Source organism: Tinamus guttatus, unplaced genomic scaffold, assembly GCF_059628265.1.
Source record: "Tinamus guttatus ecotype Peru unplaced genomic scaffold, ASM5962826v1 Tinamus_guttatus_pri_ptg000377l, whole genome shotgun sequence".
NCBI classification, from domain to species: Eukaryota; Metazoa; Chordata; class Aves; order Tinamiformes; family Tinamidae; genus Tinamus; species Tinamus guttatus.
Genome location: NW_028288911.1, coordinates 837720 through 907915, shown reverse-complemented (window position 1 = coordinate 907915; position 70196 = coordinate 837720). Strand labels below are relative to the sequence as shown.

General features: G+C 42.3%; 4 protein-coding genes across 7 annotated transcripts in view; 1 reads left to right on the top strand and 3 right to left on the bottom strand.

Moving 5' to 3' along the window:
- Positions 1-3136, bottom strand: part of LOC104578442 (stem-loop histone mRNA binding protein) — a 6189-nt gene extending 3053 nt beyond the window's left edge. The window contains exons 1-5 of the mRNA XM_088530527.1: positions 3105-3136; positions 2771-2896; positions 1295-1399; positions 736-795; positions 390-521 (exon numbers count right to left, since the gene is read on the bottom strand). Coding sequence (XP_088386653.1) covers positions 390-521; positions 736-795; positions 1295-1399; positions 2771-2896; positions 3105-3136 — 455 coding nt within the window. The remainder of the gene's footprint in view (positions 1-389; positions 522-735; positions 796-1294; positions 1400-2770; positions 2897-3104) is intronic.
- A 6534-nt stretch (positions 3137-9670) lies between these two features.
- LOC104578443 (uncharacterized) lies at positions 9671-14423 on the bottom strand. Of its 3 annotated transcripts, none has more exons than XR_015913695.1 (8): positions 14278-14420; positions 13366-13497; positions 12634-12783; positions 11967-12104; positions 11258-11374; positions 10666-10770; positions 10134-10297; positions 9671-9785 (listed from the first exon to the last, which is right to left on the bottom strand). XR_015913695.1 is itself a non-coding variant. In XM_088530525.1 (8 exons), the coding sequence occupies exons 1-8, from the start codon at positions 14304-14306 to the stop codon at positions 9680-9682; spliced, it is 888 nt and encodes a 295-aa protein (XP_088386651.1). In that variant the 5' UTR covers positions 14307-14421; the 3' UTR covers positions 9671-9679. The 3 variants fall into 3 exon arrangements, 2 of the variants coding, with proteins under 2 accessions (XP_088386651.1, XP_088386652.1); XM_088530525.1 differs by having other exon boundaries at positions 10134-10244; positions 14278-14421; XM_088530526.1 differs by having other exon boundaries at positions 9678-9785; positions 10134-10244; positions 11967-12101; positions 14278-14423.
- A 5784-nt stretch (positions 14424-20207) lies between these two features.
- Positions 20208-26130, bottom strand: TMEM129 (transmembrane protein 129, E3 ubiquitin ligase). The gene is made up of 4 exons (XM_088530515.1): positions 25906-26130; positions 25331-25805; positions 22293-22452; positions 20208-20519 (listed from the first exon to the last, which is right to left on the bottom strand). The coding sequence occupies exons 1-4, from the start codon at positions 26108-26110 to the stop codon at positions 20271-20273; spliced, it is 1089 nt and encodes a 362-aa protein (XP_088386641.1). The 5' UTR covers positions 26111-26130; the 3' UTR covers positions 20208-20270.
- A 7915-nt stretch (positions 26131-34045) lies between these two features.
- TACC3 (transforming acidic coiled-coil containing protein 3) lies at positions 34046-49877 on the top strand. Of its 2 annotated transcripts, XM_010226004.2 has the most exons (15): positions 34046-34263; positions 34407-34552; positions 36718-37800; positions 38984-39083; positions 39559-39751; positions 40751-40797; positions 41582-41715; positions 41806-41917; positions 42604-42756; positions 45655-45731; positions 45815-45858; positions 46833-46993; positions 48266-48372; positions 48589-48709; positions 49706-49877. In XM_010226004.2, the coding sequence occupies exons 1-15, from the start codon at positions 34084-34086 to the stop codon at positions 49769-49771; spliced, it is 2724 nt and encodes a 907-aa protein (XP_010224306.2). In that variant the 5' UTR covers positions 34046-34083; the 3' UTR covers positions 49772-49877. The 2 variants fall into 2 exon arrangements, with proteins under 2 accessions (XP_010224306.2, XP_088386640.1); XM_088530514.1 differs by lacking the exons at positions 34046-34263; positions 34407-34552 and adding an exon at positions 35595-35759.
- The last annotated feature ends 20319 nt before the right edge of the window (positions 49878-70196 follow it).

The following is a 70196-nucleotide window of genomic DNA, read 5'->3' as shown; positions in this document are numbered from 1 at the left end:
ATATAAATTGATTATCCTAAGTCTGAAGGCTTGAAAACTTCAGCATCTGGCTTCTGCATTTAATATGCCTTTCAAACCTAAGAGCACCAAGGCTCTGTTTTGCCTTTTAGCTTAGTAAGGTGGAAAAGCTGACTGTAAAGTTTCATTTCTTCTAGTTGTCGATTGCAACCACAATCAAAACACCTTTCACTTTCATTTCTGCAGCATTTGTTTTTCCGCATAAGTTTCAGTCATTCTGGGGAGAGGTCAAAAGTCTTAGAAAACCAATTTTGCAGATGCCTTCATTTGAATAGGCCTCAGATACCAAGAGCAGCCTGTTAATATACTTATATGAATATGCCATACCTGTTTGTTACATGTAATAGAGCTTTCCGGAATTCAAAACTTACCTAGGAACTTCTTTAATATATCTATCATATGCAATGGTGTTTTTTCCATAGTTTATCTGTTTTTGCCTTCTCATCAAAACCACTTCATCTGTCTCAAGTTCCACTGTTATACTGGACTCCTTTGAGTCAGAACTAGAAAAAATAAGTGAGAATTTAGAAATACTAGAAAGCAAAAGATAATCAAACAGATGTAAAAGTTAAAAAATTAATGCGTTCTTGTTGAATTAACATGTTGCAGCAGATGAGGATGAACTATTTCAAGTTGTGGGTTTTCAGAATAACATGGCACATGTTAAATTGAGACCCACTGTCAGGATTTTCCTCAGCTAAGCTAGAAATTGCTTACCTTCCAGAGGAGGACTTTCTTTCTCTTGAAAATTCATTTATCAGAAGTTTTCTTCTATATCTGTAAGAGTTCAAATCAAGATTCTTAAGAGTATACACAAAGAGAAAATAAGATACCCACACACACAGAGCTCACAGTTTATTACACTTCTATTAAGCAATAATATTGAAGTCAACCCACACACCTTCTCATTTAGGGAAAATTGAAAGATCTATTCCATAAACCCCCAAACTTACTGTTTCCAAGTCTTCTCCCTAAAATTCTTTCCAGAGTTACTATACCCACAACAGCAACTGAGGCAATGACATCCAAAGAAAAGGAGATTTAGGACAGGACAAAAGAGGGACATTCAGCCCTGTACATTAACTCTCCAAAGAGCCACTCTTATAGGACTTCTAGCAGGCCAGTTGAAGCTGGCCTAAAGGCAGCACTTACTCTCTGTGGGCATTGGGCCTTCATTAGTCTCTAGCTTTGCTAGAATCATGAGGTTAAATTCAGTAGAGATTCCACAAGACAAGCACCATTTCCCCTCTTTTTCTCATTTCATTTTGCACAGTACCTTGCAATTTCTTTGTTAACATTGGTCCTCATTTCATCTTCTTCCACTGCAGTTCCCCAGTCTGAACACCGTGAAAGAGGTCCAGGACCTTCTGGTGTTGTAAAACTGAGAAGAGAGCCTCTATATTAATTTTTGATTTTGTAGTATTTTTCCTCCACACTCTCCTGAGATTTTAGCTTAACAGTTTTCATGTATTCATTAATAATACTCTTTTTGGGTGTGAGAATCATGTACAATTCTATTAAAAAAAAACAAACCTCATTGTAAGGCCTCATCTTGGGTGTGGAAGGAGTGCGGTTTTTTTCCTCTTTTGCTGCTTCTTTTTTTTTTCTGCAAGTTTCTATGCATGTAGAAAGGTACCAGTGTTTCAGGTCAAATATCCTACAGCATTTTCCCCATTGTAGCTGTTATCCTTCAGAAAACTCAATATGAAATACCCTCGTAACTAATTTACTCCCTTAGGTATTTTGAATCCACTCAAGCAGTTAAATATTTACCCTTTCGTGGTTGCAGAGCCAGTAAAAGTGGGAAAGAAAAAAAAAAAAAAAAACACATACAGAAGTTGTACAGCTAATGAAATAAAACAATGTGATAGCACCTGAACTATCTCATGGAAAAACATAATTTGAAGAATAAGCAAACACACAAAATAAAGTTCAATTTGTAGGTCATAAACTGATCTTTGCTCTGACCTTGCAAACTGATGTGTCTTTACTGGAGCCCATTAGGGTCATGAGCAGATTCAGACTGTTTTGGGGGCAAAGCTCATATCCCCTCCTAGCAAACAGTAGCTGCCCAATTTCAAACTCTTAAACATGTTTTGCAGCTTAGCTCCTCATCCTCCCAGAGGAGGGGATAATTTGGGGGGAAACCAAGTTTTCCTCAAAGCACTAACTCAAAACTACAGAGCAGTACTTAAACCCCATCAGCGGGGCAGGAAAGCAGGGCTTAAGGCCCATACATCAAAATTTGGTTGGACAATCCTGCCACTATGATGGCGGCTCATGATAAATGCCTGGGATCAAGCATGAAATATAAGAGAAAGGAATGAAGAATGTGGTGTAAGACATCTAAGAACCCCAGAATGGCTGAGGTGGGAAGGGACCTCTAGAGCTCATCTAGTCCAACCCCCCTGCTCCAGCAGGGACACCCAGAGCACGTGGCACAGGGTGGCATCCAGGTGGGTTTGGAAGATCTCCAGAGAAGGAAACTCCACAGCCTCTCAGGGCAGCCTGTTCCACGCTCTGTCACCCTCGCGGTAAATGAAACACGCTTTTATGTATTCTTTATAAGAAGCGGCTCTAGACAAAATACTGCATTCCTTCCTTTCTTAAGACCCAACATTTAACCCCAGGGATGTTAAGACTGACTAACAACAGCATTAACATGAGCAGGAAGGACTTGGAAAAACCCAGTGCAGTAACGCGGCCCCCGGGCACGGCCGAGAGGCGCGGGCCGGCGCGCGGCGTCACCCACCTGTCCAGCCTGCGCTCCGCGGGCTCGCGCCCCTCCTCGCCAGGCGCTGCCGGCTCGTCCTGCCTCCTCCGCCTGCCGTCCGCTCCGCGCTTCCTGCCCAGCGCGCCGCGGGGCGCGGCCTGGGGGCTGCCGGCACGAGGGGAGACCGTGAGCACGCGCCGGGGAGCGGGGCCCGCCGCCTCCCGCCGCCCCCGAGAGCTTCGCGACACCCCCTCCCGCCGGGCCGCGCCGAACATGGCGGCGGCGCAACGGCGCGCGACGACCGTTAGCGACCGTTGACGCCGGCGGGGGCCCTCCCCACCCCCGGGCTTCGGAGCGGGCAGAGCGGCGCTACCTGCCGTGCGGGCTCCGCTGGCGGAAGGACATGGCTGGGGGCTGGTGCGGAGCAGCGCGGAGCGGCCGGGAGCGGCCGGAGCGCGGAGCGGCGGGCGCCTTCCCGCCTCAGCCCCTTCGCATCTCCCGCCGCCGCCGCCGGCTCCGCCCCCGCCCCGCCCCGCGGCGCCTGCGCGGGCCCAACCACACGGGGGGGGTGGCGCCACCTCCTCCTCCTCCCGCCGCGCCCGCTCCGCGGAGCTCCCTCCCCCGCCCGCTGCCATGGTTCAGCCCGCCCCCCCGGCCCCGCCCCGAGGGGCGTGTTGGCGGGAGACGGCGGCGGTTTTGGCGCCAAGCCGGGGCGCGTGAGGGGCCTTGGCGCGAAATAGCGTCCTGCCGGTGGAAACAGGGCTGGATGCGGCCGCGGCGCTGCTGGGCTCCCTGGGGCGGGCTCTGACCGCAGAGTCTTGGGGCTTCCCGCGGGCACGGCCCGATCCTGCTAACTTGCAAAATGCTGGAATCCAGCACAAAATGCGCCAAAACGTCCTAGTGGTCATTCTGGAGTGGCCAGGGTTCGAGCAGGACCAGATTAAGGCCAAAACAATCCATGAAGAGATATACTGTTTTTATTGTTAAAACTCACACTAGCCACTCCAGTACAAGGCACAGGAAATAAGACAATTTTTAAAGAAAACAACCACCCTTTTTTAATCCTATTCCTAGACAAGTGGTTCCCCCATGAGGGATAATTTCATGTTTGCTTGGGCAGAGGCAGCCTTTGCACAGCCTCGTGTAGCTTTGCAGGATGTAGCAACAGTGGAGCCATTTTTGGTGGCAGTACATTACAAAAAAAAAAAAAAACTTAAGTGGGTGTTGTCATGACACTTCAGCTGAAACCTTAAAAATAACAGGTAAGCACCTCATTCTGCTCCTCTCCCGTGACAGCATTTTATTATTTTGCCACTGTACAGCACCTACAGTAATTTCAAAAAACACAGAACTAAGGTTCAGTTGTTGGCAAGCAGCACCTACTGCGTTGCCTCAGGCCTGTCTTTCTTCAGTGTGCGCATTCACACAAAAGTCCCAAGAATACTAACAGCTTCAGAACTGGAAAAATAATTTTAAAAATTGTTCTGCACCAGGCTGCCTTGGAAGCTGCTCCAAGCCAGGCCAAGCCAGTAATTTGCAAAGGTTTTTAAATAATCTGAAACCTCAGCAGGAGGCTGGACTGCCTTCCCCCCCCACACACAACTGTTTTGCTTCGCTGGTCAAAGCAATGTAATATAAAGTAAGATCTAAGGTATCCATGTTTTTCATTTGTGAATGCAGCCAATATCTACACTACTTCACTTTTACAAAATGTATCTGTATTCTCCTTTTATTAAATGTATATACCCCAAAGACTTCTGCTAAGCATGTACTTGGCAATCATTTCTAGCTCTTCAATGCTTTCTGTGTGAAGCATCCACCTACCTACTGCTCCTGATTTAAATAAGCAGCATTTTCGGAAGCAGGGAGAGGAGTGCAAGTCCCCTTCCATGCACTAGTGTTTTTTTTTTTTTTTTTAATCTCTCTCACAGCTTGTATGCAAGCCTACTGCTTTTCTCCTCTGAGACCTACTTTAAGATGTTTCTAATAAATAATAATGGAGCTGGCTCTGTACCCAACAAACCCTGAGAACTGGAACACAGAGCACTGTTTGCCTTTCACCTCCTTTATCTGGCCTTAGCCTTACTGTAACTGTACTAGCTCATACATCTCCTGCACAGCAGCCGCATAAATATGTCTGCTTGTACAGGAATGCTGCTATTTGAGCACTGACACTTGTTCAGATGCTGTTAGGAAAAACAGGACTGTTCCTGAACCAAGGACTTGCTGGAAGCTCAGCAGAGGTTCAGCACCTCTACACATGCAATTCCCTGCAGCCTTGTGCAGGATTAAGACAATTTAGAGCATGTTCATCTGAACTCATCCAAGGCCATCAGAGAGGACAGACCCAGCCTGGAGGCCACACAGCAGAGCTACCTTAGTCCTGCTATGTGCAAGTTAGGTTCAGTTTCTCAGCAGAGCTGTCTTAACACAGCACGGTGGGGGACATGGTTGGAAGTACTGGACACAAGCCTGGCTCTACTGTCCACTCTCTTCAAGACTAAGGCTCTTAGACTAACAGTACTACTAGAAATAAAAACTTTTGTATGCCAGCATGGTCTCAGTAAGTTTTTTAAATGTTAGTTCTTTTGCATAAAGACAACATGCCAAAGATTTAAAACATTTATTTACAAACATCATACAACACATGGAATCATGCACACTTGAACAAGGCTCTATATATTACTACTGTAAAACGTGCTGTACAGATGTGTTTCCTGTGTACACACATTCCACGGTCTGAAGCAGTGACACACGAGGGAGCCACTGCCGTGCTAGGACACTAGTGCACCCCGCATCCAGGCAGGACTGGATGAGCGCTGAGAGCGCCTGGGATCGAAGCCACCCGCGGCGGGCACCTGTCCTCCCCCTCAGGAGGGACTGCCCTCCTCCTGTGTTTCTGTAAGCAGAATACACATCAAAAAGGACATTCTACTGAGTGGCAGCTGTAATTACGCCTAGCATAATTCTATTAAAGCAGCAGACACTGGGAAACACCAGATGGGTAGTGGTTAATGGAAGTCATGCATTTCTGCACCTAGGGCAGCCCGTGGTGGACACAAGCTCCTGCGTGCTGCACAGGGTTTTATACAGCATTTCCTGCATGTTTTGAAATACTTGCAACGTGTCTAGAAATCTAGACCAGCACAGTAGTTATTCAGAACTCACTTGGCAGAGGTCTAAGCAATGCAAGGTTAGATTATAGTTTGGAAGACACTGGGAGTAGTGCGGCAAAGCTGAACTACTGCAATAAGAACCCCCAGTGCTAACAGATACCAGAATGTTTTAAAGTGTTAAGTATTAAAAAGACTGTAAAACTTTCTCTTAATTCATGGAGATCTGGTCTAAACTCCACTGTAACCACAGAACTCACTCTGAGCACAATGCCAGAAAGGTAAAATGAGGGTGGCCATAGCAGCCCTTAGCCAGGACACTCCAAACCCAAGAGCAGCTACCTGCAAGCCTGCAAATAATGCCACTTTCCTGTACTTCATAGAATCACAGAATGCTTAAGGTTGGAAGGGACCTCTAGACGTCATCTAGTCCAACCCCCCTGCACACGCAGGGTCACCTAGAGCACGTGGCACAGGACTGCGTCCAAGGGGGTTTTGAAGATCTCCAGAGAAGGAGACTCCACAACCTCTCTGGGCAGCCTGTTCCAGTGCTCTGTCACCCTCACTGTTAAAAAAAATTTTCCTCAAGTTCCTATGGAACTTTTGAGGCTTCAGTTTGCAGCCATTACCTCTGGTTCTGTCAGGGGCCACCACTGAAGAGAGGCCAGCACCATCCTCCTCACTGCCTCCCTTGAGGTACTTATAGACACTGATCAGGTCCCCCCTCGGCCTTCTCTTCTCCAGGCTGAACAGGCCCAGCTCCCTCAGCCTCTCCTCATAGGGCAGATGTTCCAGGCCCCTGATCATCCTTGTGGCCCTGTGCTGGACTCTCTCCAGCAGCTCCACATCCCTCTTGTACTGTGGGGCCCAGAACTGGACACAATACTCCAGATGTGGCCTCACCAGGGCTGAGTAGAGGGGCAGGATCACCTCCCTCGACCTGCTGGAGACGCTCTTCTTAATGCAGCCCAGGATCCCATTGGCCTTCTTGGCCACAAGAGCACACTGCTGCCTCATGACACCCAGGTCCCTCTCTGCAGAGCTGCTCTCCAGAAGGTCGGTCCCCAGCCTGTACTGGTGCCTGGGGTTATTCCTCCCCAGGTGCAGGACCTTGCACTTGGCCTTGTTCAATTTCATGAGGTTTTTCACCGCCCAGTTGTCCAGTCTGTCCAGGTCCCTCTGGATGGCAGCGCAGCCCTCTGGGGTATCGGCTACTCCTCCCAGTTTGGTATCATCAGCAAACTTGCTGAGGGAGCACTCTGTGCCTCCATCCAGGTCATTGATGAATAAATTGAACAGGACTGGACTAAGGACTGATCCCTGGGGGACCCCGCTAGCTACAGGCCTCCAACTAGACTTGGCACCACTGATCACCAACCAATTTCTGTAGCAACAGCTGCCACTGAGTGCATCCTCTGCTATTTTCAGCAGCAGCTTGGCTCTCCAGGTCAGCCTGCAACAGGCATAAAAGAAAAATCCAGGTATTCAAGCTATGTTCCTGTTTAAGTCACTCATGCCCTCAAAGACAGGAGGGCAGTTTCAATACATCTTTCCTTGTCTCATGAGGATTAGGCACATGCTAGCTTAAGATACATTATCCTAGAATGCAAAATAAAGCAACTGGATGAACACCCCATCCAAACCCCACTAGTAGCTTGTCTTCAACAACTGCAGGGAAGGGTGCATTCATCTACATTCTTCTGAAGCAGTTCTTCATGTCAGATATAGAAGTTTGGTCCGGGACAAGAAAAAGAGGTTCATCTAATGGTTTAAGAGCTGGCATCCTTCACTCTGACTCAGTATTGCACCCATTTACCAGCATAACATTAGTGCACTGTAGATAGCATGATCTCCAAACAGCAACAGCAGGATCCAAAGTGGCCTTTACAATGACACACACAGCATCTGCCAACTCCTACAAAGCAGGAACGCTCTCACAAAAGCTTTAGGAAATGTCCATCACCTTAGCTCAGGCTTAATGAATCTCAAGTTTTATATTCGAGGCAAAGCTTGCAGAAGCCTATCTATCCTTAAAGCTCCGGAGAAACCTAAAAACAGACATAACAAGCTTTTATAAATATGACAGATTTAGACATTAACAGCAACCCTCACCACCACATTACCGTCAAACTACTGTGTTACGGTAGTGTATGGAAGAGAGCACTGCATGTGGAAAACATACAGAATAGTATAAAAGAAAAACCATATTATCCATACTTAAGGAAGGGATATTAGGCTCACTTTGAGAACATAACTTAGCACAGAAACAATGAGAGCATTACATACTGGATAAGTATGTGTCAAAGTGAACTACTTGAGCCTTTCCTAATTTCTCACATCCTCTTCATCTAAACAACTTTACCAATGCACAAAATACATTTTCTCTCAATTGCAATTAAGAAATTCTGCAATGTGTTTACAAGTGTTGTAAACATTAAGGTTTCCTCCCCACACACCTTCCTTCAAAAAAAAAAAAAGTAGTAAATGTCTCTTTATTCTGAATGTAACAGCCACATTTCTTTTTCCTAAGAATCTGAATTAAATTTTTCTTTTAAGCAAACAGGTGAAGGCTTTTCCATCACGTAATCCACAAGCTAGTTTTCCAGCAAGTTTCCTCCAGAAAGCTCCTGCCACTTGAGTGTTGGTTTGTCACAGCTGAAAATAGAAGCCACAGATACTGCCTCTCTCTAAACACTACTTTTGCTTTGCTCCACAGAGAAGCTATTAAATTCACTCTCTACGTTCACTTTGTCACAGAGACTCATTCCAATTAGAATGAGTGACTGTACCCACCGAGTACGTACACTCCTCATTCGGACCTTACACAGAACAAAGCTACTGACTGCCCAAAAGACTAGAAATGCTCTCCAAACTGTGATGCAGAAGCATGTTCCTCTTACCTGCACATTTCACCTTGTGTTGATCACTGTAAATCTCTTCCTCTTTCCATGCAGAAGTTGAGACTGCACCAGTCTTCCAAGGCTTGATCTGTTGATCCCAGAATATATCCCCAGCCTTCAAATCATTGCATCACAGGAGAAAAATCTCTCCTTTGATACTTCTATATACAAAGAAAGACTGGATATTTTCAAATATTGAATTAATACTTGGAAAAATAACCCATATTGTCTTACTCATACTAATAAAGAATTTAGTTTAAAAGGGTTATCAACGAAGCTAACAGAAAAAACTGCTATTAATATAATTTTTTAGTAAAGTCCCACCTTTCCTTTTATTTCCACTAGCATTTGACAAAACTTACCTAGTATAATACTAGTTCTGTGCAAAATTTTTATTTGACTTTATTATTCCACAATGACTGTTGAAAAAACATTCAAAACATACCCACAATATTTCAGAATCTGAATTGGATCAAAGATTGAATTCAATCACATAAAAGATTACCTTTGTCAATAAAGGATATTTGACTCAAAACACTATCCTTAAAACGGATCAAAGGAATCTGAATAATTTTTAATTGTTCCCAAAGTAATTTAATTAAGTATTACTGCAAATGCAAAGTTGTGACTTCACTACAAAACATTCAAGGCAGAAAATCTGCTCCTGAAATAACTTAAAAAAACAGTGTTATAAAATAGTAAATATTATGCTTGCTGGTTGAACAGATAAACATTTCATTTTACTAAGAAGTAGTGCCTAATTAAAAGAAGTTATACATTAAAGGCAAGAAGATGAGAAGAAATACTGACTACGAAATAAAGGAGTAAGAGAAGCTCTGATCTGCTTGAACTGATTATGAAGAATTGGATTGTGTTGATGGGCTACTGAAACAGAATAGATCAAGTAAATACACATCATGAACTAACCTTGCAATTTAGATTTTTTTCCTTATTATCTCATCTTCAACACCTGCATTTCCCCATTCCCTCTCAGGGTATTCTGACTGATGTCCTTCCAATAAACTGCTGCAAAGTTTAAGCCTACAAATAAAATATATATGCATATATATATATATATATATTCCTCTTATATCTCTAGTTCCATTCAACAACCCAGCAGTTGAATTTGTGATAATAACCTTTTATATAAAAATACACTGTACTAAATCAACACCTTGTAACTATATTTTATAAGGCTGCCTATAGTTTGCAATGACATTAAAGACAAACATTAAAGACAAAATTTTATCACAGAGCAAATACAGGCAAAAACATCCCTGATGAGAACAGCAGAGATACATACGTCTAATAAAATTTTGGTTTGAAATACAGTAATAAGATGACACACTTCTAATATGTAAAAAAGCCTTAATATACAGGCTTTTATACCTCTCAAGCCTGCAGTCTGAGTCTCTGTACATATTGCTGTCCTGCAAAAGGCCGGATTTTTTCTCTTTCTGATCATTCCGTGCAGAAGAACAACTGGCTGGAACCTGGTCACTGCATAAAAACAAATAACCACCTCTGTAGTCAGCTACAAAACAGCTTCATCTCTGAGGAAACAAAGACAAGAAGTTTTCAGGTGCTAAGACTTAGCAAGTAAGAGGCATGAGCAGTCACTGGGAAAAGCTTTCCCTAAGACAAGAAAAGGTAAAAGCAGCGCAGCATCTTGCAGGATTAGCTAAAAGCAGAAGCTGCAGAAAAGAATAGAAGGGAATCATATTGTTCCTCAACTACTTGACTAGTCTCAAAAATAACCAAACAAACCAGCAGGAAGCACTGGGGACAGGGGAAAGCAGTACAAAACACACACCCCACACACACCAGAAGGGTTAAAAAAAAAAAAAAAAAAAAAAAAAAAAAGCCAAGGGCAGCTTCACAGAACAAGCATTACAGAGATTATTACTATTACAGTATTTACCTTACTTCTATACCATGCTGTATTGTCATTATTTCACCACTTTCACATGAGGTTCCCCACTCTGAACACCTTGAAAAAGCTTCCTGGTGTCCTGATTCAGTAAGACTAGAAAGAAAGAAAGGAGGTCTAAAACTACTGAGCTTTTTGTTCCTCATATTTAGCTCTCATCTCCTCAGAAGAATTATGGGAAATGCCAGCGTGGAGAAAAACACACCTATATGAATACTTTTGCTAAGCTACTTAACAAAAGGCAATTAATCCTCCCAGAACATTGTTCCAGTTTCGTGATCCTGACAGCATTATGTATACAATTAAACTGTGCCTCTTCAACGTAGTTAATCTGTCATTTCCCATTTACAGGATGACTTTTTATGCTGCAGTTAGCAGGGGAGGAAAAAAAAAAAATTTCCTTGATCTTTGTAAACATTTGTCACTGCGGTTATCCCAGCATGATTTCCTTTCCTCATTAGAATGTAAATACATTTAGACTAAAGCTATTAAGCAATAGAGGAGCTGGAAAAGCACTAAATCTCAGCAATATTCCAAAAGCCAGTTCAAAATGGGATCTCCCATACAGAGACCCCTTTCATACCCTTCCAGTGTGTGGCACATATGCACATAATGGTTTTCGCCCTTTAAGCCTGCAAAGGGGTTAGGACTGTTTCGTTTTCTGCGTTTCCATACTGGAGAAGAATCGGGAGAACAGGGGCTGCAAAAGCAATACAAGGATTTTACATACAAAACTTACTTCCATCATCTGTGTCTAAATTCCTATCACAGTTCTGCAAAATAAGGGCACATACAACACGAGGAGCTTTTTCCCTGAAGCAAGACTCACAAGTTACAGCAAAAGCAACATCTCAGAAAACATTCAAATTTTGTGAACACCTGACTGTATTCTGAAAACTCTATTTTCATAACTGCCAGCGAAACTCTGCTGAGCTTGGAAGCAGAGACACATCCAGCCCCATATACATAGCCCCTTTATTTAGGATTGACAGTCTTGCTTCCAAAGAAGATACCCTATTTTCAGCATTTGCCAACTTTGGTTAAAGACACGTCGCTACTATATAAACAGACAAGCAGGAAGAACATTTTGTACTATTAATGATGCAGATCTGCAATGCTGGTACTTTTGCACATTCAGTGCCTCGGACCAAAGACAGATTATATTCAGTAGTGGAAGTGCCAGGGGAGACAGAAGAATAACTGCTCCCTCATTAAACATTTCTCCTCTCCCCAAGAAAACAAAACAAACAAACCACTAGCAATATGCACTATCACAAAACTTCATTTCATACCTCTCTGGTGCATAATCTGTCTGTTTGCACTGATCTTCACACTCATTTCTCTTCTGCTTTTCATCAAACACTGGGCAGTCAGAATCATCCTGATCTTTGTAGACCCATTCTTGGGAACTACTTGAAGGTTCTGTACTACTGAAAATAGGAGCCCAAAAAAAAAAAAAAAAAAAAAAAAGAGAGAGAAAATTAAATACTACCTGCCTAGCTTATCCCTCCCATCACAAGAGAGCTGATCTGCAGCAGTTAATAGATTTCATACAGTACACAGATGGTGCAAATGGTCACAACTTCCACCACAGAGGACAAAACAGCTAAAGCTATTGGCACAGTGCTAAGAATTCAATTCAACCTTCTCCTCCCAATTTATTATTCCAAATTTTGTTAAATATTAGGTGTTAGTTATTGAAGCTGGCACTGTTGCAGAAACTTGAAAGGTTTTTTTAAAAATTTAAAGCCTTTCCAACATGAATACAGTTGCCACTATCTTCTCCAGAAGATATAAAATCCTTTTAAAACTCAGCAGATCAGAAGACTGAATATGACCCCCTTTTCTAAGCCTGAGCCCCATTCCTTGTCTTGCTCCAAAGTAAGGAATGTTCCAGAGGAAATACAGAACTGTGTTTTGAAGCAACAGAGCAGTGCTAACTAATTCACCCATACACACACTGGCTGCAGATCCCAGGTTTCTTCTTCAGGAGGATCCCAGGCATGCAGTGCTATCTTCCACAGCCTGATCTGCTGGTCCCACGATCTTCGGCTGTACTTCTTAAATTTATTAGGAGTTCTAGGGTGAACTCCTGGTATTCGTTGATTCCTGAAAAACAAACAAAGCACACTGCAAGTTACATTTCAGTATATTATTTTCTTTCTTCAAAAGAATCCTCAGTCTATCAGATTAGTCCACTGATCCTTGCTCAATATATAAAACACTCTGTTAAAACTTTAAGGTTTTAGAGTATATCTATTTTAGTTGTTCAAAAGAGAAACATATGAGCAACAACTAACAATAGCTGGAGAGTCACTAAAACTGTATCTCCGGTACCAAATAATCCTGTTGTTATAGCCATACCATCCTGGAGCAGGTGCAGTTTGATTCAAACTTCATTCAAAACAATCACTTCCCAACATAAATTAACTTCATACCAGCCTAGCAGCACAGTTACCGAAAACTTCACAGGGAACCGAACAAGGAAGAATTTATTTAAAACATGCTTACTGCGAAACATGACAGTACTAACAGTGCTTAAGCACCACATTGAGCTTTAAAGTTGCTTTAGTGCAGAAGTTTCATTCATTTATTGTCATTATTTTAAGTGAACTAAAGTCACAGTCTGTTTTACATTTAGTCAGGAGATAAGGATTTACGCAGAAGTTTGCAACATTCAGTGCAACTTACTTTGGAACTTCTTTAATGTATCTGTCATAGGCAAGCGTGTTCTTTCCAAAATTAATCTGTTTTTGCCTTCTCCTTAGAACCACCTCATCGGTTTCCCTTTCCACTGGATTAGGGGAATCGTTTGAAATGGAACTTTAAAGGAACATAAAAGTTGGCATCAAGTTAATCGTAGTGTCACAGTAAGTTATGTACACACATACTCTGATAGATGGCAGGGACTCATTCACGGAAGTGATGGTGACACCGACCAAATGCACCACTAGAACAGATTAGGCTTTTCAAGCTCATCTAATTGCTCAGGTTTGTTCTAAGTTAACATGTATCTAAGGATATCAGTAGTACAGTTGCCTAACTCGAAGTTTAGGGCTAGTTCTGTAAGAAAATGATAGATGATTTGAGCATACATGTAACAGTCTTCTAATAAGAAAAAAAAAAAAAGGGCAAACAAAACTACACAAGACAAAACTCTAACAACACGAACAATACAACAGAGATGAATGACATAAAAGATCAGCTTGAAGGATCCTACAGCCATTTCTCTCTCTCTCTAGGCTAGAATGTTGCTTTTCATTCCTCCTTTCACTGTTCAGTATTTCTCTTATGCAAAACTAATGAATATGCAATTTAGCCCCAAAAAGAACCAAAATCTGCAATGATTGCACAAACAGCTTTTAATATTAAAAAAAGTCTGTGTGCTCTCCCTCCTTCAAGTTTCCTTCAGGCTTGAAATGAAACAGTTTGGGCAACTTAATGGAGTGAAATCCATGGTATGATAAAGAAAGAAGCCAAGATTTAGGACACCTCCTTCCTGCCCGAGGTGTTTCAAATTTTCATCAATGCATGTGAAGTAGTTGGAAGTCATGACTGTTAATAAAAATCAAAGCACCTGTTTAATAATTACATAATACTCACTTTGTCATTTTTTTATTTGATGTCCTCATGGTTTTGCCTTCTTAGATTCTTCTTTCCCAGTACCGGCAACTTTAAAGAGGCTTAGAGTATTCTGATATTGTAGGGCTGGAAAATAATTGGATCTCTACGTGAACATTTGTTGTTCACAAGTTAACTGATGGAAACTTCAATATTATCAAATGCAGCTTTACAAATAAAAAAGCTAGTGCAGTCTAGCAAGCTACCATTATCCACAACTGGCCATGGGAGTGCTCCTGTTCCATATCACTGTACAGATGAACAGATGTTTTTAAGAAATCTCATCTTAAGTCACCTTCAGCAACACAATAAGGTAACAATCAGTTCTACTTCGCAGGAAAAGAAAGCGATCATGCAGTAAAATTCATATCAGAATCATAGAGCTGACAACCTCTAAAAATATTCCCAGCTCAACTAACATGAATACTCCTCTCCATTATACTTAGGATTTTTTCCAATACCTTAGTTCTATCAAAGATCACAATACTTGAAATTACTCGAGGAAAAATAAACAAAACAGTCTAAACACTGCAGTCAGTGATGAGCAAAGAACATTGTAAAGGACAGCATAAATGCTATAAGAAATATAAGCAATCCATCACATAAGCAAAACTAGTATTTTGTCAGACACCAGTAACACTTTACACCTTCTCAAAATGCCGTTTCAAAAGTGTTATACTAAGCAAAAAAAAAAAAATAGAGCACCACTGATACTGAATGGACTGAGCGTGCTGACAGAGCAAAAGACAAACATCGCCATTTGTCTACACACAGATAAGTACACATCCACAAGCAGAAAACTTACCAATGTATTTTTACTAGGGACACTTTCTAATACAGAAGATTTTAGCAGAAAAGGGTTTCTAACTGCTGGCCTGGTATATAACACAGGTACTCCCTTTCAGACAAAATACTTGCCAATTTAGTAACGTGAATTTTAGTTTGCTAAACTGTATGGTCTATGTTCATGTAATGAGGATATCATTTGCTTACTCTGTGTTCTATGTCATTATAAAAAGTTCATTCGATCATATCTAAAGTTTTGCCTGATTCCTAAAGACAGGAGTTTCTTCACTGTACTGTGAAGATTCACACAAACTCTGTGTTTATTTCTCACCAGCCCACTTAGCAATCTAAATGTCTAGACAGATAATTCACCAAACACCAAACAACCTGAACCGTTCCAGTTTCTGCTCTGGAAAGCAGTGGTGTGGAGGCTGTACAGAACTAGAAAATAGTAATTTTCATTTGCAACCTATTCAAAAAAAATATAACAACCTATTTATTATCGCTTGTTATTACAAAACATTGATTACTTTGGCTTACAGATATATATGATTTACATCAGCTTACAGCCTACTCGAGAAACACTAACTTAATAGAGGCGTTAGCCAATTCAATCACCAAGGTGTTTAACTAATGCAATTAGGGCAGCTAAGCTTTAATCCGTTAATTTTTAATTAACAATGAAATTACACTTCCCCTGTTTGGGATCTAGAAGGGGTTTGTGGGGACTGAGGACCTTGTGGACTTGACACACGCTCAGCACTCACAGACCACAGCACAACGGGTCGCATATACGCAGCACTAAACATTTAGAGAACCCAAACACATAGCAAAGTCATAACACAGGAGAGAACATGTCTAAGAGCAGAGAAGCAGGGCAAATACTCAAGCAGAAACATTTCAGACAGTAAATTCCTTACCGGGGACAGCTGCGGGGAAGACAGCGCAGGGCATTCACAAACGGTGCAGTAGCAGTACAAATTACTTCGGAATCAAGAGTCAGCTACATTTTCCTTGGCTTCCTGCTCACTCTTAATTCCTTAATTTATACCAGATGTCAGATAATTAAGCAAAACACTTTCAGCTTTTATTAAGCACAACACACGCCTTCTAGGGCAAAGCCGGCAGGACGGCCACCACCCCCGGAGCGGATAAGCACAAAAAACGTCGCTTTTCAGCTAAACAGCGTTTCTGCCCCGCAGGGCCCCGGCCCCTCCCCCACGGGCAGCGGGCCCAGGCGTCCGGGAAGCAACAGGCCGCCTCCGCGCCCCGCCCCCGCGGCCGCCCGCCCTGAGGGAGCAACGCGGACCCGCCGGGCCCTTCCCCTGCCTCCCGCAGCCCCGACCTGCGCAGCGCCGGCCGCCCCGCCGCTGCCCCCGCAACATGGCCGCGACGGGCGGCACCGCCCGCCCAACATGGCTGCCCTCCCCCCCGCCCCGGCACGCAGCGCGCAGGCGCGGGGCCCCTGCCGGCCGCGGGGTGGGTGCGCAGGGGCCGCGCGCATGCGCACAGCGGCCGGGCCGGGCCGGGGCGCGCGGTTGTTTCCTTTATTTTTGTTAATTATTTTTATTTTAAATTACACACGTAGATATTTCCTGCCTTGCTTCCTGCGTCTCCTTTGCATTCTTGGTTCCGATCTACATCCCATACACAGTTGTCACAGTAAAAATAAAAATGAAAACCAAAAGCCTCCCATACAATCGTGCTTTTATTCAGTTTTTAAATGGACATTAAGCCTTGGGCTTAAAGACTATCCAAATAAAAATCAGTTTTAAAATAGATACTTATTTGGGTAAAAAATGCTCCCTACAAATAAAAAACCCGCAGTGTATCTTTGGAAGAAAGTTTCTCATAGTGTTTGTCAGAGCTTTAATACTCATTTCTCCTTAAATAGCTTTATATATATATATTTATATATATATATATAAATAAAAGCAAGAAGTCCCTCTTAGGAAGTGGCACTCAGAACTTCAAGTCTATGATGAATTACTTGGGTTTAGTCTGACTGGAAGAGCACATACGCGCTGTCTGTAGAGCTTCGATGCATCAAAACCACGGAAGTCATCACAAACCACCAGGTTTTCTGGTCTCAAATTATGGCAAGCCTCATAACGAGCTGCGTTCATAGCGAAGGTATGATAAAATTCAAAATATATCCTGGTAGGATAAAATGCCTGTCGTGGACCAACAGATTATGCTTGGCAAAATCAAATGCTTTGCCAATATCATCTGGAATGCTGCAATCCTAGAAATAGCAGTGGCAATGACACATATAGCAATAGCCCGTGTTAAACTGAAGTGCTTAATTGGGCTATATATGTATACATATGTATGGAGTATATATACTGACACTGTGCATCCATAGTAGATGGTATTATGGTAATATCATTAACAATTACATTTACATAATATAATTCAGTACACTAACATTGTTTATCTACAAATCAGTGACATGGAAAAGCATGAACACACCTGAAATAAAACAGCTTTAAATCACTAATAGTTCGAGAATTTGTTATTTGTTAAAGAAATATATTATCCCAGAACATTACTTTTATCATTTTCTCTTAGACTATAAGGACAAATTTTCTAATATTTATGAAGCCTATGTTGATCAGTTGGGAGGCAATGTATCTATTTTCCCTGCAAGCAGTGACCTTCTCCAGAAAAGATCCAGACATACACATGTTTTTTTGGAATGATGACTTGAAGCAATCATAAAGCCAAATATCTCTTTTAATATTTATTTCATGTTTGGTGAATTATGCAACTCAAATAAGATATAACATTTCCTATGCAGTTAGAAGTCTTGGTTTCTTCTATCATCTCTAAGGAGATGATAGAGCTCATATGGATTTTTAACGAGTTGGTTCTGTAATAGCCTTTAAGAAGTTTAAGAAGCTTAGAGGCAGGCCAGACTACTTTGAGAATTGGAACTTGAGAAGAGAAAATGCTTATTTTAGGAATATAAGCCAGGCACCATTATAATTATAAATCATCCTTTTATTCTGGTAATTATTACTAAGTTTTCTAAGAGGCACTTCTCTGGACAGGGCACTACCATGAAAAGATGCAAGAATATTCTACATTTATGGATACAACTTTTGTTATACTGTCATGTTGACACAAGAACTAAGATGAATAAAAGTTCCAATGAAATGAATCAATTAATTCAAAGAAAAAAAATATTTAAGGACATGAATGCACAAGCAATTGGGAGACTAAAGCTCTTACTACATAAGATACTGCAATTAACCCATTTTTCTTGTATAAAACATCTGCAACTACATGTGTCTATATTCTAAGGTTCTCAAGGCCTTTACAATTTAAACTTCAAACATCCTAGTATTAAATGGATATATTTATTCCAATCAGAAATAAAAGATGTAGGAATTGAACGCCTGTCAGTTGCAGAGCCACAGGTCCATAAGCCTCATTTCCCTTCTACAACTATTTTGAGGACCATATTCCTTATATTTGTGACACTTTATGTAAACTGAAGAAACAGTACAAAAACCTTATTTGTAAGGGTACTGTATTTTGAGGAGGTAAATATCAGATGACATCACCTGTTCCAGTTAGAATCTACCACAGATTAAAAAAAAAACAAACCTGCAGATAGACATTTCAAAATTACAAATAACTCTCACAAAAGTACTGGAAAAATCTTAGATTCAATCACTGATCAGTGCCCCATTTTTTTTTAATTATTTTTTCAAACTTGTCAACAGATTTGTCTGAAATTCAAGGCCTCAACTTTGTCCTATGCAAATGAACATCATCTAAGTTGTATGTAGGAAAGAGACAGATCCATACTGCCAGTCTAAGTATCAAGTTTTCACTCCAAAGCACAGTAGTAGTAATCCAAAATGAAGAACAGGAAGAAATATCCTGATTAATAGGTAGTACAGACAATTGCATAGTAAACGTTGCATATGAAACAACTAAGATATGCTCAGGTGATTAGTGTCCTTAACCCAAGCAGTCTGGCCTTTCAAGTGCAGATTAGAAAATACATACACATATATAGAATATATAAGTTATGGGTCAGTTCTTATACGATGCTGCCAAATCTATATCCAAATCCATATCTTTATCCAAAATGTGACTTGCAGCCAACACATGTAACCACATCCTGGTTTGTCTGGTCCTAAGTGCAGTTTGGTGTTTTCACCGTGTAACCTACAGCTAGGCTGAGACTTCAGTGAAGCATTTCATGGTTGCACTTCCAGTACTTGCACCATTTATAATGTCCTGTTTCCTATTTCTGCTCAAAGCAGCCTTGGATATCCTGGTAATTAAGACTTTTGCAATTATTCACTGGCATGTCACCTGTACTGGTAACTTACTGATTACATACTTAGAAAATCTTACAGGCTTTGAAATAGCTGAGCATTCTTACTGAATATTTAAACAGTTCAAACATTTGCTGCACTTCCTTCAAATATATTAAAAAAAAAATCACCTGAAGAGCACTGAAACCCTAGGCAATGTACCTTCCAGGAACATTTAACTACAACAGATTCTATGCACAACATCAGCAGGTAAACATGGTACATTTCTGAATTCTTCTGTTGTTTGAAATAAATGCATCCACTAAAGAACAAGGTAGAGGCAGATTAATGAAATACAAGGTCCCTGCACAAGCTGCACATCTTTAGGGATTAAATTCCTTAATCTGTTGTAACTTGTCCCTTTCTAAGTGAACAGGACCAGCAGAGAAACATATCTGGTATACTGGTTGGGTGAACACTTGCAAAGATCAACATGAATATTGCTGATGGATCAAAGAATAAAGGTATCAATGAAATCTAATCACAGCATTTTTTCAGTTAGCCCTTTACTAAAGGATCAAAATACCAACATTAAAACTTAAAAACAGTACCTAAAACATCAATGGGTACCTTTATTCCATCTAAGACATAAGAAAGAAAAATATCTTTGAGAAAGAGAGAGAGAAAAAAGATTCAGAAATTATGTATTTGGTGAATAAAAAAATAAGAATTAAAGTAAAAGTGAAGAGAAAATGAAAAGAAGATGGGCTCCTATTTTCAAGGCTGTCAAAGAAAGCTCTGGAGTTTGCACCTATGTAGAATGTGAACGGTAAGAAACAAAGCTAACAGACCTTTCAGCCAAGCCCACTCAAAATATATTTGAATTTTAAAAGTTAAAACATATAAAAATATTGTTCACCGTATTATGCAAACATCTAAAATGCAAAATTTGGCTCTGCAAGTTGGACAAGGCACTTGGCTTGAGAGCCAGGTCTCTGGGTGCTGCTGGTCCTGCCGGCTGGCAAACCATTTACCCATGCAGGTGAGGCACCACATAGGACGACAGTAGCACTGCTGGCACTCTCCTTCGTTTGGCTCTTGGCAGTTCTTGATGAGCTTGATATTTGCGTTAGTCTGCATGCACCCTATGCACGGCTCCAGTTCCTGGGGGAGAAGAAGGATGTCAACACAATGAACTGCACAGACTGCTTCTTTTATTGCTTTCCAAAGGCTCTTAGAAAATTATCTCCACTTGAGCACAGCAGGAAGCTGAGCTGGACAGAGCCTCAAGGCAGAACTGCCCCACCAAAAGATACCGAACACCAGATACCGTCCTCAGAGTCATTTTATAGGCATACACGTGTTAACGAATAAGAACAAAGTAACTCCTTACACAACGAACATTCATAACTGCTACGTGAGGCAGATTAAATAAATGACTGTAAGCAAACTTTCCATATCTCTCTGGATCTGTTTCCAGAACACAGCAGCCAAGGTAAGCTAAACAAGTGTTGTTTCCACACAGTTAATGGATTAACTCACAGTTAATCACATGAACTTGCATTTGCATATAGGGAAGCTATTTCGCTAACGAATAAACAGTAACTCACATGTACTATGGGTTGTCCAGCCAGAGCTCTCCAACACCTTTGTACAAAGTTCAAGACCCAATATACCGAACATGCAAGGAGACCTGAAAGCTCTGAGAAATGAACCTAACAATATCTATTTTTACACTTATAAAACACTCACACATTATTTACCTTGTTAAGGTGTTTTAGTATTTTTGATTTATTCTCCTAAGATCTTTACTAGTAGTAAGACCGTGTGGTCTGTAGGTCCCATCTCCACACTGCCTCTTCCTTTGTCAACTCAAGTGTCCACTCAGCCAAATAGTCAGCTTCATTATGGAAGGGATTGCTTTCTTTCAGAAGCTGTCTGAGCTTGTAGCTTGTGAAATAGAGGCCTAACATAGGCTTTAGGCAGACAAAGCTCCAATATTGAAACTTTTTAAGCTTATGGAGCTTCAGAAGATGGGAAGATCCCACACTGTATTTTTAATCTCCATGTCATAGTTTTGTTGTTATTTACCACCTGGTATCAGTCTAAAACTTAGTACTAAGTTTATACTTAAATGTGTCAGAAATTAAAAGCCTTTGCAAGAAAGCAACTCTCTAAAATATGGGGTCTTTTTTTTTTTTTTTTTTTTTTAGAATGAACAGCCCTTTTTCACAGCAGTTTGGATGCTATGAACCACGCTATGAACAAACATAGCTATATTTTAGCTGGGTCATGTAACCATGCAGTGAGGGCACCATGTAAGCTGCCTGAGACTGCCTGCAATAAGAAGTACGCACTCCATCAGCTGGAGCATCTGCAACAGCCACACTGCAAGGTAACCAGAGCTAGTTCAATATACTGAACGGCGCTCTAGTCACATTTCTGACTGCAACACAAATACTATAATCACCAAGTCTCTAAATATTACTGAAGGAGGTATTCCATATTTCTTATTTACAATCAAAGTGAGTCCCAATTAAGAATCATTAATCTATTACAGGAAACGACCAGCAAAACCTGGCTTTCTAGAATATCAGGCTGTACTGGATAAAACTTCACAACAACACCTATGACTCTACCACCCCATAAACTTTCTGGAAACATTTCCAGATGTCTCAGGTAAAAGGTTAATAGAAATCATTATAGGAACATTTTCCATTACAGTACTTCTCAAATACTTAATGCTCATAATATAGTTAGCTTTCTAGCAGAAGGCACAGAAAAAGAAGTCAGAATTATATTTATTATATGTTTACTGAATTGGAAGGTGAGCCATAAGCAAATACAGCTATGAGACAGTAATCACAGGCTCACTTATATTTAAAATAATTATTACAGAATTATCGCAGTCATCAGTGAAAAAAAAAGAAGTCTCACCTGATTGCTTGGAGCAGGGTATGTCTGATTAATTTCCACCAGAGATGTAAAAGTTTCTAGAAATAAATCACTGAGGCTTTGATGGATCACAACATTGGCTGCATTAGTGATTGGAGCACGGAGCTTTTCACGGAGCTCCCCATACTCTGTGGAATTCAACCTGAAGAGATGGAACAAAAGGTTACCTTGGTTATCCATTCAAATATCTTGTTCAGTATATTGCAGAGGTTAACATCAGAAAAGTGAATTGCCAGAAAAGCTGTTGAGGTTGATGAAGATTGGTCAGAATAAATTTTAAAAGTTTTTTTTTGAGGGGCGGGGGGCAGTTAAGCTATTAAAAGAAATGTACATAAATTTTATTCTGTTTTCTCACAGATTAAAGAAAAAAATGAAATACCTTTATTCTAGTTTTAATTTTTTGGCAGGCACCTATAGAGACAAGATGTTCAAAATTGTCTGTCATTTTAGCATGCTTAACTTAAACCACTTCTCATCCATTTTCTCCTAACTCTGGAGCTGAGCACTAGACTCCCACCAATTCAAATAGTTACATATACATTTCTGAATGTCACACGTGAGACTTCTGGACTGTGACACCCCAAAACCGTGAGCTCTTTTTCAAAGTACAATCCTTCATCCCTTATGAAAGGGATAGAGCTTTAAGACTGGCATTCTGGGTCAGGACAGATTTAACAACAGAAGAAGAGGACAACAGAACATGCTGTCCTCCTGCCTCAACCTACAGATATAAAATATTTAAATTCAGGATTTATGCCCAGCCCTTCCTTCATAGTTGGGTCAAACTGTCAACAGGACATACCAGAGATCAGTGAAAACATCATATGAAAATAAAGTTGTACTTGTAAACTAATTGGTTTAAACAAAAGATATACACGTATATAAATCATGCAGAAACTGTTAAATACTGCATTTTCTGTCTTCCTTGTTTATGCTTATTTATTTATATTACATTTAAATTCTAGTTTATAAGCTGCTGAGGACAAAGACTAGTTATTATATCATATATATCATATGTTGCATTTTTTAGATAAACATAAATAATGTTAATCAGTAACAAGCTTCTGTATTTTTATGATACAATTATACATTATAAAGGAAATTTTACAACTACATGGAGCTCCTGGATGAGACCTAAAATTTGATTTGAGGCAGTTTTCATACTATGTCACTTCTGCTACGGTAAATGTCTCTTAAGTAAGGTCCGCAGACTGCCTGGGGCACACGAGGCCTTTTACAGACCTTCAATGAGATGTTCTTGCCACTGAACACTTTTTAATGAAACTGAATCTGAATGAACAAAATTTATGAAATGAATCTGATTTGCAGATTCTGGACTCCTAAACTCTATGTTTCCACTCATTAAACAGCTTTCATGAAAGAACCTGGGAACACTGCCCTGAAATCCCTCATTCTTCCTGCCTCTACCTCAGTTCCCTGAGGAACAGACAGGGTACAGTGCAGCACTGGCTGAGCTGCAGCTCCAGGTGCTCTCCACTGTTTTAAGTGCTACAGGATAATACTGTTGTTTGCTAATAGATACTACCTCTGCAAATAACAAAGACCTTTGCATCTAGAGGAAAAACTCACATTCAAAACAGAGAGAAATGTGCTCTGTCTCCACAAAGGCATTTTTCTTTCAGAAAGATTCCACTGTATCCAATTATGGTAATAAATGATTCTATACTCTCAGGCAATTTTGTCCTGTTGCCTTTTTCTTAAAACCGGTATTCTAGTAGAGATTTGCTATTTCTGACAAGTCTTACTACAAGACCTTTTAAACCCTATTCTTGGTACTGATTTGTTTATCCACAAAAGGAAAAAACTCCTCCTCTCCTCTAAAGCAACTGTTTTAAAGAAGTCTTGATTTTCTCCATTGGGGATGCAGTTTTATCATTCTGGCACTGAAGCACTCACAGAAGAAATCCTTAGATGTTTGGTCACCACCTATACAATTCTATATAAATCTCTTCTCTTATTCGGTCATGCTTACCTTAACCCTCATTCCAGGCTCTGCTCACTTGGACCTAACACAATCATCCCATCAGCTTTCCCATGTTTGTCTGGACTCCTCTGTTCAGTCTAGTAATCACTTTACTTTTAACTACCTCTAAATACATGTTCCAGTCATCTGTTAAGAAAAGTTAATTGTTACATGAACTCTTGCTTTCTCCTCAAAACCTGTAAGACTCCATGATCCTGATCTCCTTCAAATTGTGTCCATTCTAACTGCAAAAAAAAGATAACTGGATACTGCTATTGGTATACAAAAACTCAAATTGTCATGACTGTTACATTATGTCAAATTTTGTCTATCATTTAAAACTTAATATTTTAGTAATACCAACAGCCTACTACATGATATAGGGCTTTGGAGCAAACATGCTCAAGTATCTTTACAAATTTATAGTTTCAGGAACACAAGCATGGCTTTGTGCACTCCCTTCAATGACATCAAAACATGTATCAGCATCCGTCCAACCAAGGGCATTCTTGTTTTAAGTTTCTGCAGAACTTGCATTCTTGTCAAGCTCAGGGACTGCTAAAACAACAAAAAAAAACGAACAGCACAGGCCCTTGGAAAACAAGCACTAACAATCTCCAGGACATTTTCCATGATTTACAACTACTAGGATACACAAATCAAAGGTGACCTTAAATTACTTCCTTGTTTCACTTTAAGTGCAATTGGTTTACAATTCAGTGAAGACTCTTTCAATCAGAGACTAAATTATGAGTCTTAAGCAGGAGGAGGAAAAAGGAAGTCATAGATGAGCAATGCCCAGTTTTACACAAATCATTATTCCTTTTCCCAAAAAAAATGGGAGATGAGAGACACTCCGTTTCTTTTCTGTTCTCCATCTTTCACCCCAATTTTTTCCACTTATTTCCTCCTACCTCCACCACTATTCTTAGGAACCCTATAAGACAAAACCCTACAGTTCTTCACACCTTCCAAGAAGCACTCCATTATTAAATAGCACACATATAGCATAACGGTGGAGTGTATTTTGTTTTACCGAATATCAAACGCCTTCACATAGGGATTAATACTGGCAACACGGATGGTGAGGAACTGCACGGGCACGTTGGAGTCTGGTGAGAGTTCGTGCTGTCTGGAGTCCGTCACCGTCAAGTGAACGTCCTGCTGCTGGGCAACATGTAAACAGTAGGTGGTCACTTTAATCACCCATGTATCTGTAACGATCACTCGTGCTCCCGGCGCTCCAGTAGCAAATTTATCAATTCTTCTGAATTCCATATTGATGGAGGATGCTACTGCCCTCCAACCCGACTGCGGGAGCGCGTGAACAGCCAGCGTCCGAGCTAGCGGGTGATTATTCCAACCTTTCCGCGACCAGTAATACGCCAGGGCGCCGGTGACTGCTGGGAGGAGAACAGCGAGAAAAAAGAAGGCTTTCCATCCCTTTGGAGCCAAGTAAAAATAACAAAGATGCTTTTCTGGGGCTGCGAAGCACATACCAAGGTAATATCCTGCAAATAAATAAATAAAAGATGCACTTTCAGGGAACAAGCACGCACACGAAGGCACCTCCGTGGAGCCCGGGAGGGGCAGGGGTCCCGCGGGCCTCACCGAGGGGCAGCAGGGAGTGCGCCAGCATCGTGCCCGTGCTGCGCCGCACGTGGTACTGCACGAAGGCCGCGTCCTCGCTGCCCAGCCAGGCGCCCAGCAGGCTCTGCACGGTCAGCCCCGCCGAGCGCACCTCGTCGGGCGGGAAGACGAAGCAGACGGCGAACACCACGTAGGCCAGCGTGAAGGTCACGGCCGGGCTCTCCATGCTGCGCCACAGCCGCGGCCGGCCCGCGCCGCCACCGCCGCCACAACCTCCTCCCGCGCCGCCGCCGCCGCCGCGCGGCCTCCTGGGAGCGGTAGTTCCCGCCCGTGGGCGTCACGCGGCGCATGCGCCGCCCTGCCCGCAGCGGCGCCGCGCGGGGGAAGCGGCGGATCCCGCGTCTGCGCCCGAAACACGCTTGCGTGGGGGGGGTAACGTCTGTGCAAAGCAGGCAAGGGGCTGCTGGGCCCCGAAAGAGCTTCCGCGTGGGTTTCCGGGGAGTTCTGTGCGGTGTTTTTCCTTGCAGGAGCATCAGGAAGCAGACTGAAGGTGTCTTTGATGAGAGAACTTTTGAGGTGTGCGTCAGTGCTCCTGGACACAGTAAAAGTGGTCTCCGGTCGCTAAAGAAACACAAATAAGAGCTATGAGCATCAGTGTTTCTCTCAGATTCCGCCCCCCCTCCCCCGGCCCAACAATAAATAACCACAAACTGTTTTATCTCCCTATGCTCGGAAAAAAAAAAAAAAAGAACTTGCGTAACTGTGGATTACGCAGGGAAAACATCCGGCAGTGGCCGGAGTAAACAGGAAATGCGGCGCCTGCGGGGTTTCATACCGGTTTGGTGGCCCTTGCGTGGGCGGTTGCGCCAGCAACAGGGCACTGGGGCCACATGCTCTGCATGTCACAGGGAAACTGCCTTCATATCAGCTTTATAAGGTTCAGCCACCAATTGTGCGGAAAATCTCGCTGTCAAGAACTGAATGTACGAAAAGGAGACAGAGGAGTCCTAAAAGTTTATTCGAATAAAGGGAGAGTCCACCGGCCATATCCCTGTGGGGTCTCTCAAATTGCTGGGGGACGCAGCCCCCTTATATCCTAATTTCCCGACCGAGGGACGCCCTCTCCTTTTCCCCATTGGCCAAGGTACTCAGAAGTTACAGCCTTCCCGGCCGCCTACACCGAACTCCGGCCTCCCGCCATCTGTTCTCACCTAAGGCCACCTGACTCCTTTGTCCCCCTTGCTGAAGAATGTGGGGGAATTGCCCTATTTCCCTCCTTTGTAAAGGCCCCATCTCCTTGCAGATGGCTCTTTTTGTCCCACTCGCTCATGGCTCCACTCAGTCTCCCCTCCCTTTGTCCTGCTCTTCAGCCAAACTGTGGAGAAATCCCCTTATTGATGAATACATAAACTTGAGCATTCCGCTCAATCCCTCCTCTTTTTTTTTTTTCCTCCTTTGGACAATATTTGTTTTTACAAACCCCTACGCTCATCTCTAGAAGCATAACAGACTCTGCATAGGTTATTAACTAACAGCCTGCGTTAGTTAATAGGTCTAGTAGGTCTAGTACCCATGGGTAGTCTTCATATCCTCCTGGACTCCCACAGACCCAGCAACCCAGATATATCACTTATCCCCACCTCCTTCCCAGGTTGGGTGTTAGCAGGACAGGGAATCCCAAACATTATTTCAAAGGGGGACGGACAGCTGAATGTCTCCCCTCGGTTTTGCTCTTATTCTTGCTAAAGCTAATGGTAGAAGTCGTGTCCATGGCATCTTAGTTTCTAACACCAATTTCAAAAGATGCTTTTTAATGTTCCCATTCATCCTTTCCACTCTACCAGAACTCTGAGGATGCCAAGGGGTATGCAAGTCCCATTGAATCCCTAGGGCAGTCATGACACCTTGAAGGACCTTTCCTGTAAAATGAGTGCCTCTGTCTGAATCTATTGCCTCTACCAACCCATATCTTGGAATTATTTGTTCTAAGAACACCTTAATTACAGATCCAGTTGTTGCCGAGGCAGTTGGAAATGCCTCAGGCCATCCCATCAACTGACATACTATTACCAGAAGTTACTTAAGTCTCCCTACGCAGGGCATCTTCGTAAAGTCTGCTTGGCATCGTTGGAATGGGCCTACAGCCCAGGGTTGTCCTTCACTTGCAACTTCTCTTGCGGCTCAGCTGCTGGCCTTAGCACAAATAACAAAAAGACCAAGGGCAGCAGAGGTTTTAAGGAAGGCTTCCGCCAGCCCTCTAGAGCCCCAATGGCTTCCTTCATGAAGCTCTTTCAATATTTCTGCAAGACTTCTCCAAATAAGACCGGTGCTTCAGTGTATCCTTGCGGGAGAACTGTCCATATCAATTGTTGTTTTATTGTTTTTCCTCCCTCCTCTTGTTCCCATTCAAAGGCAAAATATTGCTTACTATCCTCTGTGAGAGGACATCCCCAAAATGCGTCTTTCAAATCAAGTACTGAATAGTACTGATGTGAAGAGGGGATCTGGTTTAGAACAGTGTATGGATCTGGAACTGTGGGATGTCTTGGTTTGATAATTTCATTTATTGCTCTTAAGTCCTGTACCATTCTATAGGTTCCATCTGGCTTCTTGACTGTCAGAATGGGAGTATTATATGGAGACATACATGGCTCCAAAAGTCCTGCTTCCAGCAGGGACTCAATAGTAGGTTGTAACCCTTTCCTTCCCTCTCGTGCTGACTTCTTTATCATCCCCCACAATATCAATTGACATTCCCAGTTCAGCCATCAACTCCAACCCCTCAGCAGATTGCAATCACAGTTTGGGCGAAAGGGACAAAATGTCCCATTCCTCTTTTCTTCACTGTCGCTAGAACCAGGAGGTAGAGAGGGGACAGGAGCTGTGGTTCCTGATAGATTTTGGTGATAAGATGGGGGAAGGTACCGGAGGACATCCCACACCTCCCTATCTGTTTTTTTTTTTATTTCATTTCTTCAGATTCCTGCTTCCCTTTTTCTCCTCTCTCTTTTGTTACATAGATTCCTCTAGATGTTGCCCTTAACCATATTGGCGCACATTCTTTCTCGATGAGACCCTTCTCAGTATCACTGAGATACTGGCACAAAACCTGACAAAGACTAGGATCGTCGTCCGACCCTACAGGGGGCCACCTAAATCCTCCCGGTAACTTATATTCTGGCCAAACAAAACAACAATATTTTATCATTAGTTCCTTGGTTATTTCTGGGGGAATGCACAAGTTATGCCAAACCCTCAAAAGTCTCCCCAAGGGACTATATGGGGATAAGTCGAGGTCATCACTCCTTTTCCCAGCATCCTCTTTTGGCTTCCCTCTGCTGCTCTCCCTGGATGTCCATGTCGGGGTCGTCACCCCTTTTGTTCCCCACTGTCCCATAGTACTCACCAGTGAGATTTCAATGATCCTTTCCGTCAGACCTGGTCCTTTCTGTCGGACTTAGCGCTACCTGGAAGTCCTTTCCTTCAGACCTAGTCCTTTCCATCAGACTTAGTGCTACCCGGAGGTCCTTTCTGTCGGACCTAGTCCTTTCCTTCAAACCTAGTCCCTTCCGTCAGACCCCTTGAGGACCCCCTCCCGGTCCTACCTGCGGATCCCCCGATCCGCTTCTCGTCTGTCTCCGGACAGTCTCGGGAACCCAATCAGTCGTCCGGTGCAGGCTGCCGTCGAAGGGAGTCGATCACCAAAAGCTATGGTGAGGCGCGCCGTCGACTCCAATCGCCGTCTGCCATTCCCAGAAGGTGGAAGGATCCCGGAGGAGCCCCCAGTTGTGCGGAAAATCTCGCTGTCAAGAACTGAATGTCCAAAAAGGAGACAGAGGAGTCCTGAAACTTTATTCGAATAAAGGGAGAGTCCACAGGCCATATCCCTGTGGGGTCTCTCAAATTGCTGGGGGATGCAGCCTCCCTTTTATCCTAATTTCCCGGCCGAGGGACGCCCTCTCCTTTTCCCCATTGGCCAAGGTACTCAGAAGTTACAGCCTTCCCGGCCGCCTACACCGAACTCCGGCCTCCCGCCATCTGTTCTCACCTGAGCTCACCAACTCCTTTGTCCCTGTTGCTGAAGAATGTGGGGGAATTGCCCTATTTCCCACCTTTGTAAAGGCCCCCATCTCCTTGCAGATGGCTCTTTTTGTCCCACTCGCTCATGGCTCCACTCAGTCTCCCCTCCCTTTGTCCTGCTCTTCAGCCAAACTGTGGAGAAATCCCCTTATTGATGAATACATAAACTTGAGCATTCCGCTCACTTCCCTTGTTGCTGCCCAATGATGCCAATATATCGAGAACTGTTTTTACCTCCAGACTAGACCATGACATGGAATTTTTAATTTTATATATACATATATATACGTGTGTGCGTGCAGCAGGACAACAAATGTCCTTTGTGCTGTTTTAACGCAGGGCAGCGCGAAGCTGCGGCCCGCTTTGGGGCTGCAGGGCAGTGACTCGAGGGCTCTCCCGCACCCCCTGGGCGGCGGGACGGCGTGGCGGATGCCTGCGGGCGCCGCCATCGCTGCCGCGCGGCCCCCTCAACACAGCACCCCTGCCCCGCGCCATGACCCCGCCCGCCCTGCACCTCCCGGCAGACTCCGCGCTTTGCCCTTCCGCGGGGGCTGATTGGCCAGGGGGCAGCGGCTGGTCCCGCCCCCTCACCAATATGCTTTTTCCATTGGCGAAACCGTTCTAGGCGCCGCTTGCTCATTGGCTGCCTGGGGCCGCCGTTGAAATTTGAAATCCTGTGGCGGCGGCCGCAGCAGTATCTAGCGGGAGCTCTGCGGTGCCGCAGCGGAGCGCGCGGCGGGGCCCGCCGGCAGGTACGGGCGGGCTGGGGCTGCAGGGGGGATATCTTGGCGCCGAGCGGCGCCGTGGGTCGCCCCATAAAGATGGGTGGGCGGCCTCGGAGGAGACTCCGGGAGCTTTGGGGTGGGGTGTGGGGCCGGGGGCGCCTCTGTGAGGATGATGTGGGGCTTGGAGGCCGGAGGCTCGGTTCCCTCTGTACCGGGGAGCTGAGGGGTCCCCTCTATGAGGCCCGGGGCGGGGTGGGATGGGATGTGTGGGGCTGCTTCCCCCACCGCCCCTGTGACCATGGCGGAGGAGGGGGGGCGCTCTGAGTGCTGGCGGGTTGCTGCGGGGTTTAGGGTGTTAAGCGATTCTCTGAAGTTGGGGGGCTCTCTGTGAGCTCGGAGAGGGGCTCGAGAGGTTTGGGAACCCCTCCCTCCCCCCCGTGCGTTTGGCAGTGGTGCGGGGATGGCGGTGTCTCAAGGACACCCCGTTAAACCTGGGGGTGGTGCGGGGCTGAAGGAGTCCTGGGGCGCTGGGGGTAGCTGAGGTACCGGATCGTGCATGGGGGTGGGCGCCGCCGAGACGCCGCCCTGTCGCGCCCTTACTTGCCCGGCCTCCCCGTCTGGCTGTCTGCGCTGCCCCTTCCCTTTCCCGAGGGGTCTGGCCAGGGCGCTTCTTCCCTAAGATCTCTGAGGGCAAATGCTCTTGAAGGAGGCTGTTACCGGAAGCGTTTGCTGCGAACCGAAGCGTGTGCACAAATACAGGTGTCACGGCAGCACGGATCTCGGGTCGTTTAAGTGTTCACAAATGGTGCTCTTAAACCTGGAACACTAGTGTGCACATGACACTGCAGGCCGGTGCTCTGCAGCTCAACTGCTAGAGGATCTCACAAGTTCATTAAGTACAAAAAAAAAAAAGTCTGTCTCTCTGTATGTTTTGTAGCCTTTTTAGGTTTTTGAGGATCCAATGGTGTTTTAGGTAGTGCTGCTTAAAGGGAATAAGGGCCTAAGTAGCTGCTGTGAAGCTCTGATTAAAGAGGTCTAGCATCCTTTTCAAGTCTTATGCAAAGCCTGATATTATAAATAGTGGATATGTGAGGTCTAATTCCCTGTTATCATTGGATTTACATTGACTTTTAAATATTGAGTTAAAGATTGACACTTGTGCTTAAATGAATATTCTTTTAAAATGTGAAGTAGTTTCATTTTGGGATCTTTATTAGCAAAGATGTGGACCATAGTGGAAAACTTGCTGGCTTTCACTGCATGAATTTCCATGTATTGGACACTGACCACTTAAACAACAACAACGCAATTTAGTTTAAAACTTTTCATCTCTTTCATTATTCCTCATTAGCTGCTAGCTAATGAGGCTGTGAAAACAAAATCTAGATCAACTTTTGTCTGCAAATATTTTAAATAATCCCTTTGATTTAATTCCATAACATGGAGTTTGTTTCTAATATGTAAAACTGGGTAAATGTGTGTGTGCATTCTGCTGGTTTGCTAGGTATTTAATCTGATCTAGCAGCAGTACATAAACAGTTTGATATAATAAAGCTGAAGTTTTCCATGGTTAAGGGAGGTTCTATGAGGTTGTGTTGGAAGGTACTGTCAGTTTTAATTTCATCTTAGACTTTGCTTTTAAGCTAGTTACATTAAGTAACTGGAGGGTTTCAAAGATTCAGCTTTTGATCAGTTTTCTTAGCTTTAGCTTGGAAGAATAATGGGAAGTAGTGAAGCTTCAAGTATTTCAAATTTTAGAAGTCATAAAAATATATATATAAATTTTATGTATAAGACAACTTGGCCTTAAAGTCTGACTCAAAAAGAAATAAAGAAACAACAAATACAGCCATAGCCTGCTTGTTATTGCTGCTTTAGTGATTGTTTGTGTTCCACTGCTGATAGTGTGAAACTCTGGTCTGCTGTTGTCCGTCTTGCAGACAAAGCAGCTGAGTTCAGTGCATAGTGAAGCAAACTGATGTAAAGTGGGAGAATGTGTGCAGGGACTTGAATTTAAACATATGGACAGGAAGCTTCAGAACATGATATAAAACTTAGTGTGGATGTTCTTGTTGCCTTTCTGAAGGATGACTTTAATCACCATTTTCAGATGGATCTTGACTGATCTGAGCTTGTTGATGGATGGGGGGGTGGGGGGGTGAGGTGGGGGGAAGCTATTTCAGGTGTTTGCTCTTGAGCACTTGATGGCTTTCTGGACCAAATCATCCTTTCAAATGATTTTCTCCAGTTGATGATCCTGAAAGGAATGGCTTAAAGTTTCACTGATAATTATGCACTTATGGGGAATCATTCTTGATGGGCAGTGGCAGTGCCTTATTCTTGCTCTATTCTTTCTGTCATCTGGTATTTTTTGCCTTTTTTGTCTTTCTGTTCAACCTCTCCCTCACCCAAATACTTGGTGAGGCAACTACTGACTTTAAAAGGCTGCAGAGGGGTCTCTAAGCAGAACAAAAAGATGACTCAGTTAAGTTCTGTGAGCTGTTAGTTTGCATGGGATAGTTTAAGAAGGAAAATAAGTTAGAGAAATAAAATCTTCTTCTCTTTTCTTCTTCCCTGTTCTTAGATGTGAAGCAAACTTTAGTTCCAAATCTGCTACATCAGACATCCATAAAGGCTTAGAAGACCATGTAGGATGATCTGATTTTACCAGTACATCTAGTCTAATAAAAATATGTATTCCTTAAACATTGCTTTCACAAGTTTTTTTTCCAGTTTTTGTACCAATAATGCCTATAAAACAGGCATTATTGAGGCTGTTTTAAACATATGAGCATGAGCCTTTACATAAAGTCCATGTGTGTGCAGAAAATAGAGAAAAATTGAATAATTTTGCCCAGAACTCCTCCTGCTAAGCACACCTTAACTAAACACATTTGTGTTGCTATTTACTGGTGTACGATGTGGTAATGAAGCCATATGAATAAAATGAAGAAATGATGGTGATTTGCCCCTTGCAAAGGCTGTAATTTTGTTAGATCTCCTAGCATAGGAGACATGACTGCACTTTGGTAGCCCTGCTAGCCTCAGGAAGGTGGGGATGAAGAAAGCACTAAATGATAGCTCCTTTTAAAGGATTGGCACTTTAATTAGTAGGCTTATATGTCTGCAGCATGTGTAATATCAGCAATAACCTTTTAGACATGTAACAAAAGAAAAGTGCCTGCAGAAATGCTCCGTTTGGATGCCTGCTGGGTGGTGTGAGTTACCTTTTCATATCCGGGTTTTTAATACTTTTAAATCTCCTTGTTGCAGCTGTTAATCTTTCTTGGCTAGCAAGTGTCAGGCTTGGAGCATGCTTGATTATCTGAACGTGCATCTGGTCGGTCACACCCTCTCATTGACGGTGCAATGTTGTATGTGTTGATATCCTAGAATGAGTCTGCAGATTTTAAATGCAGAAAATGGAGAAAACTGTGAAAACATCAATGATGATCTAACAGCGGAAGACTCTGGCTTTTGCTTTGCACCACCGGAACCTACAGGGAGGCAGTCCATCCTGCGCCTCTCGCAGAAAGAAAACTTGCCACTAAAAAGTGTGGCAAAAGCGATGAAGGTAAATTTGCTTCTGAATTGATTATTTTCTTCCTTCTCTGATCTGTGGTGCTGAATTCAATGTTTATGCTATTTGAAACTTGAAAATAAAAAGCTTTTTTTGTTCATATTCTTCCCTTTTTTCTCTTCCTTCCCCTCCCGAAGGTGACCTTCCAAACTCCTCTAAGAGATCCTCAGACTCGAAAAATCTTAAGTCCTGCCATGGCAGACAAGCTTGAGGCTACTTTTACACTGGATGATTGCAGGGATGCCCCAGAGGATGATCTTTTATCTGCCCCTGACAATGTTGAGTAAGTAATGTCACTGCTAGCAGTCTTAACAATACAGGACATACTCAAGTTAATGCTCCCTCATTATAAACTTATTTTTTATATGTAATTTTATGACTATTTAACATGCATAAGATCAAAAATAGGTGATGCACAAACTTTTTTATCCAAAGTTAATGACACTTGCAATATTGGTTGCTGAGCTCTGTTTCTAGCCCTGTAAGTACATTGGGTAGAGAATACAAAACTGTTTCCTACTATAACTTTTTTCTGTGAGACTATGTAACTATCTGTCTTGTCATATGACAAGTCCTTCAACTTCCTTTTTTATTTCTTTGTTCTTAAGGTATATTCTGAAGAGTTGGCTTGAATCTCAAGTCAGCGAATGCTGAGTGTGTGTGTGTGTTTGTTATTTTAAAGTAATCTGAAGTGAATCTAACATTAATCCCAAATTGCAACTAGTTTATGCACCTCTAATCTAGGAGTCCGAGTTTCAGTGTGGCCCATGACAGCTGTCTAGAGAAGAGCACAGTCAGCAGTGTTACAATTTAAGGTTTTGTGACTGCCTCTTTACTAGAGTTACTGTTAATAATAGCATAGCAATAATAAAGTGATATTATGTTATTTAATATCTCTCAGTGGATATTTTTCTTAGATCCCCTTCTGTGGAGCAAAATGTTTGTTCGATTGTTTTAAAAACTACCTGTTAGTTTTAGTTAGCTCCCTTTCCTTGCATTTGGGCTGAGAAGAAAGATGGAAATGGTGGATGATCAATTTCTCACTGCCCCTTAAGAGGGTGGATTCACTTCAGGAGTTAACTTGCATGTATACTGTAGCTTAGGAAAGTGCTCCTGAGCAAACTGCTGCCATTTTTAAATGACTTAATTACATCTATGGCTCAAACTTACTGTTTGCATGGGTGAATGAAGATCTAATGCATAGACAGCTCACTTAAACAGTAGGTGCCAGTGCTTTTAACTTTTAATTAGAGGCATAACTGTTTCGAGGCATTGCTTGTGTATATCCTTTTCTTGCTAAAAGGAAATCTGTATTTCAAAATTAAAAACTATGTATTGCTGAACCTTTTCTTTGGAAAGAAATGTCCTTTAAGTTGATAGCTTGCTCTTGACTGGCACTTATTTGGTTAAATACTGAAAAAAATGGGAGGGGCCTGGCAAGTTAGACAAGTCTGGGGCTGGACTGTTGCAGAGAAGAGGCACTCAAACGGGTGAGAAGAGCTTCGTGACCTTTATCTCCAGCCTTTGCTTTCAGCTTTATCAAAGTACTGTTTTTACTGAGCAGCTTTTAATCATGTTCTGCTCTATAGCAGATATGAGTGGTGCACAGATAGTTACTTTGCACAGGGACAAAACAATGGGAGGAAATCCTGTTTCAGGAAGTAATTGCTTAACTCTCTGTAATCTGAGGATGAGCCTCAAAAAAGTTAAGTTTGGGGAAATAACGTGGAGAGCTATATCTTGTAGAATACCCAGCAGTAGTGAGTATACAAACTTTTACTTGTTTCTTCTCTTAACATCTTACTCTTTTTCTCCTTCTTGCGGTAGAACTTTCTAGAGAAATTTTATTGTATATTGCTTTGCTCTACTCTTTGCTTTATAGAGTTGAGAATACCTGAAGTCCAGGTTTTGTTCTGACTGGGCCTCATATATGAAATGCTGCTGCATGCTTTCAGACATGCAAAATCATTCAGAATGTCCAGACAAAAAGATTGGACAAAATGGGGGAAGTGAGTCATGATCCTAGTTTGAGCCTAGTCTTATGAGTTAGTCATGACTCAGACAAATCACCATGAAGATGTACTACTAGTGAGCCTGTGTCTGAGCTGATTAAGTCCTCCTGAGTAGTATATGTTTATTCAGGGAAATGAAAATGTCTGTTTCACTGTGGTGAGTAGAGCTGTCACAGCAATGATTGGAATAAGAGAACCTAGCTATGTCAGGTGGATAGCTTAAGAATACTCAGTTACTTTTAAGGACTATTCTCCTGTACTTCTGGTATAGCATCTCATAAGTTGTCTTTTTAAACTGTTGGTCTACATACTACATGAAAAATTAAGACTGCCTTAGAGCATATAAAGCTACTTGTGTGATTCATCTTTTAAAAGTGATTTGAAATTATATCTGAAAAATAGCTATATCGTGTATGTTTGGATTCTTTCAATGCAGCACAAGTCCTCAAAAAACTGAAGCTGGTAATAGAGAGTCAAATATACAAATGCCAGAGAAGGTCAGCACTGCTTCTTACCCTGATGATGAGATGCCAGTGAAGAGCCGAGGTTCCTACAACATTGACTTTGATAACTTGGATGACATCAATCCCTTTCAGAGTTCAATGCAGCTGCAGAATTCTCCTGGAAATCTACAAAAGCCTCCTGTATCTAGCAGTCCTGGGAGAGTTCCTGAAAAAAATAGGAATTCTCTTCCACTGGATGATACAGTTTCTTTCCCTTCAAATACAGCAGGTACGGAGAGTTCCAGTGCAGAAGAAAACAAACTTTTATCTGGAAAATCTGTTTTGACAGAGTTAGAGGAGCCTAACAAACACAGGCTGGCTCCTAAGCAAACAGTCAGTGACTCTGTGCAGGATGTGAAATCTTATTCCAGTGTAGTAAGCCACAATGATAACTCTGTGGGATCAACAGAAGCACCTAAACATTCTGTACAACTATCTGGCAAATCGGATCCTAGTAGTTCTGATGTAATTGATTCTTCTAAAACCGGGGAAATGAAGCTTCAGAATATTTCTGTAGCAGAAAAAGCTTCCACAGAAGAGTCAAAACCTGCAGAGCAGCCTGTTGTCTCTAAGGAGGAATCTGCAGAAAAACCTGATATTGCCAAAGCTGGACCAGTAAAACTGGAATTTGACTTTGATAACACCACTGCTAGAAAACCACCTCCTAAGAAACTGGGTAAAAGACCTGGAATTAAGCCACCTTCCAAAAAGATTCCTAGTGTCAAAGCAAAAACAGAGAATACTGAAGTGAAAAATATAAGTAATATGGAAGAAGACATTCCTGTTCCCAAAGCATCTTATAAGTTTGACTGGGACAAATTTGATGATCCGAACTTTAATCCGTTTGGAGGAGGCTCAAAAATTTCCAGCTCGCCCAAGTGTCCTAAACCTACCACTCAATCTCATCTGCAAGAGGAGCAGGGTGGTACCCCCTTAAGGAGGGAATCTCTTCCAGTGGAACAGGATAACATACCAAGTACCTGTGAAGTTCTTGAGGAAAAAGATCCTGGAAGTCTGTAAGTAAATCTGCAGGAAGGAATTTAGAACTCTTTTTGTGAAAATAGGTTGTTTATTTCTCTTAACTCAAGAGTTAGAACCCATTTGTTTCTCCCTTAAGTAGATGGATGTTCTCTGTAGTCCCTAGCATAAGAGGTTGTGATGCCAAAGATCTGCTTGGGGAAGCTGTCTGGAAATGGTTCTGGGCAGAAGTTATTCTTAAATCTGCAGGAAGGGAACAGACTTATGTGGGAAGAGCAATAATACAGTTCAAATGGTTCTTTATCCTCACTCTGCCAAAATCTGACTAGGACGTGGAGAAATTGGGTAGGTGCTACTGTGTTTCAAAAGAACTATGTTTTGAGAGTTAATGGAGAGTTAATTGGCACAGTTATGCTTTATGCAGCATGAAAAGGGACTAGACAGTTATGTTCCATGTCTACAGTGTAGAATTAAGTACAGATTGAAGCAGTCCTGTGGTAGGATTTCTTCTTGCATTATCGTTGGGATCTGAATGCTATTTCCAATGTAAAAAAAACTGCTTGCTGTAAATGTTAGTTTTTTTGGCATGAAATCAGATTTTTTTTTCTCCCTTGAGAATGGAAGATGTGTTTTATTTCCCAGAAATTTGAACTATTAAATTGTCAGCAGCTCTTTGCATTAATATAGGCAGGTGCTTGCTTGAAGTTGCCTTTCATGAGATTTGGCAGAACTGAGGATCTGCTTTGTAACTCTCTAATCAGCTACTTGTAACTTTTCACTTGGTAAATAAAAATTCCTGTCATTGATAAATAGAGTATGAGAATTTTAATGAAGCTTTACACCCGTAATCGTGCTACATTCTCTTGGTGGAAAGAGAAGCAGGCTGCCTTGTAAATTCTAACTCTTTTTAAACAAAGCGTCCTTCTTAATAGTAACTTGGGCTTTACACTTAGAAATAAGTCAAGGGTGTTAAGCCAAGACTCTTCTATGATACTGCTGTAACTTTCTCTGCTTCCCTGATAGCTCCGTTTCTGATGAACTTTCTGGCTTTTAAATGTTGTCAGGGAAGACAGTGAATTTGCATCCCTGCCCTTGAAACCTTCTGGAATGTAGTAGAAGCTTTCAAATAAGCTTATTTTATTCACTGTTTCAATATATCTAGCAAACAATTCAGAATGGTCTAGCTGACTTGGATTTGTTGACACCCCCCCTTTTTTTTAGGGAAATTGGTAAACAGAGTGTGGAAGAGGACAAGCCAGCAATTCAAGAAGACACGCTGGGAACTCAAACAGAAGCTGAGCTTCCAGAACAGCTAGCCACGGTAATATATGGGGAAAAGATAACAATTTCTTGGCCAGTTGTTTAATGGAGCAAGATTATTCTCGACTTCACCATTATATCCCTTATTTTATATTCTGCATAATAATTTTTTTAAGGATCTTCACCAGTTTAAGACCTAAGTGTCAACACTGCACAGACTTCGCTTAAAGGTAACATCAGAGGTAGCAAAATTGGTGGCTTGGTACATAGGATCTCTTTTTGATCAGCAGTCATATATAAGGACAAACCAAAGGGTGTGGACTTTAAGGAGTGACTCCTGCCTAATGTGAGGGTTCTTAAACAACGCCTTGGTAGTACTGCTTATTTTCTGGGCCTATGAACTTCTGAGGTTTATACTGGCTGCCCAGCTAGTTTAACAATCCAATTTGATCATTATTATGATACCGAATATATATTTTCGTATTGCAAGTAAAGTGTTTTATTAACAATCCAGAGCTTTGGCTTTTCTTCTACAGGAGAAGCAAATGAGTCCTTTTAAATTGTCTCCAGCTAAGGAACCATCTCAAGATAGACTAGCTTCCACTGACAGTGGAAAAAGCTCAGCGCTTACAGAAGAAATTAAACTTAGTTCCCACAGAACTGAGACAAGAGCAGATGACCAGATAGCTAGCACTGAACCTGAAGAGCAGTTCAGACCATCAGCAGAAGGTAAGAGCAGTTTTTCAGACAGATTTAGAAAGATTAAAATAACCACTCAAAAATCTTTGTTTCCCTACTTAATATTGGCAATTGATTTACTTTTTTGAATTTATTTTTACTTTTTTGTCTCCTTTTGCTATTTATTTGTATGGTTTATAGCCATCTCTGGATTATACTAAATTCCACTAGCTGACTAATAGTGATAATCTGCTGTCTGAGGTTATGAATTTTCTTTTGTCATAGAAATGGTTTTGGGAGCTTCAGTGACACCTTGCTTTGCTGAAAATATGCTCTGCCCTCAAAATCACTTCTAGCAACACCAGAAGTACTTCCTAAATTGAGATCATTAGAGCCATATACCTGCCTATGTTTGAGTCTTGTAGCTTCTTGCAGGCCCTGAGCACTGTTCGAATGCTGATGGCTTGTTTCAGCATGGGTGCTTTTTCTTCACTTGCATGTGTGCCTTGAAAGTTTATTGCATAACCAAGATCTTTTGACTCCATGGATGAATTGTAACTTCTTGGAGCATTGTGTGGAAGAGTGAGCGCACAACTCAGCTACTGTGCAGAGTGTTGCAGAGTGCTTGAATGGAACTGACATACTGAGAAGCAGCCAGGATAACTTGTACGATCACAGCTGTGAGCTGGGTACTAATTTTAATGGTCAGACGAGTAATTCTAGCCTTTTGTTGGGGCACTGTATAAAAAATAGAATATCTGAGTGTGCTTGCCACTTTAGAACAACAGAATTTCTTCAAAAGTGTGTTATTCTGAGTTTAATACCCATTTAAGGGTGAATGGGGGGCTAAAAGTTTATATGGCTTAGAAACCTTGGTCTCTAATTGGATTTTGAAGCATAAAACTCTTGACAAGTGAAAAACCAAAGCTGATGAAATGAGAAGAGGGTTTGACCTGCTTTTTACCCACATGTATCTTTCTCTATCTGTAGATGCTCTACTGTAAAGATAATATGGCAATGCTGCATATCTTATGCATAATTCTTTTCCAGTTCTAGGAATGGGTATAGACTATCTGGAACAGTTTGGAACTTCATCAGTAAGTATGATACTGAAATGTTTTGTTATCCATCCTTCATAAGGGAAAAGAGAAGAAAAAGGAAACTGTCAAACCATGGATGCTTTTATGAAATTATTTGGTTTTGAATTTAACCATAATATTTTTTTTTTCCTCTTTTGGAGAAGCATCTCTATGTAGGGATGTAGCTACAAGCATTTCTGCTAAGGATCAGAGATCTGTGTTTTTATTTTTCAGTTACTTGTAGGGAAATTTCATGTGGCTTGCCAAAGCAGGGAGAATATAATGCTTTGGAAGTGACTGTTTTGAAGGCATATTTTTGAAACTGTTTTTTATAGAAAATTTCAGGAAGTCTGTCTCTAGATTGGGACTTGAGTTTAAAATAATACACTTTAATTATTCTTTCTGTGGGCCAAACTGAGTGACCTGTTAGTATGAATATACAGTGAATTGATATATTTTTGTTTTTAATCCCACTGTGTTTGTCTTACTATTAACTTGGCAAAGGCAGAAGTTGGTACATAAACTGAGCAAGCAGTGTAGGCCATCTTTCCCTTTGATAGGCCTGCTGTTTTTCAAAAGTTCATAAAAGCTTGCCCTTCTGGCTCTATCTCAGAGCAAAAAACTTTGAGTTCACTTGGTGTTACATAAGGCCTTAAGCTCATGGGCACCAAGTTCTGTTACATAATTTCCTCCAGAGAACAATACTCTGGCCACAGAAGAGCAGGCTCACCCTCCCTCCGGAGGGTTGTGTGTGTTAGTCTATAAAGCAACAAATCTGCTAGTTATGCCTTTTTCTTCTCAGTTCAAGGAATCTGCTTTGAGGAAACAGTCACTATATTTGAAGTTTGACCCTCTGTTGAGAGACAGTCCCAGGAAACAGACTTTTGGTACTAATGAAACAAATATGAGTGTTATAACTCCTCCACTTCAGTGTGGGTAGGTATTTTTTTGATCTAAACTGTGCTACACAGTCTTACAAAGAAAAGCAACACTTAAGCACAAATTTTTACATTTGCTCATTCTTAGTCCTGTTGTTGATTTAAGCAGACTGCTTGAAGAAGCTGAAAAGCCTGGAGTGAGTCTTCAAAATGAAGAAAAGCCAAAAGGACTAGATCTTCTGGGAACATTTACAACTTCTGTAAGAAAATCTGAAACTATATCAAATTCTTCTTGATGTTTTGGGGAAGGGAAACAGAGTTCTGGAATCCACACTTGCCATGCAAAATTTACATGGGTAACAAAATAAAGTGCTTATTTAAACTCTCATCTTAGAAATGATGTTAGATACCAGTGATATCAAAGTTAAACTTTTTGATGAACTTCATGTCCTTGCATATTCTGTGAAAATCAGTAGCTTTCTCTAAGAATTTAAGCAGTTCTTAAGAATGCTTTACTTGAGCAGTCTGTTGTGCAGCTGAAGCTACAAAAATAAGATCAGCTCACACTAATTGCACTGCTGGGATGAAAAGCACTACTTCAATAAAATGATACTGTGTAGCCTGAGATTTATAATGTGGCATTGCTTTGAAACATCTACCCAGCAGTATATCCCAAACTGGTGTCTGATTTACACAAATCAGTGTCTGAATGTGGTGTGGTGTCATCTGCTCTTTCTGCTCATCGTAACTGATAGACAGGAGTTTCATACCTCACAAATCATTACATAGTAGTTCTACAAAATACTTAGGAAGTAGCAAAGTTAAAATAGCAGTTATGGAGGTAGTTTAGAAGTTTAAGTTAAATTAGCTGCATGTAAAATATTTACCCAGCATATCAACTGTATTCAAATCCATCTATTAAAATCCAATTTTCCTTTCCTTGTAGGATACAGGTCCCCTAATTCCAGACTCTGTGACTGGTGATGTTTCACCATTGGCTTTTGCTACTTCCACAAACACTGCGGTGGATGCTATTATAGATGTGCTACAGTATAGTCAAAAAGACATGGATGCAGCTGTTGAACTAGTTAAAAAAGAGGTATGGTGATCCTTCCAAAGCAAAACTTAATTCACTTTGTGGTTTGTGGTATACTTCTCTATACCTGATAGTCCTTTTCATCATGCTTGGAATAAACTTTCTAAAAATATGCTTATTGTGAATTTGAAAGAGGTAAGAGCTATAGAACTTTAAGGGACTGAAATCTTATGTAATGTGGCAGACCTGACTTTCAGTTAGCTTCTGCCTAGTACTGGCCACTATTAAACAGGGACTGCTATCAAGAGATAGAATATATGGATGGTTAATATTAGTGATCTAAGTACTCTTTTATTAAATTAGGCAAGAATTGCCTGTCCTTTCCTACAGCAAGGAGGGCTTCTTTGATTATAACCATCCTTAAAACAAGGTAAAGCTGTAGTGGCAGTTCAGCGAAGGGCTATGGTGTCACTTTTGTGGGGAGGTACAGGACAAAGTGAAAGGAAAATATGTCCATCCAGCTGCTAAACTAAGAAAAAAAAATGAAGTCTGGAATACTGCAGGAGAGTAATGTAAGTGCAGGAGGAAGAAAGGAGTCAGTGGGATGTCTTCTGCAACTATATCACTATGGAAATCTCTTTGAACTCGACTTTTTTTTCCCCTCTCTATAACTTATGATGCAAGAGTATGTTCCATCATTCCAAAAATCTGGCAACTACTTTACATAATCCAAAAGGCGGTTATGAAGCTTAGCAATAGCAATTAATGTAAAAGGAGCACTTAAAGCTAATCTCCCTAACACTAATTGAATCACTTCCTGTGATGATTTCTAAATTAACTTCTGAAGAAGCATTCAAAATGACTGACCAAGCATACTGCAGTCAGACTAAGGGTGCTTAGTGACCTTTAAGAAGATGCTTATGGTTGTTTGCTGCTTTACAGTTTTCTTCCTTTATGGTATGAAGGTGCCAGCTCTTTTAGAAGTGAAAGTTTAGCAGAGCTGTTTTTGTCTGTCACTTGGGAAGAAACTTTTACCTGGTATTTTCTGAAGTGCTTGAAACAAAAAAGGGTGCAGCTTTGGCAGGAAGTGTATCTCAGTGCACTGAGCAAAAACAAGGACTTACATAACAGGGAGTAAAGTTTCTAATATCTTACAAGTTGGTGCTCTGATTTCAAGGAACCATTTTAAATAGTAATTGCAGTAAGACAGGTGTGACTGGATAGCTCTAGCTCAATATGCTCTTAATTCAAAAGGATGACAACCTGAATTTAAAATGACCCTTTTTTGTGAAACTACTTGAGGGGAGCGTCTTTCCCATATGGATATATATAATTTATAAAACCTTGCCTTTTTTGTAAAGTCTGTTGAATTATTTTAGCTGACTTTTAGCAAGTGAAAGCTTCTAATTGCCTCTTTCTTCACCTGGTTTTGCTTTTGAGGTTTTGTTTTTGACCTCATTTTTTAATATCTGTGTTTTGTTTTATAATGAGTTTAAAGCTTTTAAAATCATTTAAGGTGTGTTTACTGTAACTTTTGGTAGTGTTGACAGTTGAGTTCCCTGAACTATAATATGCTGTGTAACTTTGAGGGAAAAACAAGAAGTAATCAGTGCTCGTCTTTTCTTGTTTAAGACTCAGATTGTTTTGTGTATATTCAGGCTTCTTTGTCGATAGTCAACTTTGTACTTTGGAAAACCACCTATCAACATAGCCTTTAAAAGAAAACCCCAGGACAAAACTGAATTTCTTGTAGTTTAAGGCAGAAATGCTTCTTTGGTTATAGTGTATAATGCTGTTACTATTAGCTTTGTTTTAATTGGACAGACTGGATAACTGGGCAGTGAGAAACTTCATGAAATTCAGCAAGGCCAAGTGCAGGGTTCTGCACCTGGGGAGAAATAACCCCAGACACTAGTAAAGGCTGGGGACAGTACAGGCTGGGGACTGACCTTCTGGAGGGCAGCTCTGCAGAGAAGGACCTGGGTGTCATGGTGGACGACTGGTTGACCATGAGGCAGCAGTGTGCTCTTGTGGCCAAGAAGGCCAATGGGATCCTGGGGTGCATTAAGAAGAGCGTCTCCAGCAGGCCGAGGGAGGTGATCCTGCCCCTCTACTCAGCCCTGGTGAGGCCGCATCTGGAGTATTGTGTCCAGTTCTGGGCCCCACAGTACAAGAGGGATGTGGAGCTGCTGAAGAGAGTCCAGCGCAGGGCTACGAGGATGATCAGGGGCCTGGAACATCTGCCCTATGAGGAGAGGCTGAGGGAGCTGGGCCTGTTCAGCCTGGAGAAGAGAAGGCTGAGAGGGGACATGATCAGTGTCTATAAGTACCTCAAGGGAGGGAGCAAGGAGGATGGTGCTGGTCTCTTCCCTGGTGGCCCCTGACAGAACCAGAGATAATGGTCACAAACTGAAGCCTCAAAAGTTCCACAGGAACTTAAGGAATTTTTTTTTTTTTTTTTTTTTTTTAACAGTGAGGGTGACAGAGCCCTGGAACAGGCTGCCCAGAGAGGTTGTGGAGTCTCCTTCTCTGGAGATCTTCAAAAGCCGCTTGGACGCAGTCCTGTGCCACGTGCTCTAGGTGACCCTGCGTGTGCAGGGGGGTTGGACTAGATGATCTCTAGAGGTCCCTTCCAACCTTAAGCATTCTATGATTCTATGAATTCAGTTGTGATATAGGTATGGATCTATTTAAAGATAAAGTGTTGTTAAGTTTGGAAATATGATAGGGCGAGGGTTGAATGTTGCCTAAAAATGGCTTCAGATTGCAACTTGACCAAAAAATTAGTTTGTGTCAAGAGAACTAGTGACTGTACTTATAAATCAAACAGTATGTTTTTTTAAAAAAAAAAATTCTCCATAGTAAATTCTAAGTATATGTAAGCTACATTCCAGGCTGTTTTGATATTGAACATATATCACTACTTCTGAAAGAGTGCTTTGCTTTCCCTCCTTCCCTAAGGTTCAAGAGAAGGAGTTGGAGACTCTAGAGTGGCGAAAGAAGTATGACAAGCTTCACATGGAATACAAGGAAATGGGGTAGGCATGTGCCTTGATTTGTATGTCTATTTCTTTTAACTCTGTTTTCTAACTTATATTCAACATATTTTGTTGTTTTTCAGGAAAATAGTTGCTGAGTTTGAGGGTACAATAACACAGATGATGGGTAAGTTTCGTATTTTACCTAACAGTTTTGAGTGGGACATATGAAGCATAACAGTGCTAACTGAACTCAGTACTCTTTAAGCACTTAAAGTGCTAATGCCATTTAAAGTTATGGGCTGTGCATATGGCTGCTGACAAGACAGTTATAGGTTAACTTTTATTTATATTCAAATAGACATGATTATGCTTATTGATTATACCTTGGTGGGTAATAATGACTTCCTAAGTTAGGAAAGAATGTACTAACCTTTTATGTCGATAGATCTGCCCTTTGCTTCAGTTAGATGTGTGACTTAAGCATTACGGAGACATTGGGAAGTCACATAACTTCATTTTTCCTAGCTGCAAGCTGAATTTGCTGCATCTATGTTCTTTAAATATGGCTCTTTAAGGAGGCCTGATTAGTATGTCAGCTTTTTTTCTGTTTCTTTAAAAAGTTAGCTAATGCAGAACAAAGTTCAGGTGTACAAGCAAAAACTTGATCTGAAAGGGTTTGCTGTGCTGGTTTAGCTTGTTATCCCAGTCTCTTCCAGCTACTGTGTATCCTTGAAATGAAAAACATGTAAATGTTGTCTTAGATGCCTTGTTTCTATCACAACATCTGAGGCTTCTGTTATGGTAGACTCAAGTGCAGTATTTTGACTACATTGCGGTAGAACTGGAAGAGAAACCTTTTAGAGTAGAGCTGTGTATTTGGACAAGCTCCTTATGAGCCCAGGCCTTAATGACCTCTGGAGTTAGTAGGTAAATGGAGTAGAGAAACAGCACAATATATACAGTAGAATATAATTTCTTCCCTAAAACCAAAGGTACAATATTCTTTGAGGAAAAGAGGCTAAACCATGAAAGCTTTTTTACTTACTTCCAAACCATCAATTTATTGCTAAGTGTCCATATTATGGATTTTTTTCTTGTTCTATGCTAATGCAGCAACTAACGTAAGACTATAACCCTATTTCCCCTCTCTTTCTTTAGAGGATGCTTACAAGCAGAAGGAACTTTCAAAGAAAGAAATGCAGAGAGTGGCGGAAGAGAAGCAACAAGTTATTTCAGATCTGAACTCTATGGAGAAATCTTTTTCTGAACTGTTCAAACGATTCGAAAAGCAGAAAGAAGTGCTGGAAGGTTATCGCAAGGTAAGATGCTATAGTGAAGATAGTCTCCTTTAAATATCCTTTCAAGATAAAGGAGACTAAGAGTTGGGGATTTTTTTTTTTTTCCTAGAGCAGCATCTATTTACTACAGGCACTAATTGTAAAACAGGGCACCAGGTTGTAGGGGGTTTTCTTTGATTAAAAAATCAAAAATAGTTAATTCTGTCTTAAAATATATTTTTGTTAGAAGCCAAAGTTTCCTGAAACTAAAGAATCAACTACTTCTTCCTGGAGGCATAAGAGTATTACTTTTTCATCATGGAGACTGGCTAAAATGTAGCAAATCTTACATAGTGGCAGAATGGTTCCCTGCATTCTTGATGGGTGCTGAAGAGCTTCTGCTGCTCCAGGGTGAAACACATGCTTTATTGAATGGGGTGTTCTTTAGGTTTAAAAAAAAAAAAAAAGCCTAGTCAAGACGTGTCATTACTCTAAAACATCTACAACTATTTCTGGAGAGGGGAGGAGTGAAAACTGCTGCTCTAATTTCCCTGTGTAGAAAATGAGTAAAAGATGTATAAACATCATGAAGAGGATGGCCTTCAGATGTGTTGTCCTCAAGTTATCCTTTACTATCTCCTACTTAAATTCAAAATCAAGATTTGTGGTAGTCCAGGTTTTAGGAACAGCCATCACATCTGTCTTGCCATTTATATATTAGTCTTGTGGAAACTTGTGAGGCATTTTTTTCATTTCGTGTCCATTCCTGCTTTCCATCAGGATATAGAAGCTTTCTCTTTAGCATAGATCTAATGTACCATCTGGAGACACTAAGTTACTGAATTCAATATCTGGAGTTAGTGGAGTGTCTCAGCACTTTTTTTCAAACAGTTTGTTTCCTGTAATAGCTCAGAAGATAAGGTATGATGATGTTGGTAGCTTTGGTGCTATTTAATGTTGGATTAAGTTAAGATGAAGTTGATTGAAAAATAAAAACAGATAAGAGAATTAGCAAGGACCCAGGGCCTTTTCTCTTTAGCTAGCAGAAAGCTTCTGGTAGTGTGTTTATGCTATGGAGCAGAGGACAATGTTTGCAAAATGAGAGGGACTGAAGAGAATGACTTTACTCCCTGTATGAGTGTGGACCACTGTCCCTATTATTCAAATGAATAATGCCACTTTATTGTACTTTTCTGGAAAGTAGGGAGATTGGTTCACTTTATCTTTATAGACATGTGACCAGAAATCAGGTTTTTCAAATGCTTAGCTGCTGTCACATAAAAAAGCTAACTAAACTTCTTCCTCTTGGGATAGAATGAAGAGGCTCTGAAAAAGTGTGTTGAAGACTACCTGGCCAGAATCAAGAAGGAAGAGCAGAGATACCAGGCACTAAAGGCACACGCTGAAGAAAAGCTGCATCAGTAAGTACCATGTGAAGAAGTGGCGTGTAAGGAGTGAAATACTTGGTTTGCCCAATTAGAGCTGCTGCAGAACTTGATTCATTAGTGCCAAAGTTTTAGTGTGACTTAAAACACTTAATTTGGGGCTTAACCTTGAAGTGCAAGAACTTGTATCTGCTGTTAACAGTTCTGCTGTGCTGTCTGATGGCACTTGAACACTGTCTTCCTTCAATTTAGAGCAAACGAAGAAATTGCCCAGGTCCGGAGCAGAGCCAAGGCAGAGACTACGGCGTTACAAGCCAGTCTCCGCAAAGAACAAATGAGGATCCAATCCTTAGAGAGGACTCTAGAGCAAAAGGTTAGTCCAAATGGCAAAAATGACTCTCTAAAGTACTACCTGAGCTAGCTTAAGAATTCTTTTACAAATTCTAGAAATAGCTGTGCTGATCAACTCTTCTGTTTTTGTTGTCTGCTGACCAGGCAGGCTCTTGGAAATAGGTATTGAAACTTACAGGTGACTTCTGCGGTTGTGCTTTATGTACAAATCTGTGTGGGCAAAAGATTTGTTACTGTACATGGGTCAGAAGCAGTTGAACAGGCAGTTCTCTGAAGGCTATCTAACTGCTGAAGGCAATAGAGTGGTAGAGCTTAAACATCTTACAGGGCAGAATTTGAGAGTGAATTTTGAATAACTAGCTGGATCGGCTTGTTGCTAACTACATGATTTATAATCCATTAGTACTAATACAAACTTTCTTGTTTTGGCTGGACTTTCAGTATTTTCAAGATATTAATACCAATATTCCACTGCAGTGTTTCATACTGCATAGATGAAGTTTTAGACCACTTTGCAAAGGCAGATCAGTTTGATTTGTTTGAACCTTTTAAAGGGGGGGGGGGGGAAGTCTACAGCAACATCTTATGTTAAAAACTTTTTATTAAAATGGTTGACTATTTAGGGAGTTAAACTGGATTTTTTCCCACATAAGTGTTGATGAATATTGAAATCTACATGGTTGCTATTCTTTTGAATTTGAGAGCATGTAACAAAAGGACTTTAACTCATATTTTCCAAGATTGCTGATCTCAGACTATGGGAAAGTCTGCAAAAGTAGTAAAAAGATAATATAGTAAGCTCTGGCTTACCCTTAATAGGCTTGGCAGATAACTCATAACCTTCTGAAAATAGACTGCCTTTTGAAGCAAACTTACCTAGGTCAGCATGTAAATGGACTTTCTGCCATTGTGTTGCCAACACTGTCATGTGTTGGCGAACATGACTATCTGTAACTCAAATAACTGTGTCATTGTTTTGAGATACCTGAAAGTTAACTATGTTTTTTATTCTTGACAGACTAAAGAAAATGACGAGCTAACAAAAATCTGTGATGACTTGATTTTGAAGATGGAAAAAATCTAATAGCTGAACTGTCTTGTATATATGTCTAGTCTCTCTGAATTCTTGTCCTGTGTGTTCACTCACTTTTTAATTATGAATATGGAAAAAATAAAATTCTTAATTTGCACTTTTCTTGTATGTTACTGGCTGTCTCTTTTTAGGGAGCACCGATTTATTGATAAATTCATAAATATTCAAGTTGTCCCTTCTGTATGTATCAGTGCAGTGTTCATCATGGAAAACAGCTGTCATCCTGTCAGTCCCAGTCTTTTCTCTATGCAGGAACACCAAAGCTCTGTACTGATGGCCACTGACCTTGCTGATCAGGGTCAGCACAGGACATATGTCTATTTTGTGCATTCTGCAGTCTCCTCTTAAAATGTTCTAGAGTTACAAGGTTGTAATAGAGCTTGACCTGTCACAAATGCCACAAAATAAGAACTGAAAATTTAGGCAGGCTAAGTGTTATGTCCTGCTTAGTTACCTCTCTTCCTTCTTTGAGACACTTGGTATGAATCTTAGACTTAAGTGTTCACAGTAAACAAGACTAGTTACTAATATAAAAAGAATAATAAGCAAAATTTCTGATCAGGCTGTGTTGCCCTTCATTTGAGAGGGTGGGAAGTGAGTCAGAAATGGATTTTTGATTGATATAAAAGTGTAGGACTTAGAGGCTTAAAACAAAGGAGTTGGGCACTGACATTTGTTACAGCAGGCAAATTAGGATGTACTGAATAGCAGGACAACATTTGTTTTCTCTCTCTCTCTCTCTGTGTGTGTGTGTGTGTGTGTGTGTGTGTGTGTGAATGGTTTCAGTTTGCTATTGGCTTTCCAGGGACAGTCCAGAACTCCCTGCCATTGACCAGTGATGCATCTTATGGAAGGCCTTGAAAAATACAGCAGGCTGCACGTCAGAGGCTGACATAGTCAACTTTAATTGGGCCAATAACTGATATTTCAAACGAGCAGCTTCTGTTTGAATTTCTGCATCAGTGGCTACTGCTTTTTATTTCAATATCACTGGGAATTCCTTCCTTCTGTTGCCCAACTAGTTGCAATTTGCTTTGAAGAGCACTGTGAGGTGTGAACTTTGCTCCAGAGTAAGGAAAGCTGATTGTTTATGTCAGGGTAATCCTTCAGGGCAGGAGGAAATGTAAGTCCTTAGCAGCTCCAGGTCTATTCTTTAGCTAGCTACCTCTTAGTAGCATGTATGTGGGCTACTGTATGTACAATGAACTTCTTAATGCTCAGACCAGGTCTATACTAAGACTCCAAATTTGTGGTACACAGGCCTTTAACTTCTGTGCTATCCTGAAAGTGTCTGTATGAAAACAGCAGCAACAATATTGTACGTTTGGCTCATACAGTAGAGCAATATAAGTTTTGTTTTAAGGCTTAGGAAAGTCACAGACAGTAGCAGGGAGTAAACCCAGACTGAACATAAAAGACTTGTTGCTGTATTAGCTTCAGCTAGCAGGCACTTCCCAAGGCTGTGGTTTGGGGAGTGATGTGGTCACAAGTGAGAGAGATTTTTACTTCACTTCTTGACAGAGGAGAAATAACGGGGGTGTGTGATCCAGACAGGGTTATCACTCTGGGTAAAGTGTGCTGAACTGGGAGAAGCTGTTTTGGATTCACTGTCTGTCTGACCTTTGGTGGTGCATCTTGCACAAAAAAGGCAATGCAGAACAGGGCTGAGAAGGATCTTATCTTGGCAGAATACCAAGATAGATCAGTGTAAAATTAAGGTGACTTCAATTAAACTCTCACATTAGGAATGAACTTGCAATACTAAATCTTTCCATGAGATGTAGCTGCTGCTCTTTGACTAATAAATTGGGCTTTGCTTCAACACACTGCAGAGATGGATATTGTCCCACTCTATGCTGGTCGTACTTAATGGTAATAAGACAATTGTTCTGCTAAAGATTCCTTTTTAGAAAGCACAAAACAACAATGATATAAACCAGTAGTCTATATAAATAGTGGTAATACCGTCTCAAGCTTCTGTCCTGCAGATACCAAACTATGACATACTCTAAATTACTTTGATCCAGTGAATTCCTTAGAGGTGGGGACAAGATCTCCTGTTATGTCTGCTGTCCTATTTGTGTCATGTATCATTTTTCTACATCTTCAAGCGATTGCAGAGACAGCAGCATAAGGGAGTCCTGGCCTCTTTGTTGTGCTCCTAGAGGTCACCTGCCCTGTGGCTCTACACTGGTTACCCACGCAGGCAGCCTCTGCTCTGGTGTCCTGCTGGCTGAGGGGAGAAGAGCTGCCAGCTGCAGAGAGGAGGGGAGCCTTAACTCACCTTGTGTTTATCCTGTTGCTTGAGCACAAAGCCCTTGCAGACACCGCAGGCCCCAGGCTGGTGATGGAGGTGGATGCGGAGCGAAGTCCGGGTGAATAAGGCTAATGTACTGGATACAGATGCTCTGGTACTCCTGGCAACTTCTATTTGGCCTGTTATCAAGCATGTTATCAAGAGCTGCACCTTGTGTAGCTGGTTAGTGTTTCTTTTTGCCAATAGTAGGAATTGTACAGTAGTAAAAAGTGAGAAGATAATCTTAGACACTTCTAACATAATCTACCAGTGCCATGTGAAATCTGTCCCAGGCTTCCCTGTTTGTTGGTTGTATCGGTGCTTACAGGATAACTGATGGTATTTGAAGGCCAGTACTTAAATGGAGATCACTGCAACTGTCTGGATGCTGAAGTGGGTGAGTGGGGAGTTTTTGAATGTGAGGTCCCAAAGCTCAGCATCAAGACCTGAGCCAGCCTCCAGCTAGGATGGCTGTTCTGCTTGCCAGAGACTCTTTGTCTCATTTTGGCCTTGCTTTTTAAAATAGTTCAGAAGGAAGCATTTTACAATGTAGGTATAGCATGCATTTCCAGCTAAATGCTCATGCCACCTGCAAGAATTTAGCGTTTTGCAATTTGTAGGTGGGAAATATAGTGTAAACATCTCCTTCCGTAGTTTAGAGATCATTTTTCTTTCCTCAGTTGCTATAGTCCTAACAAAGGAATTCCCCTTGATCTCTTAAGGGAAGCTGTCAAGAGGATGGGGCCAGACTGGTGTCCAGTGACAGAGCAACAGGCACAAACTGAAATGCAGGTGACTTTCCAGAAGAACTGCCCTACCATAACGGTGACTGAGCACTAGAACAGGTTGCCCAGAGGTTGTAGGGTTTCCATCTGTAGAGATACTCAAAGCCCATGTGGGTTTGATTTTGTGTAACCTGCTGCAGGTCACTCTGCTTGAGTAGAGGAGTTGAACTAGATCTTCAGAGGTCCCTTCCAACCTCAACCATTCTGTGATTCTGGACATCCGATATAGATGGCCAGGTAGAGGTTAGACACACAGATATGCAAAATGTGTGCTAGTGTCAGGGTGGCTTGGTTGGTGTACAGTTGGTGTACAAGATGAGGATCAAGCAGGCTGGTTTGTTACCTTACTGTTGTTTAGTCACTGTCATCTCTCTGCAAGCAGATTCTAAAGGAGAAATCTTATGCTGCTTAGTGCTTCTCTGTACTCACTTTATTTGTGCTAATAGTTGTTAGGTGCTGTATGAGCAGAGCCAGTCCTTGCTCCAGACAGCCCGTTCCCAGGTGGAGTACATGGGAGAAAAGGTATTTTATTTCAGAGCTGGCAGGGGTGCATCGAAGGTGTTGAACCTGCTAGTGTGAGCTGACAGCATTTCTGTGTTTAGAGCAAGGGTATTCAGAGGCCTTTGCTTTTGGTACCATTCCTGGGTTCCCCACAGCGCCAGGTGTGTCACCCTGTGGCTCTTCTCAGCCATGCTGCCGTGTAGCCAGGCTGTGCTCTTTTCCCTGCACTGACTTGTCCCTGAATGTCAGGTAGTCTCTGCCATGGGGCTTGTTGGTTAGATTTCAAAAGCAAATCTTGTCTACCACAGTTCAGTCTCCTTCCCAGACATTTCAACTCTTGTTCCATTATCATCAGCTTTCAAGATGAGCTTTCTTAGGTCCAACTCCAGAGTATTCTGTGTTTACTATAGTTAAAAGCATGGGTCCAGGAGCTGTGGCTTAATGCCTGCTGGGTGCAGGGAATTTCTCCAAACAGAGCCCAAGATGGACCTCTAGGATGATAGAGTTGGATTCTGGGCAACTTCCCGGTTTTTGGCACTACTCTGACAGCACAGAGTAGTTAAGGCTATAGATGGACATGGGGGAATAGCAGAGTTGTCTCAGGGTGAAACCAGAATCAGGGAAAGGTGACTCAAACTCTGATTTCAAATGAGCATTTAACCATAAAGGTTTACTTCTAAGGCTGCAGTTTACATGTATGTCCAAATCAGGTGTAGCTTTTGCTTTTCTTAACCAGACAAATAATGGAACATCTATTTCTTTTTTATTTTTTAGAAAAAGAATTCATTACCTGAATATGTAAACAGCACATTTTATAACGAATAAGGGAGATTAATGCTCTTTTCAACTAAAAACCAAACTTATAAAACATTTTCTATCCCTGTGCTGCCTCTAGCCTTCTCAGAAGTTATTAGATCACAATGTGACTAATCTTATGGCTTTGGAAGGTCAGCAGGCCTTCAACTTTGTCAAATATATTCAGTCACAGCATCCATGCTATTACACATTTCCTTTCCAGTGTGTCTAGCGCAGACAAATTAAACCTTCCACAGGAGCAGAGGGGAAGGAAGTTCCTTGCAAGTTTCACCCTACTCTTGAATGAGGTTAGTGCCAGGAAAACTAACTGAAGTTTACATCATGTATTTGTGTTTTAGCACTTGCTGCCAGGCTTTTGCCGGGGTCAGCTGGCTAGTTGTGTGTGTTGCTAGCAGTCTGCAGACACAGAGCACGGCCGTATCAGACGTTTCAGGTATTTCTCCCCTTTGATGGTGCTTCCTGCTGGTGAAACCCTGCTCACTGCTGGAGGGTGGTGGAGCCTCTGTGACCTCCCTCTGGGCATGTGAGAGGTGAGCCAGGCTGCAAGGCCGGTCCCTTGGCTAGTGTCACTTGTCAGAGCACAGCAGCAGCCGGTGAACCCAGCGATCAGCCTGTCTGAGTACGTTTGTCTGACAGGTCTCTGCATCCCAGAAGCAGCTGTGGCAGTTTAATGGGGCCAACACATGCTATGGGTTGCAGCAGCTCACCAAGGGTGCTCAGATACATGATGTGGCTTGTGAGGCTTCAGGAAAGAGCCACCTGGGATAGACTCACTATGTGTTTGTTTCTCCCTTAGTCTCTTTAAACCAACTAAACTTAAAACATAAGACTGGCCAGGGAGATCTTCAGATCGTTCCAGTATACACTCATATCACCACAGTCCCGTTCTGTGATACCAGAGGCAACTGTGGACTTCTATGATGAGACACATTTGGAAGGATTGCATGGACTTCTCTCACCAGCCATTTAAGCTCTTTTTTTCTTTTTTTTTTCTTTTTTCCTCCCCCCTGTATATTGTAAACTTGATGAGCAATGTTCCTCCTGACACCTAGTAACTGCTAGTTAACTGTTTTGCTTTTTTGTTTTAATGACTTAAAAAAAAAAAAAAAAAAAAAGAAAAAGGACTGCTTTTCATTGTCTGTCTTAACTTGCTCCCCAAAGCAATTTCTCCACAGTGCCCTTATGTTTTTCAAACTAAGAATTTGCATCCATTCTCAACACAAGCAAATGTTTCACCTCTCGGTAGAAGCTGCCACTTCTCCATTATCCTCTCAAGGGATGCACAAGCCAGAAGGAGAACAGAGGTAACAGAAGGGTGATTCCAGTTTTAGGGAGCAGAGAGCATGAAAGGGCTCTGCATCCCACTGTGTAGGAGGACCTCAGTCAGTGAAGGAATCCAGACGTCTCCAATTAATTTCTTCTCAGGGCTATGTCCCTCAATCTAAGTAGAGATGTACCTTCAAGAAAAAAAAAAAGGCATTAGAGGGTAGACCTATAGAAAACACTTCTCTAAACCTTGGAGTTGTGAAAAGTTCCATTGTGCAGAAAGTTCCACTATATATCTTCATTTTGGTATTTAAGACGATAAATCCCTGCCTTTTTTTCCATTAGCAAGTCCAACATGACTGCATTTGGGAGGCAAGGGACAAGCGGACTGACACTGTTGCATGGGGTTGTGTGGGAGCACATACCCGACAGCTGATAGCTTTATTTATAATCGTGGCGCCGGGATTCGGCGTCCCCTCTGAAAGCAGCTGGTATTAAAAGAAGAATTATGTTTGGGTTGGAAGAGAGGTAAATGTAGGTCTAAAAATAGAACCTCAGCCTAGGTCCTGGGCTGTGCTCAGCAAAGCATAGGAGATGGGGATGCTATGGACGCTCTCCATGTCCTCAGTCATGGTGTTATCTGCTACTGCCCTGAGATTTGTCTGCCTTTTTCCATGCATGCCTAAGCCAATATGCAGCAAGTCCATGGAGACCATGCATGATGTTGGTAATATTGAATATTGGATGCTGCAATTAAGATGGGTTATAGTTTGTTAGGGGGTAAAATGATCTAACTGATGGGGAGCTGAACCTGAATGCTGGAATCTGAGTGCTGAGTAGTAGTGTAGGCTTAAAGAAACCATTTTGGTGCTCCATGCCCTTATTTCCACAGTGGTAGCTCAAGATAGACAATAACTGCTTCTCTTACACAACACACAGTTTTTGGACGTGAAAAATCTCTAAGTGTGTTGCTAATGTTTTCCATCTGATGGGCAGCCTGGAGCTAGCCTTGCAAATTCTAGCTGCCCAGATCTCATGATAGAAAAGCCGTTGTTCTGATAAATGAACTAATTAACAATGAAGCATCACATATGGTAGAAAAATCTCTGCTGTAGTTTCTATGGGGACTTTGGTAAATAAATAAAATCCTTTCCAAAGCAGTGTTTTGATCAGCAGCTGTTTCCAAACAATGGAACTTATATCTGGGTCCTGAATCTGAAGTCTCCAGCTGAGATCTAGTCAGCCTGGAATCTAGGATATCAAGGCCATCAAATGTGTTGCATATCTAACTCATTAATAGAGGCGATGAACATTTTTTTTTTTTAAAAAAAGGGGGGGGGGGCAGAAAAATCCCACCTTTCCAACCAGAAACCTGTTTTTGGCTGACCCACTGATGCTTTCACATTACCTGTGATATTGTTCTTGTTGATGTACAAGTTGGCCCTGTGCACAGCAGAGTGTCACCCTTGTTTGCTGTCTTGCAGCTGGTGTCTCTGGCAAATTCAAGCATTTCTCACGCTGTTTCAAGCTGCCTCCCAGCCTGGTCTGAGTGCTGGGAATCCTGACTTGGAGGACCCATATATAATGTGCTTAGTTACCCTAAAGACCAGTTCCTGCAGGTGAAGATCAGGCTGCAGATCTTGGGGGTCTCTGAAGTTACGTCAAGATGTTTTTAGTTGAGGATCTGACTTATGATCTGATATTAATTAAGTTTTACTTAATTTGACTTAAGATAATCTCCACATGTGAACGAACTTCCAAACGTCCTCTGCTGCCTGTGGCCCTGGGCTGAGATAAGTAGCTGGGCTGTGTGAGGCATGGGGGGACATTTCTAATGAAAAAAAATGAGCCACACTTACATAAAAATTGGCAAGAGCCCGTGTTTTCTCTAAAATGAAGACTTTTAAAGTGTCTCTAAGTGGTGGCCACTTAAGATTTAGAGCAACCACCACTTAGAACAAGGCAGAAGCCCCTCACGGGCGTTTTGGAGGTCTGGCTGTTGCAGAGCCCTCCGCAGCTGGTGCTTTATCATGTGCTGTTTATTTAGCTGGCACTGACGGCTCCATTGCTCAAACTCCTGACATTTCAATACTTGGAGTGAATCAACATGAGCACTGAGTGTTATTAACCTCTTTCTGGTGCCTTAAGTCCTTTGAGTGACAATTATGCAAGGAGAAGCCTGGAGTCAGCTTGTCTGCTTGGAATCTGTAATTCATTCCTCGGAGTTTTGCACTCATCTTTCACCAAAAATCCAAACTGAGACACCCTGGGAAACTGCTTGGGGACACAGGAGGATATTGGTCAGGACATGAGCTGATGATATGATAGGAGGTGACTGGGAAATGTGTGTTACTGGTAATTACCTGGACCAGGTGTGATTGTACCAAGAAACATCCTCAGTTTCTTCTGGGTGTATAGGGAATATTACATCCACCAGGCTGCAGGAGAAGAACTTCAGAAGTATTTGGAAATACTTGAGAGTAAACATTGCTTTTGTTTGGCTAGAGCCTGAAAGTGAAAGAGTCTTATTTGGAAGGAAATGAGCGCTCTCAGTGCCCTTTGGATCTAGGACTACGGAGTATTTTCTAGGACTAGGTCTAAACTGAGCATCTGTCCTAACCTGAGCAAGGGGAAAAAATATGTGATCAGAAATGTTGGGTGTGTGGTTATCTCTCTATCTGTGTATGTCTATAGCTATACACATCTCTGTGCGTTGCTTCTTGTCTGGTCAAAACTTCCTAGGATTTTAGCAGGTCAGAAAACGGCTGCAGCGAAGCAAGACCCATCAAGAAAGCAAGTTGTGTGCATGACTGTTGAGTGGTTTTCAGCTGATTTGAGGAAGGACAAGGCTTGATTGCTGTAGGCAGTCTGCAGGAAGAATTAGGCCACCTTGGACTACCTCCTGTCCAGGTGTGAAACTGCTGCACACTTAATTACTTGCTTTGCTCCAGTCATATTCAATTTCTTACTTCACTTCGTAAGTAGTATCATTTATGGAAACTTTATCTCCTGGTAACCAATGAAGTAATTACTTCAGACAATATCTTTCAGTTAGATTCTACTGTGATTTAAGGCAGTAAAATCCAGAAGGTGTTAAAAAGGGATTTACGTTATCGATTCTGATATGTAAAATGTAAAAAGCTTGGATTTTAATTTGGTCAGTAATGAATGAAATAGAAAGGAAAGGGCTGTCACCAAGAGGTTGGATGAGAGATAAACCAAATATCAGCCAAATGAATGAAGAGGAGCCAAACAGGGCTACAGACACTTTTCTGTGGACAGTTTATAGCATCCTGTGTTAGCAATGACCCCATAACTAGGTCCACACAAGCGGCCAAGGGGTTCTTGAGCTACAAGTCCACAGACAACTGTGGTGTTAGGTCAGCAGCGCTCAGAGAAGGCCACAGGCACCATGCTGACCAGTGCTTGGCAGAATAATCCATCATGACGTTCAGCCTGTGAAAGGTTGGGTCTCCTTGAAAGGTAACTGTGAAACCAATGACTCCATAGTAGTCACAAATACATCAATCAGGTGTTTCTGTATGGATCTCTCACATGAGAAGTAAGAAGTGCATGGGTGCTACCAAGCAAGATCCTTAAAGGGATTTAGACAGGTAATTCTCATGGATTTCAGAGGGAATGAGGCACCTCCTCATGACCTGAATACCTGAGCACTAATCTGCTACAGCATCCCAGCTCCATCCACAGCTCTGGGCATGGAGGGATGGCAGAGAATGAAGCACCCCTGCACTGTGCTGCAATCTTCTGCTACTGGAATATGTTTTAATATTATTTATGATTCCAAAGGTATCTTTACAAATACCCCCCCCTAAATAAATAAATGGCTGAAGCAACCTTGGATTATGGAATGGACCATTTACTTTTAGCAGAGGGCTGACCTGCTTCCCAGGGAGTTCCTCCAGCACAAAACCTTTGCAGCTTCTCCAGTGCAAGGGGCTGGTGCGGCTGCAAATTGCCTCTCCTCCTTGCCTCTCTCCTACCTGCTCTGCAGGTGGATCAATAAACTGCTTTCAACTCTCACTTCTCTTTGGAGGCCAGTGGAGAGACGATTGCTCTTTTAAAAAAAATGAGCTAGGGAGGTGACACGAGAAAATCGCTCGGTTTAGACCAGCCAATGAGTCCCGGCAGGAGCAGAGAGTGACCTGCAGGAAGGAATCAGCCTGTTTTAAGAACTGCGCATTTCAAAGACATCTGAGCTGGGGCCAGGGTAAAGGTCTGCAGAGCACACGCAGGAATCTCCCTCAAACGAGCCCTGATTGAGGACGAGACTTCTGACCTGTGAGCACCGCGCGGTGAAGTCTCATTTCTTTCTCTCCTCTTCCAAAGTGCAGCCGTCTGGATAAAAGTATCAAAGAGCCAACACCGCCTTGTGTAAACATAACTGGAGGTAAGAAAAGCTCCCTGCTAGAATAAGCCAACAGAAATACCCCCTGTGCTTTTATATACTGCTCTGGGGACTTGCAGATTTTAATCCCATTGTGTGCAAATGAGCAAGGGCGACAGAGGAGCGTCCCACGCTGTGCAGTGTCCACGGATGCTGCTATGTCACCTTTGCGAAAGCAGACAGGTTAGCAAGGGAGGCAGGACCCTCATCTCCTTGCTTTTTGCTACAGGTGTGAATTCTGATACTCCTCATGCCCAAGAAATTCTTGCAAACAACTTGAATTTTGCCTAGATTTGATGCTTTCAAGCTTCTTAAATAATTTCTAAAAGGTGCCCTCAGACCAGAACTTACTCAGTGAGGGAGAGGCTCAAGCGGGTCTTTACTTCTTTCTATTTCTTTTTCTATTTTCCTTCCAGCCACCAGTGAAGAATCAAAAAAGTGTTTTTTTAAGTTTTTTTTTTTTTTTTTTTTTTAACCCACTTTCTTGCTGTTAGACTCTTCTGCTGAGAAGTTTTCTCCTACGGGCTGTGCACACCAAAAAGCAACTGACTACAGGAGAAATCAGAGGTGACCTGAAAACAAACAAACAAACAAAGTTTCTTGTGAGTTCAAAAAACATATGCTCCAAACCTGCTTGTCTGTGCATGGACAGTTGCTCTCCCTCGCCAGGGATCTGCGTGTTTGCGTGGGCTCTCTGCAGAACACATTGTGTGTGTGATGGACAAGAGGCTGTTTGGCTCCCAAATCCTGCCAAAACACTGGGCTGCTCGATGGGAAGTTTCCTGTCCCCCCTCTCCTTCTTTCCTCTCTCTGCTGCCCTCTCCTTCCTTCTTCTTCCACTCTTTTCTCCTCCTCCCTCCTCTCCCCTTTTCCTTCTCTCCTCTCTCCTCTCCCTGCTCTTCCTCTTCCCTCTCTCCATTTCCCTCTCCCCCTCATTCCTCTGCTTCCTTCTCCCTCCCTCTTCTTGTCCCACCCCTTTTCCTCTATCTCCCCTCCACTCTGCTCCATTACCCCTCTTCCCTCTCCCTTCGTTCTCCCAACGCTCTCCCTTCCTCCTCCTCCCTTTCTCCTCTTTCCTTTTCCCTCTCACCCTCTCTTCTTCTCTCTCCCTCTCTTCCTTTCCCCTCTCTTTCTCCTTGTTTGGGAGTAACACATGGACAGTGGGAGCAAGCTGGGGAGGAGGGCAGCTGGGAGAGGAGGGAAAGCGAGATGGGGTACCCCAGTGGGACATCAGCGTGGGTGGCTGGAGCAGGAGGGACATCACGGCAGGACACCCCAGTGGGACATCGTGGTCTACAGCCACCCCTAGGGCCACCACGCAGCCCTGCAGTGCTGTGGATGTCTGGGATGCCACACGATGCGATGTGAGTGATTGCGACCATGTGGGGGTCCCCCTGGCCGTGCTGGAGCTGGGGCCACCTGCTAATGGCCACATGAGCCCTGGTGCAGGACACACGTGGTCCAGGGGCAACTCAAGCGCCTACAGGTAAGTGCTATGGAAAGGGGCATCCATCCTTACATAACACAAAATGTTTTATTCATATCAGTTGCTTGATTAACATAAATGCTTAATATATTTGTGCTTGAATAGCTTAAATGCACAAATTGTTTTGAGTCGTGATTTGAGGCATTACTGAGAAAGGCAAGGAGCTGCAGTTGTTATTTGGCTCGAGAAATCTAAAATGCAACGCAAATGCACATAGCTTCTTCTCCTAGATTTTATGCCCCTGGTTGTAATATTTTGGTTCAGGAATGTCTATTAATATTAAATAATACACTTGAGTGACTTTTGTAGGTGGAAGCCAGAACTGATTTCAAAGGCCTCCAAAGGAGACCCTTCATAAAGGAAACAAATAATTATACATTGTTTTCTATTTTGTATACTTTTACCTTATTTATGTCCAAGAAACTCTAAATAGGCCTTTTTGTCCACACTGGAGCAATACAGCCAAGGGATTTGGCAGGATCCCAGATCCTGGCAGCAATTGCCAATAAAAGCTCACTGAGCAAGTACAAAAATAAAATTACACAGTATCATTTTTAACTTTGATTAAGTTGTGCTGAATTGCTCCAAGGGAGGTAATGGTGAACTCCAAGGGGTTAGGACCAGCACGGGATGTGAGGCATATTTATCTTGCAAGTGTTTGCTTTGTGCGGTATACATAGTTCCCATGCTGGGGAAACACTTTCTCAAATGCCCACCAATAAAAGACTTTAGGGAATAAACATTGCAAAACAGGAACAAATAAAAAAACTTTATACCATAATGCACATAACAAGCTGTTTTGAAATAATGCAGCTGAATATGCTTTTTAATGCTCCCTGCCATGCCAGGATGGGGTTGCCTTGGATTTGCCAGCAGGCAGCTGAGCGTTCCCTGGAGGACGGTGATGCTGGTGATGCTGCCTCCTCCGTGGCTGGATGCTCCACAGTGCAGGGGCCAGGGAAACTGGCTCCTCCTGTAAAGTGTGGTGGTTCAGGAGCTCTTCTGGAGCAGGTGTGTCCAAAGAAGGGAGAAGGCAGGTGTTTGGGGGACAGTCACCACCACCAGCACCTCATCATGCTTGTTGGTACATGAGCATCAGCACCTGGAGGAGGTGTCTGCACGCCAAGGATTCCCCTCAGAGATGCAGATTTCTCCCCCTGCCAGCAGACTGCAGAGGACTGTTAGGTTTGAATTAGGTAGGATCAGACCCCGAATGGCCAGATCTAAGGGCAGTATCCCCTCCTTATGCCCTGCAGTGCTGCATTCCTGATCAATTCCCCTTGCCGCACATCCCTTCATGTGAGTCAGTAGTGTGCTTCAGCAATTGTGTCACTCCGGCTTGAGTCTTGCATTTGGCAAGGTGGGGAATTAACACAGAAAGATGCCAACTTCATAAAGTTAACTGACTGCTCTTTGCTGCTGCAGGATTTTAGGACTGATCTCTTGTTTAGGAAATTCTTTGCTTTCACGAATGACTGGCCCTGAGCATCTCTGTGACGCCTCTTTTGGTGTTACTTCTAGGTGTATGTTCAGAAACCAGGAGAGTTGTCAGTCTAGTTCTCAGGCTTCCTTCACATACTTTATTGGAAATGTTTTTGTAACATCTCTGGGACCTTCCTCAGTGCCTAGAATGCCAGGAGATGCCAGGGATGCCAGTTTCCCAGAGTCAGCCTGTTCCCACTCTGTGCTCAGACCCAAGGGGGATGTAGCACAGCTTTGGGATCATTGTTCAAGATCGCCTCTCCCTTGACTTATGCTTCTGGAGTAAAAAGGCTTTCACATTGTGGGTAGAGGGTTGGAGGGGGAACTCCTCTGATCCTTTTTGGTTCACCTCAGCCTTGGGGTCTGCTTAGACACCTGCTATTGCAGTGGAAGGCTCCATAACTTCTATCACTCAGCGTCCTACTGGTTTTTTCTTGCCTGGGGCCTAGAAATGAAAGACTAGCTGTGGATACAATGGAGGTCTCCTTCCCCTGTGCTGTTGCCCAGAACTTAAGTACTTTTATTCTTTGCTTTCCTGCATTACCGCCATGTCCTACAAATTCCCAGTTCATTGCTCCATTCTGATTCACAGCTTGCTTTAGCTTGGAGCTGTGTCCTTGTTCAGCCTGAGTAGCTGTTGAACGTATCCGCTCCCTGGACATTTCTGCTGGCCTCACTATTGGGAAGTTTAGCTTTGTTGCCCTCAGTAATTCCTCTCAAGAATCCTGGGTCCCACAAAGAGCTCTGTCTCGAGCCAGGAAGTGTTTATGCTTTCCCGTTCATATGCGAATGCCAAAATTCTCATCTGTGGAGCGTAAGTTTCTATTCCATCCTCTGTTTCTTGGTTTCAAGTGGGGAAAAAAAAATGCCCCACAGTGGTATTTCTCCACATAGGTCTGTTTGCTGGAATCCCTGTCCTCATCAGATAGATACCTCACATTCAGCCTTTGCATTCCTTTGGACATTTCTTTTCTTTGGCTGTCAAGACCAATCCTATCTTGTTTTAGTGGTCTTTTCTATCCATGAAGGTGTAAAGCTCATTTCTTTTACCTCTGTTCCTATCTATTTCCTTAACACTATCCCTTAGACTCTCTCTTCGGCCTAATTTAAAAAGCAACCCATTAAAGGTCTAAAAAAGTCTTAAAAATGGAGGTGGCATCTCAGATATGTACCTTCACCCTGACTGTAGGGTTTCAGCCACCTCCACTGCTCTGGAGATACAGGTCAGCAGTATAAATTTCTCTTTAAAAATGAGGAACTTACCCTCAGTATGTTCTGGGCAAACAAATTTGTAGCATATGTACCAGCTGGGAAAACTCCTCTTCTAACCTCTCCCTTTTTCTGACTGGGGATCTGGACAGATTTGCTGCGAGCCAGAGCTAATTAACCCTTGCCCTGGCCAGTTGCTGGGGTGAACGGCAGAGAAAGGAAGAAAAAGCCAGATTTTGGGCATAACTCTGTCATCAGAAATGGGAGGAAAGACATTTTTGTAGGCAACATGGGAGCCAGAACATAGCTTGGCTTTCTGCTCCTGACACAGGCTGCCTGTACATCCTTTAATTTCCCTTTGTTTCTCTTCCTGAGCAGTAGAAAGAGTTATTCATCTCTGACTCCTGCTGCCTTTTCCACCTCTTTAGGCCATAAAATCTTGTTGCCAGTCAGTGTCTCCCAAGGCAAGGCTGTTTCATGGGTTCCTGTGCTTGGAGACAGCCTTATTTCCCCACTACTCCTCCTTATTTCCCCATTACTCCTTGAGTTTTACTCCCAGCTTTGGAATCTGTCTGCTGTGTTGGAGCCAGGTCTGCTCCAACACCGCTGCCAAGTGAGAGTCCACCATAAGCCTCCCCAAGAGAAGAGTGCTTCAACAACCAGATTCTCCCCTGGAAGAGACTATTTCTGAGCAAGTCCTACAGCCTGGCTTTCTAACTCAATTTTCCAAGGAAAGCAGGAGGCCTGTAGGACTGTACCATCTATCTGTCATCTGCTCCTACTTCAGTTTGTCCCAGGCTTGAAAGGAGAAGACCTATCACATTTCTGAGCACCCAGGCAAGTGAAATATCAATGTTGCAAAAAGCCTGAAGAAGCTCCAACAAGAAAAAAAGATCAAAATGGCACCAACAGATATGGGGAAGTTCCTGTGAATTTGGAGGGAAGATCATCTAAATAAGGGTCAATCTGGTGTCTCCACAGGCATCCTTGCTGGAGACCTGCCAGCTAAAGGGCGAAGGAGGCACCTGATATGAAAAATTTATCACTGGGCTGAGAACGCAAAATTGTTTTAATGTGAGAGCATGTGAGAGAAGAGCAAGGAGGTTCGCTTCCATTGATTTTCTTTATGAAAAGCCACAGGTTTTCTTTGGCTGCTTCTGAACCATTCTGTAGCACGTTTGAAAACATTAAAAACATTTTTGTCAGGGAACAGTCAGTGTTGGGCAACAAGCCCTTCAGCTCCCAGTGTGTTTCCATTGACTTTCACATATTTCTGTCATATTTCTGTTGGCCTGTGCTATAATTTAAATGCTTGCTTCTATGTCTCTTTGGTTAAGGTTTAAGTAGAATGAAAACCCCATGGTGCCTTGCTGTGTAGACTTAGGCTTGACTAAATTTTTGAGGATCTTTAGCTCTGCTGACTTTTTTTTTTTTTTTTTTCGTACATAGACCCATTGCTTAAAAGCTCTTCTGTGCTGCTAAATGAGAGACTGGTCCATATTTACTGTGTTTCCTCTTGCCGAATGCCAATAGTCACTGTTAGAAGGGATTTACCTGCAAAGACCTGTGGGACTTCTATTTTTTTTTTCATATTAGTACTTCTGCTTTCTAGATAGGTGTATGTAGAACACATGTACGTTCAAGTAGCACCGTTCTCGCACTCCTCTCCAGGGTATATGGCCACTGACTTCTTGTGCAAACTGTTTAATCTCTGTGTGCCTCAACTATGACATGTTTAAATGATAACAGTATGGAAATCTCAGGAGGAACCACTGATTTACACCAGCAGGGTGATCAGCAGATAAAAATTAAGATGGCTTTCACTTAAAGAGCTGTGATATGCTCTGATACAACAAATTACCCTTAAGTGTTTATTTTGATAAGCATTATGAAAAGCTTCTCCTCAGGTTTGTGGCTACGAGGAATTCAAAACTGTCCACCCACACATGTTTAAAACTGCGATCTATGGAGCCCCTGAGCCCCCATCATCTGCACTCCTATCTCCGCGTGAAGCAATGCCACCAGCAAATACACGGTTTGCTCCTTCCCTCAGGCTTTCCGAAGGGCAGTGCTGGGCACACAGGTGAGGATTTGGCTCTATTGGAGACTGCCTCTTGGTTGAAATCTACGTTTTGACTCAATAAATGACTGGATTACTTTTAAAACTAGTCATTTTTAAAGAAATAATCATTTTTGGATTCTTTTTTGTTTGTCGTCTGCCCACTGTGAGGTCTCCAAGCTTTTGTAGTTCACGGCAAGCCAAGATCCTCCCCTGCCTACTTGAGTTCAGGGATTTAAGCTGGAAGAACAGAGACCAGGGGCTATCTCAAGGTGCATGTTAAACTAATGAGAGTTAGAATCATTGAGTGGCCCTGAACTAACACAAATCTAAAAGACTGAAAAGTTGGTATGTTAACCCACCTTGCCCTGCCCTTTTGCAAAAGAGATTGACAAAGCTTGAAAGGATATTTATACTGGAGCCAGATTCTGTTTAGTGAATTGAACTTCTTCCCTTCTTTCCTTGAATATGGCATCAAAATGCCTTGGCAGAATAAATATAACAGCTATAAGAAAACCTACTATTTACTTTTTTTACTTCCCCTTATTTGCTGCTTACTGCATGCTTGCCCAGCTAAATCACTGGCCACTTGCATAGCTCGTGCTCGAGTTGTCCTATTTGTGCTTCAAGGAGCACTGGGCAAGTGTGGAAAGGTGTCCGGGCTCCAGCTGTGGCAGTCACAAGTCCAGTTCTTGAGGCCATGGCTCAAGGTGGGGTCCATTTTCATGTTTTTTTTTTTTTTTTTTTTTTTTTTTTTTAGCAACTGAACGTTTTATTTGATGAGATGTTAGAAAACAGACATTTTATCTATGTTAAAGCAAAGTGGAGTGATACGGAACTTCCTACTAGGTCTGGGGTTGTTTGCTAAAGACTCTCAGTGCTAAAAAGCATTGCAGGCTTGTGCCTTACCCAGAATTTGGCAGCCCTCTCCTTTGATGCCTGTCTTGGAGGGTCGCCCTAGACTCACAGGGCACTGGATCAAAAAGGAGACCAGTTGTCTTGCCTCTTCCTTGGTTGGTGGGAGAGGAATAGGCATTTCCATATGGTTACTCATCCTGCTTATCATCTTTGGTTTGGGATAAATTGCAGCCCCAGCAGAGCTGGAGCCTCAAGACTGGTTTTTGAATTACATACTCCAAGTCAGGGCTGACCCCATAACCACCGAAACATCTGTCCAACAAGTTGTGGGAGCAGGTGGGGCTGGCAGTGGGGAACACAGTGCTCTGCTAGCTCTTCTAGAAAGCTTTTCTAATGCATAACCAAAGTTTTCATTGCTATAGGCTGGTTCCATCCTACCCTCTGCTATCCTGAATGGATAAAGAGGAGATTTTTATGTATTAGAAAAGCTTTTCTTCTATTTCTCTCCCCTCTAACATTTTCTGTTGGGCTCTGCTAACTCCCTTCCCTGTGCTGATATCACTGAGGAACATTCTTCTAGGGTCCATAGGGGCATTCAAGCCCAGGTGCCTCCAGCTCCACATGGATGCTCCAACCACCCATCAGTTTTCTACTTTTTTCTGAGAAGGGGTAGTGGAAACCTCAGCAGGAACCACTCTGCCAGCATGAAAAACACCTTTTCTGTGCCACAGCCTCTCAAAGAGCTGCATTTAAGAAAAACAGAGAGATTGCACCATCATCTTGGTTGGAAGCCTTCTTGTCAGACAGAGATCCTTAGGGAGATGGTGGAGAGGTTGCAGAAAGTGATGTGTTTAAGAATTATCTTATCATTGTCATGTGCTCCTGGGAACACAGTGGGACTCCTTTCCTTCTCTCTTAACTTGGCTCTACTTTGTTGTGTAGTCCCAACTGACAGTTGGGAATCAGTGTGAGCAACTGCATTCTCAAGATGTTGGGAGGGAGAAAATGCTAGAACCAAAGTAAGTTGTTTACTCAGGGTTCTTGTGTACGTGCTGTGCCTTCAGTAATATCCAGGAGGGACTTTCCATCTACTAGGATCTTTAGCATATAAGATTGGAGAGTAACCTACTATCCTTGATGTGATGGTTCTATGACACTGCTATAAATCAGTGTCAAAAGGTATAGTGGGGGTCTGGTGATTTGGAAGATCTAAGCCAAAAAAAAAAAAAAAAAGCTAGACTTTGCGTATACTTGTATCTCATAAAACTAAAGAGGAATTATTCCTCTATGCATGCACATACCAGGTTTCAAAACAGAAAATATGTATTTCATATACTGTCCTTAGCAGTGCGTTAGATAGAACTGACTAGCCCGACTCACTATAGGGGGAGAACAACTGGAAAATCACAGCTTGGCTGATTGAAGTGCACAAGCTTCTATCCTCTCATACTGCTCACTTATTACAACTTCCCCTAAAAGGAGAAGATTAGCACTCCATTTAACAACTCTTTATATGACAACACACCATAAATTAAATTCAGTGTAGAGGGAAGCGTGTGTGCCTCTGGGCCTAGTCTCTGAGTCTTCTTATTAGTAGTAGAGCAGTATCCCAAATCAAGATGCTTCAAGAGCTCTGGGATTTGCCACAGTTAAATTATCTTCCAATTTAAGTCAGTTTCTCCCAAACAAATCCCCAGATAGAAGTATAGGCTATAATGGGGAACTTGCTAAGCTGCTTGTTTTCCAGGCAAATATTTCAGCATGGATGAAGATATAAAGAGTCTGGGAAGAATACAGAAAACCATGAAGAAAAGATCATGTGTGAACGGGGAAGGAGAGGTTTTGAGCAGGCCATTTCTGCTGGCATTCAGGAGAAAATGGGAGGGAGTAGCTTCAGATGTTGCACTTGTGCCAACAAGATCAGCACCTGGCCTCAGGCTGAGGCCTAGACAGTCAGAGACTGCAAAGGAGTTTTTTGAGGGGGTTCATAGGTGTTTAAGAGGAAGTCATGGAAAGAAGTAGAATAAGAAGCAACAAAGTGATTAATTAAAATGTTTCCTAAGGGCTATTGCAGCTTTTCCAGTACTGGAATACTCAGTAGATGCAAATTCTGAAAAGTTTTGCCTAGAGTTCTCCGGAGTCCTGTGAGAGACATAAAGCTTTGTAATTCTGGTTGTTGACCACCCTCTCCTGAGACAGGCTGCCATGAGGGTGCTCAGCAGCCAGTAGGCATGTGATGGGAATAAGCGCCAAGGGAAGAGCTAAAGCACTTGCTGCGTTATAATTACAATGCACTTAGTGGCCTGGACCCAAATGGGAATCCAATGCAGCTGGATCCTGCTTTCCTGGTTGCAAAGGCAACATCCAGCTCTCATTCTGAAGTCCTTTTAGTTATAGTCAAGGCAAAGAGTCTTCCACAGACTGCGTGGTATATGTCTCCTTCAACATATTTCATTCAGTTTGTCTTCCGAAATAGCAGCTACAATTCCTCAGTCACAGGGGCAGCCACATCCCAAAGGTAGCAGAGCACATATATATGCCAATATATGCCAATTATATGCCATTATATGCCAATAAATAGACCCTACAGTTAGAGACACTTTGCAGTTCTTTGGTAGCTGAAGAACGTGGTCAGTGCATACAGGCATTGAAACGCCGTTTATGTGGAACTGTGGCATTCTTGAGCCAAGGAGAAATGGGAACAGAACAGTACCCTGTCCCATGTTAAAAGGGCACACTTTCAAACACAGGGCCATATCCTGACCTCAGTTATTCTAAATGGCTCCATGCTGATAAAGGAGGGACACTGGGTTAGTGTCCTGTGATAGTGAGATAAGGATCTGTCCCATTATCTGTCTTTATTCTCTATATTTTAACCTTAATTTCAAAACCATTGAAAGGACGGTTAATCTTTAAGATAACAGTTGCTCTCAGGAATTGTTCCAAGTGTGTTTAAAACGGGCCTGTAGAATTTATAATTAAAAGGAATGTGCAAATTTTAGTCCATTCCAGTTTTGGCTGCAATTAATGTCCCCATTACTATGCTGATTTATTCTTGTACAGCCCCTTGTTTCTCAGAGAAAGCACGAGAGAGAATGAGATCAAAGACTCGCAGTCCCGGCCTCTTCTAGAAAATCTCTACTCCCTCCTTGCAGAATTCCTGCTTTGGCAGCGCAGCTGCAGGGCCGCCCTTTACTCCTCGTGGCTGCTGCATGCCTGGAACCATGGTGTCCACATACTGAGCAGATTGCAC

Excerpts from the sequence above, each read along its gene's own strand:
- TACC3 (XM_010226004.2), top strand. The coding sequence starts at position 34,084 with ATGAGTCTGCAGATTTTAAATGCAGAAAATGGAGAAAACTGTGAAAAC. Across the intron at positions 41,918-42,603 it reads TGGGAACATTTACAACTTCT|GATACAGGTCCCCTAATTCC; the intron begins GTAAGAAAATCT and ends CTTTCCTTGTAG. Across the intron at positions 45,859-46,832 it reads TACAATAACACAGATGATGG|AGGATGCTTACAAGCAGAAG; the intron begins GTAAGTTTCGTA and ends CTCTTTCTTTAG.
- TMEM129 (XM_088530515.1), bottom strand. The coding sequence starts at position 26,110 with ATGGAGAGCCCGGCCGTGACCTTCACGCTGGCCTACGTGGTGTTCGCC. Across the intron at positions 22,453-25,330 it reads GTGAAGGCGTTTGATATTCG|GTTGAATTCCACAGAGTATG; the intron begins GTAAAACAAAAT and ends CCATCTCTTCAG. Across the intron at positions 20,520-22,292 it reads ACCCTGCTCCAAGCAATCAG|GAACTGGAGCCGTGCATAGG; the intron begins GTGAGACTTCTT and ends CTTCTCCCCCAG.
- LOC104578443 (XM_088530525.1), bottom strand. The coding sequence starts at position 14,306 with ATGAGGACATCAAATAAAAAAATGACAAA. Across the intron at positions 11,375-11,966 it reads ACAGATTATGCACCAGAGAG|CCCCTGTTCTCCCGATTCTT; the intron begins GTATGAAATGAA and ends TTGCTTTTGCAG. Across the intron at positions 10,771-11,257 it reads ATGTGCCACACACTGGAAGG|TCTTACTGAATCAGGACACC; the intron begins GTATGAAAGGGG and ends CTTTCTTTCTAG.